The sequence below is a fragment of the Triticum urartu genome, chromosome 5 (genome assembly GCF_003073215.2).
Source record: "Triticum urartu cultivar G1812 chromosome 5, Tu2.1, whole genome shotgun sequence".
In the NCBI taxonomy this organism is placed as follows: domain Eukaryota; kingdom Viridiplantae; phylum Streptophyta; class Magnoliopsida; order Poales; family Poaceae; genus Triticum; species Triticum urartu.
The window spans coordinates 195,932,576-196,004,664 of NC_053026.1; the positions used below are offsets into that span (position 1 = coordinate 195,932,576).

Here is a 72,089-nt window from a genome sequence, read left to right on the forward strand (position 1 = left end):
CGATCAACTTATGGGGTGAGATGTAGGAACATCTCTCGAGCTGAGACACAAAACACATATCGAGAGGGGAGGAAAGAAACGGACGACGAGGTTTCAATTTGGCAGGCTACAATTCCACACTTGAATAAGATGGAGCATGAATTTTCAAAGTAGCAAGGAGATAATTGCCATGATTTTGTAACGTGATACCTTAAGGAAGTGACTCATAGAATTATCCCCTTAAGTGGCAAGAAGAATTACTTTTGATACAAAGATCATTGAAACTCTTTATACCAGCCTAAGGCAATCACAATCGATCATTTGAAGGAGTCGGAAAAGGATGGCATACTCACACTAGAATGGATGATGTGGACTACCTTGTTGAAGACAACGCAGTGGATGATTTTTGCTTATCACTAGAAATGGATGGACCCATGGTAAGCCCACTTTGAAGATAATCCTGAGTAGTAATTACCGAGAGGGCAACCCATGGTAGGATTGGCACAATGGGGTGCAAGCTGGGAACAAAATGAAAATGGTGGGAATGTTCCAACCATCATATCTGCCTGAGATTCAGATCTGGTTAGAAACAGGATACTTCAGACTCAACATGTCTGAAAAGAAGAGTTGCAACACAAATCGACGAGATGATGTTGCGAGATTCTCGGGAGATGAACTATGATAACAAGCTCCAAAACATGAGCTGGTTCTGCTACAACATATGAACACGCTGTCCCAGACAAGCATGACCATGTAGTAGTCTTATAATAAACACTACCGAGTTCTAGTTGGGAACCATCATCGCGGATAACAAAGTCCTTACATAAGTCATATGATTAGCTCTTATGAAGGAACTTCTTCTCCTTGAACAAATCAGTTAGTGGCTTGGTGTGCTAGGGATACATATAGAATGAAGGTTGCAAGTCTCCAAACCACAATATACTTCGCACATATGCATGACTGACTTGGGATGATTCCAGAGGAAGCAAAACAATCTTTCTCGAACTCATGGCGGCAACTTGCTCCAAATGCACATGAATTTGAGGAACTCACTTCTTCCATCCAAGCATAGGCTTCATGAACGGAACACGAAGGCATTGCTTACAAAGTTTCCAATACTAAGTTGATGTTCAACATGAATCATGGGGGAGACAAAATCCTACTGATGGGCTCAACAGCAACTCATTGGAATTTCCATATCATTGGACTTCCACCATCATGTGAACACGGTGATAGCATTGGTCAGACCAAAAGATGTAATGGTGTATGCTCGAGGGATCAACCACGAGTAAGGCAATATTACAAACATCGTTGGTTCTGATTTGACTTGACGATAGCCCATACTCAAGTCAAAGTTTTGACAAGATGGTAGACCCATCAACTGATCATGAGGACCAATTGATGAAGATATCATCTTGCTTCAACAACTATCAAAACACAAGGATATCCCTTTGGGATGAACTAAGTCGGACAAGCTATCATATTCCAAGTCTCCAAGTTGTTATTTAGATTAACCAACTATTTCAGGGTATCCAACATAGATTCTTGGAGAAATAGTGGTTTATAGAAAAAATCAACTTGATCACGAACTCAACATAGCGGTCAGGTGATAACCAGGTAATACTTTCGAGAAGATATTCGGAAAATCACGAACCACCGATATGTTACTAAGCTCAAGATCAATCTTGCTTTTCAGGGCAGGACGATATGATCAAGGGAGCGAGGGATTGACACAATCCTAACTCATTGATCGAAGAGTGCACCAGGAAATATGGACTAGGTAGCAAGATCAATCTTAGAATGGTAGTTCAATAACCAACACGCTAAGAATGAGAATATTGTCCATTACTACCAAGCAACGAGTTGCTCGGAGTATTGATTTCACACATCACAATTCACTTGTCGGCATTCCGGTTACAACAACACGAGGACCGAGGAATGAATGATGATGGTGAGAAGTATCACTGCATCAAGAATTCATAAGAGGTGGTGCAATTCTCATGACATTCCTAACATAAAGATGGTAACACTCCAAGGTAGAACAGAGCAAAAGCTGGATTGGCATTTTGATCTGCGATACAACTGCTTTGACCCAATCCCAGAAATGGACGAGGTACTGGAGTTTGTTTCCCCTAGTCATTCCGGAATAGAATGGCTTGACGGACCACAAGAATAATACGCATCGATGAACGAATGCATGCATACTCTTGACTATCAATTGATAGATGAAGGTCAGAAAACAACTAGGGATGAACAACTCGAAGGAACATATAACTTTCTGAGTTGGAAATGCATGGATTGGCATGTCGAACGAGTTCAACATATTTCTTCCGGATGACCCATGCAGAAAGGTAGAACTAGCAGAGTCACAATATAGAATCGAGAACTCATTAAGAGCACTCTGGTTGTGATCGTTCGGTTCAACGAGGAACTTCTGCCATAAGTAGTTCATGGTATTTGGAAGAAGGAAATACCACAAACCTCTAGGACTATCGCAAAGGTTACTAATGTCCTAAAGGAACTAGCAAACACTATCAACATGAAGTAAGTAGGGTGAATTTTGGGCTCAAGAACCCAGAAATAGAAGGCCTACTAACTAAATGGCATCACAGGATGCTTTCGAGAATGATGGCCAGAATCATCACACTGGGACACAAAACATGGCTAGGTTACTAGATGATCCCCTAAGACACCTAGGGTCATAATAATAATTCCAACATATATGTAGAGGCAATAGAGTACCTCAACTCAACAATTAGTGTGATTAACCTGGCCTAAAGGAACATCAGGAATGGGAGGAAGGGATTTGCAGATGCATCAGACTGTTTAGAAACCTGGGATGACTCGGACAGCATAACGGCTGTAAATGCTCAAAATAATTTGAGACATCCTGCAAAATGGTGGCATAACCACTCAACATCACAATATCAAGGTTCTGAGGCCAGCTATGAACATATGGAAGTAGTAGGAACTGAACTGAGGCTTGAACTCAACAATCCTATGAAACTATGGTTTAGGAACACGTCATCCTAAGAGATAGAAGAGAAGCCTAGTTCTTAACCCCGTAGAAAAGATAAGATGACTCAAATCAGAAGGTCATGAGGATAAGGAGTAAAAAGAGCCTTACGTTCCCATCCACAATCAATTCCCTTATATAACTAAAGCATTTCTAGACACGACTTCGACCAGCTTGGCTTGGTAATCCTGCAAGCAGTCAGGCTCTGATACCAACGCTGTCAGGACCCCGATTCTAAGTCACACCGATCTAGCCTGTAACACCTCATATCACTTTGCGGCCTCACGCACGGTATTCCCATGGGTGTCGCCTTACCATGGCCCGGGACCGTTTGCGCCTTTTGGCTCACATATATGATAGTGTCGCTAGCATCCATATGACAGAGAACCCGGGCCGACATGACTAGTCGTGAACCCAAAGTGGCACTAACTTACAGGGACAGGCATACATGAATCAACATCGAGCATGTCGGTCAGCAGCGTGCGAATCTGGGCTGTAGCACTGGCTAACAGGACTACAGTGAACCGGGCTGTAGCAGGCTAGGCAGGACTCCGGATGTCACCGTGTGACATTTCCCCGAAGGGACAGACACAGGAACGAAGTGAATCACATGCCGGCCAGTCAAGTGTTCCGGAGCAGTAGTGCTGGGCTAGCAGGAGTCCGGTGAACCGGGCTGTAGCGGACTACTATGGCTCATGGAAGCACAAGACTACATTTCCCCGTAAGAGAGGCTACCAAAGATAAACAACTAGGTTGTCGGATCCCACACATACCAAGCATTTCAATCATACACACAATATGCTCGATATGTGTAAATACAACATGGCATCACAACATAACTCTACAACTCAAGTATTTATTCATTAGGCTCTGAGGAGCCAATTATTACAAACATGGGTCTCATGACCCCAACATACAGAGCATACAAACAACAAGCACATGCGGAAGCTTAACTTGTCTGGGTACAGACAACTACAAATGAAGAAGGCTGAGAAGCCTGACTATCTACAAGACCCTCACAAGGGTACAAGATCGTAGCTGAGGTAACAAGCTAAACTTCGAAGTCCACGTGGAACTACTAGCGAGACTGAAGTCTCTCTGCAAAAACATAAATTAAGCAAATGTGAGTACAAATGTACCCAGCAAGACTTACATCAAAACTAGCTCCATATGCATCAGTACCAAGAAAGGGGTGGTGGAGTTTAACTGCAGCAAGCCAGCTTTGACCCGGTGGCTATCCTGAACTATGACTGCAAGTAACTCTTTTGAGGTGGCGCACACGAGTCCACATATTCACCATATCAATACACCACTATGGATCCGCTCCCGTCTCCCTACGAGAAGGCCATCCATAACACTCATGCTTATCTTGCGCATTTTAGAGTATCCACTTTCACCTGTCTATGAACTATGCAAGGGGTCCAAGTTTCCATATCCGAGGAATCCGGCTATTCGAATAGATAATGATAACCCTGCAGGGGTGTACTTCTTCACACACGCTCTCGCCACTTACCACCATGTACACGTCGTGTATCTCGGCAACCTTCAAGCGGAAGCCTGGTGAGGGAGTCGGCCACGACCTGACTAATCAAACAAGTCTCTCGTCCAGGTTTATCGCCTATTCGGGTTGCATCCTCAAGGAGATCCGGCCAGGGTGTCGCTCACGGCCCCAAACGATGTGAGCAGGGTTTCCAAGCCCACCATCCGGGTGCCACTTGGTACACCGGGCCACTGTGCCTAGTCTGTCCCAAGCCCACCTGTACCGGGTGCCACTTGGTAGACTACTAACACTACCTACAAACACCAGAAACTAGTTGCAACTCCTGGACAAAGATCGAGTTGATCAATAAGTCGAGAGGGGTCGAGTTACCAGAACCCAATGTGTGGTAGTAACTGTTCATGGATCACAAACACAGAACTCAGTTCCTGAGGACGGCTGCAATGAGACAACCCACCATGTACTCCTACATGGCCTCTCACCGCTACCTTTACCAAATCGTGTTTACACACTTAGCTCACACACAGTAGGACATGTTCATCACCATTCTAATTCATCCCTGATGAATTAGACCTGACTCAACTCTAAGCAGTAGCAGGCATGACAAACAAGCATGTATGAGTAGGCACATCAGGGCTCAAACAACTCCTACTCATGCTAGTGGGTTTCATCTATTTACTGTGGCAATGACAGGTCATGCAGAGGAAAGGGGTTCAACTACCGCAGCATGTAACAGTTGAATCGTTGTTGTCCTAATGCAGTAAAAGAGAGCAGGAGCGAGAGAGTGGGATTGTATCAAAATGAACAAGGGGGTTTTGCTTGCCTGGCACTTCTGAAGATAGTATAGCTCTTCATCGGTGTCATCGATCACATCATCGAAACATCATCTACCGAGGGGGAACAACCACCGGCAAACACAGAAAGAACACTATCAATGCAATGCATGATATGATGCATGATCATGACATGGCAATATGCTGTTGATTTGAGCTAATGCATCTAGCTATGATTTAAATGAAGTTGGTTTGAATACATGATTCAAATTCCAACTCCATATATAATTATTTAAATGCCCTTTATTTGTTTTGTCCAAAACAGAGTACAAACATTGTTCAAACATGCATGAAAATGGTATAGATGGATTCCTTGAATTTTTCTGATAATTTTTCATATATAAATTATTTCATTCTGAGCTACGGTTGAATTTCTATGATTTTTAGAAGTTTTAGACATTTTCTGGAATTTTCTAATTATTTAAAATCCAAAAAATGATTTACTACATCAACATGACATAGCTGTGACGTCAGCAGGTCAACTGGGTCGGCCAGGTCAAACCTGACCCGTGGGACCCATACGTCAATGTCTCAGACTGGTTTGGTGGATGATAGGTGGGACCGGTCCACGTTGACTTGACCAAAGTCAAAGCTGACACATGGGGTCCACATGTATTAGTACTAATCTTAACAGAAAATTAGACTAACCTAATTATGCTCGGGGACCCACATGTCATTGACACAGGCAATAACTAAACATGATTAGCACCTAAACTAATGGTGCCACGTCAGCCGCCGGCGTTTAACCGCCGGCGACGACAGGCCATGGCGGTGCCCGCGTCAGGTTTGCTCTACGGCCACCGTTCGACAAGCGGTTTGTGGCTATGGGTTGCTGGCGCTTGTGCGCATCCAGTGGTGCTCTCAGCTTCGTCGGAGATGGCCCAGAACGACGGCGGTGATGGCAAGTGCGGCGGCCGGCGTTCGGGCGTCGAACGAGTCGACGGTGTAGGGCATGGCAGGAGCCGCGGTTAGGCGCGTTGGACTCGTGGGGGTGCGGTGAGATCAGTGGTAAGCTTGGACGCGTGCTTGCACGACCGTAGCCGCGGTGGCGACATGGCCGGCGGTGAGGAGCAATCGGCTCCGATGGCCACGGTGGCTAGAAGGCGCGGACGAGCATGGGGAGAGAGGGGAAAGAGACAAGGGCTCACGGCGAATCCAGCAGAGTCAACGGCGAGGCCGGGGAGGGTCTGGAGCTCGCGAATCCATGCCAGCGAGCTTCAGTGGCCGACGATGAAGAAGATGGAGATGGCGTTGATGCAGAGCTTCCTGGGTCGCCTGGCTCATTGAGGACGTAGCAAGCGGCGAGGCGGAGCTCTGGGGCAAGATGAGAGGCCCAGAGGGGCACGATGGCTATGGTGAACGGCGTCGGTGGCGACGAGCGGGTTCGGGTATGCTCGGGAGAGGGGCTAGAGGCCAGGGAGAGAGCAAAGAGCGAAAGGAGAGGCAGGGGGGCTGCGGTTCGTCTCCAGACGCGTCGGGGGCGCCGTGGTGGCAAGCAGGAGGTGGCCAGGGGCGGCGCGCGGGCAACAGGCAGCAGCCTGCCTGCTCTGGCGGGAGGTTGGTGATAACTGGCACTGTGGGCCAGTGGGCCGCACAGTGCTGGGCCAGCTGGGGCGCCAGATGGGCTGCAGGTAAGTTAGGTAGGTTTTATGTCCTTTCTTTTTATTTTTGTTTTCTATTTCTTCTGTAATTTTAGGGCTTTAATTAAAATACTAAAACTAACTCAAAAATCATGAAACTTCTCAAGCCCACTGTTTGGAATATTTCCAACAGTTAACATTTTAGTTCATGATTATTTGGACATTAAAAACATTATATAGCATTTAAATGCCCAAATGCAAATAGAATATGATTTAATTCAGTGACCCAATGTTGTCCTAGAAAAATGTGAACCACTTTTGACTGAGGTTCTAGACCAAGACAAAGATGATGAACATTTTAGAAGGGCATTTCAGGTTCATTGAAAAAGTATTTTAGTAACCCTAGTTGGTTTGAGTGGTGCTGGGGGTTTCTATCATCCCCATTTCAAGTTTCTGAGAAAATTAAACATGATGATATGATGATCATGCAAGGATAATAAAAGGCTAAGCTAGGGCTGTGACAACTATTTATTTCCTTATTTCATGATAAATGTTTATTATTCATGCTAGAATTGTATTAACCGGAAACTTAGTACATGTGTGAATACATAGACAAACAAAGTGTCGCTAGTATGCCTCTACTTGACTAGCTCGTTGAATCAAAGATTGTTAAGTTTCCTAGCCATAGACATGAGTTTTCATTTTATTAACGAGATCACATCATTAGAGAATGATGTGATTGACTTGACCCATTCCGTTAGCTTAGCACTTGATCGTTTTAGTTTACTGCTATTGCTTTCTTCATGACTTATACATGTTCCTATGACTATGAGATTATGCAACTCCCGATTACCGGAGGAACATTTTGTGTGCTACCAAGCGTCACAACGTAACTGGGTGATTATAAAGGTACTCTACAGGTGTCTTCGATGGTACTTGTTGAGTTGGCATAGATCGAGATTAGGATTTGTCACTCCGATTGTCAGAGAGGTATCTCTGGGCCCTCTCGGTAATGCACATCACTGTAAGCCTTGCAAGCAATGTGACTAATGAGTTAGTTGTGGGATGATGCATTATGAAACAAGTAAAGAGACTTGCCGGTAATGAGATTGAGCTAGGTATTGGGATATCAACGATCGAATCTCAGGCAAGTAACATACCGATGACAAAAGGAACAACGTATATTGTTATGCGGTTTGACCGATAAAGATCTTAGTAGAATATGTAGGAACCAATATGAGCATCCAGGTTCCGCTATTGGTTATTGACCGGAGACATGTCTCGGTCATGTCTACATAGTTCTCGAACCCGTAGGGTCCGCACGCTTAAAGTTCTGTCACGATCGGTATTATGAGTTTTTGTGTTTTGATGTACCGAAGGTAGTTCGGAGTCCCGGATATGATCATGGACACGACGAGGAGTCTCGAAATGGTCGAGACGTAAAGATCGATATATTGGATGACTATGTTCGGATACCGGAAAGGTTCCGGAAGGTTTCGGACATTTACCGGAGTACCGGGGGGTTACCGGAACCCCCCGGGGAGTATATTGGGCCTAATGGGCCTTGGTGGGAGAAGAGGAGGGGCGGCCAAGGGCAGCCGTGTGCCCCCTCCCCCTCTAGTCCAAATTGGACAAGGAGGGGTGGCGGCGCCCCCCTTTCCTTCTGTCTTCTCTCCCTTCCTTCTCCTCTCCTACTCCAACTAGGAAAAGAGGGAGTCCTACTCCAGGTGGGAGTAGGACTCCCCCCTTGGCACGCCCTCCTCCTTGGTCGGCCGCCTCCCCCCTAGATCCTTTTTATACATGGGCAGGGGGCATACCAGAGACACAACAATTGATCTATTGATCTCTTAGCCATGTGCGGTGCCCCCTCCACCATAATCCACCTCGGTTATATTGTAGCGGTGCTTAGGCGAAGCCCTGCAACGGTAGCTTCATCAACATCGTCACCACACCATCGTGCTGACGAAACTCTTCCTCGAGCTCTATTGGATCGTGAGTTCGCGGGACGTCACCGAGCTGAACGTGTGTTGAACACGGAGGTGCCATACGTTCGGACTGAGGATCGGTCGATCATGAAGACGTATGACTACATCAACCGCATTGTCATAACGCTTCTGCTTAACGGTCTACGAGGGTACGTGGACGACACTCTCCCCTCTCGTTGCTATGCATCACCATGATCTTGCATGTGCGTAGGAATTTTTTTGAAATTACTATGTTCCTCAACAGTGGCATCCGAGCTAGGTTATTGCGTAGATGTTATATGCACAAGTAGAACACAAGTGAGTTGTGGGTGATACAAGTCATACTGCTTACCAGGATGTCATACTTCGGTTCGGCGGTATTGTTGGATGAAGCGGCCCGGACCGACATTACGTGTACGCTTACGCGAGACTGGTTCTACCGACGTGCTTTGCACACATGTGGCTGGCGGGTGTCAGTTTCTCCAACTTTAGTTGAAACGAGTGTGGCTATGCCCGGTCCTTGAGAAGGTTAAAACAGCACTAACTTGACGAACTATCGTTGTGGTTTTGATGCGTAGGTAAGAACGGTTCTTGCTCAGCCCGTAGCAGCCACGTAAAACTTGCAACAACAAAGTAGAGGACGTCTAACTTGTTTTTGCAGGGCATGTTGTGATGTGATATGGTCAAGACATGATGCTATATTTATTGTATGAGATGATCATGTTTTGTAACAGAGTTACCGGCAACTGCAGGAGCCATATGGTTGTCGCTTTATTGTATGCAAAGCAATCACCCTGTAATTGCTTTACTTTATCACTAAGCGGTAGAGATAGTCTTAGAAGCAATAGTTGGCGAGACGACAACGATGCTACGGTGGAGATCAAGGTGTCGCACCGGTGATGATGGTGATCATGACGGTGCTTTGGAGATGGAGATCAAAGGCACAAGATGATGATGGCCATATCATATCACTTATATTGATTGCATGTGATGTTTATCCTTTATGCATCTTATTCTGCTTTGTTTGACGGTAGCATTATAAGATGATCTCTCACTAAATTTCAAGGTAAAAGTGTTCTCCCTGAGTATGCACCGTTGCCAAAGTTCATCGTGCCGAGACACCACGTGATGATCGGGTGTGATAAGCTCAACGTTCATCTACAACGGGTGTAAGATAGTTTTACACACGCAGAATACTTGGGTTAAACTTGACGAGCCTAGCATATGCAGATATGGCCTCGGAACACTGAGACCGAAAGGTCGAGCGTGAATCATATAGTAGACATGATCAACATAGTGATGTTCACCATTGAAAACTACTCCATTTCACGTGATGATCGATTATGGTTTAGTTGATATGGATCACGTGATCACTTAGATGATTAGAGGGATGTCTATCTAAGTTGGAGTTCTTAAGTAATATGATTAATTAAACTTAAATTTATCATGAACTTAGTACCTGATAGTATTTTGCTTGTCTATGTTATTGTAGATAGATGGCCCGTGCTGTTGTTCCGTTGAATTTTGATGCATTCCTTGAGAAAGCAAAGTTGAAAGATGATGGTAGCAATTACACGGACTGGGTCTGTAACTTGAGGATTATCCTCGTTGCTGCACAGAAGAATTACGTCCTGGAAGCACCGCTGGGTGCCAAACCCGCTGCAGGAGCAACGCCAGATGTTATGAACGTCTGGCAGAGCAAAGCTGATGACTACTCAATAGTTTAGTGTGCCATGCTTTACGGCTTAGAACTGGGACTTCAATGTCGTTTTGAACGTCATGGAGCATATGAGATGTTCTAGGAGTTGAAGTTTATATTTCAAGCAAATGCCTGTACTGAGAGATATGAAGTCTCCAATAATTTATATAGCTGCAAGATGGAGGAGAATAGTTCTGTCAGTGAACATATAATCAGAATGTCTGGGTACCATAATCACTTGACTCAGCTGGGAGTTAATCTTTCGGTTGATAGTGTCATTGACAGAGTTCTTCAATCACTACCACCAAGCTACAAGAGCTTCGTGATGAACTATAATATGCAAGGGATGGATAAGACGATTCCCGAGCTTTTCGTAATGCTAAAAGCTGCGAAGGTAGAAATCAAGAAGGAGCATCAAGTGTTGATGGTCAACAAGACCACCAGTTTCAAGAAAAAGGGTAAAGGGAAGAAGAAAGGGAACTTCAAGAAGAACGGCAAACAAGTTGCTGCTCAAGAGATGAAACACAAGTCTGGACCTAAGCCTGAGACTGAGTGCTTCTACTGCAAAGGGACTGGTCATTGGAAGCGGAACTGCCCCAAGTATTTGGCGGATAAGAAGGATGGCAAGGTGAACAAAGGTTTATGTGATATACATGTTATTGATGTGTACCTTACTAGAGCTCGTAGTAGCACCTGGGTATTTGATATTGGTTCTGTTGCTAATATTTGCAACTCGAAGCAGGGACTACGGATTAAGCGAAGACTGGCTAAGGACGAGGTGACGATGCGCGTAGGAAATGGTTCCAAAGTCGATGTGATCGCTATCGGCTACCTCTACATCTACCTTCGGGATTAGTTTTAGACCTGAATAATTGTTATTTGGTGCCAGCATTAAGCATGAACATTATATCTGGATCTTGTTTGATGCGAGACGGTTATTCATTTAAATCTGAGAATAATGGATGTTCTATTTATATGAGTAATATCTTTTATGGTCATGCACCCTTGAAGAGTGGTCTATTTGTGTTGAATCTCGATAGTAGTGATACACATATTCATAATGTTGAAGCCAAAAGATGCAGAGTTGATAATGATAGTGCAACTTATTTGTGGCACTGTCGTTTGGGTCATATTGGTGTAAAGCGCATGAAGAAACTCCATACTGATGGACTTCTGGAATCACTTGATTATGAATCACTTGGTACTTGCGAACCATGCCTCATGGGCAAGATGACTAAAACGCCGTTCTCCGAAACAATGGAGCGAGCAACAGATTTGTTGGAAATTATACATACTGATGTATGTGCTCCGATGAATGTTGAGGCTCGCGACGGGTATCATTATTTTCTCACCTTCACAGATGATTTGAGCAGATATGGGTATATCTACTTAATGAAACATAAGTCTGAAACATTTGAAAAGTTCAAAGAATTTCAGAGTGAAATGGAAAATCATCGTAACAAAAAAATAAAGTTTCTACGATCTGATCATGGAGGAGAATATTTGAGTTACGAGTTTGGTTTACATTTGAAAGAATGTGGAATAGTTTCGCAACTGACGCCACCCAGAACACCACAGTGTAATGGCTTGTCCGAACGCCGTAATCGTACTTTACTAGATATGATGCGATCTATGATGTCTCTTACTGATTTACCACTATCGTTTTGGGGTTATGCTTTAGGGATAGTTGCATTCACGTTAAATAGGGCACCATCGAAATCCGTTGAGACAACGCCTTATGAACTGTGGTTTGGCGAGAAAGCAAAGTTGTCATTTCTTAAAATTTGGGGCTGCGATGCTTATGTGAAAAAGCTTCAACCTAATAAGCTCGAACCCAAATTGAAGAAATGTGTCTTCATAGGATACCCAAAGGAAACTGTTGGGTACACCTTCTATCACAGATCCAAAGGCAAGACATTCGTTGCTAAGAATGGATCCTTTCTAGAGAAGGAGTTTCTCTCGAATGAAGTGAGTGGGAGGAAAGTAGAACTTGATGAGGTAACTGTACCTGCTCCCTCATTGGAAAGTAGTTCATCACAGAAACCGATTACTGTGACACCTACACCAATTAGTGAGGAAGCTAATGATGATGATCATGAAACTTCAGATCAAGTTACTACCGAACCTCGTAGGTCAACCAGAGCAAGATCCACACCAGAGTGGTACGGTAATCCTGTTCTGGAGGTCATGTTGCTTGACCATGATGAACCTACGAACTATGAGGAAGCGATGATGAGCCCAGATTCCGCAAAATGGCTTGAGGCCATGAAATCTGAGATGGGGTCCGTATATGAGAACAAAGTGTGGACTTTGGTTGACTTGCCCGATGATCGGCAAGCCATCGAGAATAAATGGATCTTCAAGAAGAAGACTGACGTTGACGGTAACGTTACTGTCTACAAATCTCGACTTGTTGCGAAAGGTTTTCGACAAGTTCAAGGAGTTGACTACGATGAGACCTTCTCACTCGTAGCGATGCTTAACTCCGTCTGAATCATGTTAGCAATTACTGCATTTTATGATTATGAAATTTGGCAAATGGATGTAAAGACTGCATTCCTGAATGGTTTTCTGGAAGAAGAGTTGTATATGATGCAACCTGAAGGTCTTATCGATCCAAAGGGTACTAACAAAGTGTGCAAGCTCCAGCGATCCATTTATGGACTGGTGCAAGCCTCTCGGAGTTGGAATAAACGTTTTTATAGTGTGATCAAAGCATATGGTTTTATACAGACTTTTGGAGAAGCTTGTATTTACAAGAAAGTGAGTGGGAGCTCTGTAGAATTTCTAATATTATATGTGGATGACATATTATTGATTGGAAATGATATAAAATTTCTGGATAGCATAAAAGGATACCTTAATAAGAGTATTTCAATGAAAGACCTCGGTGAAGCTGCTTAAATATTAGGCATCAAGATCTATAGAGATAGATCAAGACTCTTAATTGGACTTTCACAAAGCACATACCTTGATAAAGTTTTGAAGAAGTTCAAAATGGATCAAGCTAAGAAAGGCTTCTTGCCTATGTTACAAGGTGTGAAATTGAGTAAGACTCAATGCCAGACCACTGCAGAAGATAGAGAGAAAATGAAAAGTGTTCCCTATGCTTCAACCATAGGCTCTATCATGTATGCAATGCTGTGTACCAGACCTGATGTGTGCCTTGCTATTAGTTTAGTAGTGAGGTACCAAAGTAATCCAGGAGTGGATCACTGGACATCGGTCAAGAACATCATAAAAAGGACTAAGGATATGTTTCTCATTTATGGAGGTGACAAAGAGCTCGTCGTAAATGGTTACGTCGATGCAAGCTTTGACACTGATCCGGATGATTCTAAATCGCAAACCGGATACGTGTTTATATTGAACGGTGGAGCTGTCAGTTGGAGCAGTTCTAAACAAAGCGTCGTGGCAGGATCTACGTGTGAAGCAGAATACATAGCTGCTTCGGAGGCAGCAAATGAAGGAGTCTGGATGAAGGAGTTCATATCCAATCTAGGTGTCATACCTAGTGCATCGGGTCCAATGAAAATCTTTTGTGACAATACTGGTGCAATTGCCTTGGCAAAGGAATCCATATTTCACAAGAGAACCAAGCACATCAAGAGACGCTTCAATTCCATCTGGGATCAAGTCCAGGTGGGAGACATAGAGATATGCAAGATACATACGGATCTAAATGTTGCAGACCCGCCGACTAAGCCTCTTCCACGAGCAAAACATGATCAGCACCAAGACTCCATGGGTGTTAGAATCATTACTGTGTAATCTAGATTATTGACTCTAGTGCAAGTGGGAGACTGAAGGAAATATGCCTGATGACCCACAAGTACAGGGGATCTATCGTAGTCCTTTCGATAAGTAAGAGTGTCGAACCCAACGAGGAGCAGAAGGAAATGATAAACGGTTTTCAGCAAGGTATTCTCTGCAAGTACTGAAATAAGGGGTAACAGATAGTTTTGTGATAAGATAATTTGTAACGAGCAACAAGTAAAAAAAGTAAATAAAGTGCTGCAAGGTGGCCCAATCCTTTTGTAGCAAAGGACAAGCCTGGACAAACTCTTATATAAGGAAAAGCGCTCCCGAGGACACATGGGAATATCATCAAGCTAGTTTTCATCATGTTCATATGATTCGCGTTTGGTATTTTGATAATTTGACATGTGGGTGGACCGGTGCTTGGGTGCTGTTCTTACTTGAACAAGCATCCCACTTATGATTAACCTCTATTGCAAGCATCCGCAACTACAACAAAAGTATTAAGGTAAACCTAACCATAGCATGAAACATATGGATCCAAATCAGCCCCTTACGAAGCAATGCATAAACTAGGGTTTAAGCTTCTGTCACTCTAGCAACCCATCATCTACTTATTACTTCCCAATGCCTTCCTCTAGGCCCAAATAATGGTGAAGTGTTATGTAGTCGACGTTCACATAACACCACTAGAGGCTAGACAACATACATCTCATCAAAATATCGAACGAATACCAAATTCACATGACTACTAATAGCAAGACTTCTCCCTTGTCCTCAGGAACAAACGTAACTACTCACAAAGCATAAACATGTTCATAATCAGAGGGGTATTAATGTGCATATAGGATCTAAACATATGATCTTCCACCAATTAAACCAACTAGCATCAACTACAAGGAGTAATTAACACTACTAGCAACCTACTAGCACCAATCCCGGACTTGGAGACAAGAATTGGATACAAGAGATGAACTAGGGTTTTGAGATGGGATGGTGCTGATGAAGATGTTGATGGAGATTGCCCTCTCCCGATGAGAGGAGCGTTGGTGATGACGATGGCGATGATTTCCAGTTTCCCCGGCAGAACAGCTCTGCCGGAGCTCTAGATTGGATCCGCCAAGGTTCCGCCTCGTGGCGGCGGAGTTTCGTCCTGAAAGGTTGCTTCTTATTTTTTCTCTCGATGAAAGACTTCATATAGGAGAAGATGGTCATCGGAGAGCCACCAGGGGGCCCACGAGGTAGGGGCACGCCCTAGGGGGGTGCGCCCCCCACCCTCGTGGAAAGGGTGTGGGCCCCCTGGTCTTCATCTTTGGCGAGGACTTTTCATTATTTATTATAAGGTATTCCGTGGAGTTTCAGGACTTTTGGAGTTGTGAAAAATAGGTCTCTAATATTTGCTCCTTTTCCAGCCCAGAATTCCAGCTGCCGGCATTCTCCCTCCTTATGTAAACCTTGTAAAATAAGAGAGAATAGCCATAAGTATTGTGACATAATGTGAAATAACAGCCCATAATGCAATAAATATCGATATAAAAGCATGATGCAAAATGGACGTATCAACTCCCCCAAGCTTAGACCTCGCTTATCCTCAAGCGAAAGCTGATAACAATAAATATGTCCCCATGTTTAGAGGTAGAGGCGTCGATAAAAATAGAATACGGACATGAAGGCATCATGATTATTCTCATAACAACAACATATATAGATATTTTCATATGAGTACTTATGTTCAAGTGATGATCTATTCACAATGCAAAAGTATGAATCAAAAACCTTATTGAGAACCAACAAACTATAACCTCAGTCATTGAAGCAATTGCAATTTATCATAACATCAGAAAGAGTCTATGTCAGATCTAAAAAGCAAGTCCACATACTCAACTATCATCTAGTCCTTTATAATTGCTAACACTCGTGCAATACTTGTGGTTACGGAGTTTTAATCGGACACAGAGAAAGATAAGGGCTTATAGTTTCGCCCCACAACCTTTTACCTCAAGGGTAATGTCAACAATAATAACTCATGCCCCCCTACATCCAATTAGATATATATATATATATATCGGGTTCTTTCCAACACACTGTGCTTGCCAAAGGATAAAATGTAAAAAAGGAAAGGTGAAGATCACCATGACACTTGCATAAGGTACAAGATAATAATAAAAGATAGGCCCTTTGCAGAGGGAAGCAGAGGTTGCCATGCGCTTTTATGGTTGGATGCACAAAATCTTAATGCGAAAGAACGTCACTTTATATTGCCCCTTGTGATATGAACCTTTATTATGCAGTCCGTCGCTTTTATTACTTCCACATCACAAGATCGTATAAAGCTTATCTCTCCCACACTAATCATACATATTTAGAGCAATTTTTATTGCTTTGCACCTATGACAACTTACTTGAAGGGTCTTACTCAATCCATAGGTAGATATGGTGGACTCTCATGGCAAAACTGGTTTAAGGGTATTTGGAAGCACAAGTAGTATCTCTACTTGGTGCTGAGAATTTGGCTAGCATGAGGGGGAAAGGCAAGCTCAACATGTTGGATGATCCATGACAACATACTTTATCTCAGATATAAGAAAACATAACCCATTACGTTGTCTTCCTTGTCCAACATCAACTCTTTAGCATGTCATATTTTGATGAGTGCTCCCAATCATAAAAGATGTCAATAATAGTATATTTATATGTGAAACCTCTCTTTCCTTATTACTTCCTATTAATTGCAACGATGACCAAAGCTATGTCTGCCAACTCCCAACAACTTTTAATCATCACACTCTTTCTATGTGAAGTCATTACTATCAATAAGATCAATATGAACTTTTGTTTCTTCTTATTCTTTTTCTCTTTTATTTTATTCACCTAAGGTCATAGCAAGAAAATCAAGCCCTTGACTCAACACTAATCTTTATTATATAGCTCACGGACTCGATTACATAGAGAGATCATAAAGCAAAACTTAAAACTAGATCATGCCATAAACTTTATTCTACTAGATCAAAATACTACTAATGGGATCGAACTAAGGAAAATGGTAAAGATAGGAGTGATGGTGATACGATACCGGGGCACCTCCCCCAAGCTTGGCAGTTGCCAAGGGGAGTGCCCATACCCATGTGATTATATCTCCTTGGTTGGTGAAGAAGGTGGAGGTGTTCTTGATGATGCGGACTTGTCATCCATATTCCAAGGCATAGGTTCACCATCATAGAAGGATGATCGAGTCTCCGGAATCCTCGAATCTGCAGCCAAACTCATTCTTTTGAATCTATATTCATACTCACAGTTTTGGTTTTGCAGGTCATAGATTTGGGCTTGGAGGTGCTCGATCCTCTCATGTAGCTTGAAGATGGCCTCCTCGGTGTTCTTGACATCCGGCTTGTAGTTGTTAGTGAACTCTGCGAGCATCGTGTGGCTAGCGTTGATTCCACGCTCCACCATCCCCTGGCACTTGAAAACTTGTTGCTCCATTGCTTTGAGCCTCGTCTCCATGCTTCCGGTTCCCTTTGGTCCCTCAGCATCACGGATGTGCAGCAACCCATCATGCACCTCAATGGTTTGAGGGTGTCGCAGCACCTCCGCGAGGTAAGGGTTGATGACCTTCTCGAAGAACTTGTCCTTGGAAGCACTTGGGGACGTCATGATAATCTAGATCTGTCAGAAAAACAGCTCGAAACAAAAACATGAGATTTTGCGTGATACGGGAGTCAAAACCCCCGGGAGATTATATAATGAATTTTTACCGACCAAAATACGTGTTCTGTAAGAAAACGGAGTCCAGAAAGCACACGAGGTGCCCACGAGGTAGGGGGCGCGCCCTCCACCCTCGTGGGGCTCTCGTGTCCTTCCCGGACTGCTACTTAATTTTCTATTTTTCTAAATATTCCAAAACGGAGAAATATTGCCTTAAAAATTGTTTTGGAGTCGGTTTGCTTACCGTACCACATACCTATTCCTTTTCGGAGTCTGAAACGTTCTGGAAAGTGTCCCTTATGTATTCCTCCGGGGTTACGGTTTCAATAATATTGGTTTCAATATTTATGGGATTACCTGAGATATAATGTTTGATTCTTTGACCATTTACCACCTTCGGATTTGTGCCTTCAAAGTTGTTGATTTTTATGGCACCGGAATGATAGACCTCCTCGATAACATAGGGGCCTTCCCATTTAGAGAGAAGTTTACCTGCAAAAAATCTTAAACGAGAGTTGTATAGCAATACATAATCACCTACATTAAACTCACGCTTTTGTATCCTTTTGTCATGCCATCTTTTAACCTTTTCTTTAAACAACTTGGCATTTTCATAAGCTTGGGTTCTCCATTCATCAAGTGAGCTAATATCAAATAACTTCTTTTCACCAGCAAGTTTAAAATCATAGTTGAGCTCTTTAATAGCCCAATATGCCTTGTGTTCTAGTTTGAGAGGTAAGTGACATGCTTTTCCATAAACCATTTTATACGGAGACATACCCATAGGATTTTTATATGTAGTTCTATAGGCCCATAATGCATCATCAAGTTTCTTGGACCAATTCTTTCTAGACCTATTGACAGTCTTTTGCAAAATTAATTTAAGTTCTCTATTACTCAATTCTACTTGACCACTAGACTGTGGGTGATATGGAGATGCAATTCTATGATTGACGTCATATTTAGCAAGCATTTTACAGAAAGCACCATGAATAAAATGTGAACCACCATCAGTCATTAAATATCTAGGGACTCCAAACCTCGGAAAAATAACTTCTTTAAGCATTTTAATAGAAGTTTTATGATCAACACTACTAGTTGGAATAGCTTCTACCCAAGTAACGTAATCAACAAGCAACTAAAATATGTGTATATCCATTAGAGGCAGGAAAAGGTCCCATATAATCAAAGCCCCAAACATCAAAATGGTTCAATAACAAGTGAATAATTCATAGGCATTTCTTGACGTCTACTAATATTACCAATTCTTTGACATTCATCACAAGAAAGGACAAACTTACGGGCATCCATGAAGAGAGTAGGCCAATAAAAACCGGATTGCAATACTTATGTGCAGTTCTATCTCCCGCGTGGTGTCCTCCATAAGTTTCATGAGAGTGGCACTTGCGTAGGATCTGTTCCTGTTCATGCTCAGGTACACAACGTCTAATAACACCATCTACTCCTCTTTATAAAGATGTGGGTCATCCCAAAAGTAATGTCTCAAATCATAGAAGAACTTTTTCTTTTGTTGGTATGTGAAGCTAGGTGGTATAAATTTAGCAACTATGTAATTAGCATAATCAGCATACCAAGGAGTACTATGAGAAGTACTTATGACATTTAATTGTTCATCAGGAAAGCTATCATCAATAGGTAGTGGGTCATCAAGAACATTCTCTAACCTAGATAAGTTGTCTCGGGGTTCTCAGCTCCTTTTCTATCAACAATATGCAAATCAAATTCTTGTAGCAAGAGAACCCATCTAATAAGTCTAGGTTTAGCATCTTTCTTCTCCATAAGATATTTAATAGCAGCATGATCAGTGTGGATAGTTACTTTAGAATCAACAATATAAGGTCTAAACTTATCACAAGCAAATACAACTGCTAAAAGTTCTTTTTCAGCAGTAGCATAATTTCTTTGAGCATTATCTAGAGTCTTACTAGCATAATGTATAACATTTAATTTCTTATAAACTCTTTGCCCTAGAACAACACCTACAGCATAATCGCTAGCATCACACATAATTTCAAAGGGTAAATTCCAATCAGGTGGCTGAACAATAGGTGCAGAGACTAATGCTTTCTTAAGTATTTCAAATGCCTCTACACAATCATCATCAAAGACAAATGGTATATCTTTTTGTAATAAATTAGTCAGAGGCCGAGAAATTTTTGAGAAGTCCTTAATGAACCTCCTATAAAATCCGGCGTGACCAAGGAAACTTCTTATACCTTTGATGTCCTTGGGACATGGCATCTTTTCAATAGCATCAACCTTGGCTTTATCAACTTCAATACCTCTTTCATAAACTTTATGCCCCAAGACAATACCCTCATTAACCATAAAGTGGCACTTTTCCCAATTCAAGACAAGATTAGTTTCTTCACATCTCTGCAAAACTCGATCAAGATTGCTCAAGCAATCATCAAAAGAAGATCCATAGACGGAAAAGTCGTCCATGAAAACCTCACAAATCTTTTCACAAAAGTCAGAGAATATAGCCATCATGCATCTTTGAAAGGTAGCAGGTGCATTACATAAACCAAAAGGCATACGTCTATAAGCAAAAGTACCAAAAGGGCATGTAAAAGTAGTCTTTGATTGATCTTTAGCCGACACTGGTATTTGAGAGAAACCAGAATAACCATCTAGAAAGCAGTGATGTGTATGTTTGCATAATCTCTCTAGCATTTGATCGATAAAAGGTAAGGGGTAATGATCTTTCTTAGTAGCCTTATTTAATTTGCAGAAATCAATTACCATCCTATAACCTGTAATAATTCTTTGTGGAATCAATTCATCTTTATCATTAGGAACAATAGTAATACCTTCCTTCTTAGGGACACAATGAACAGGACTTACCCACTGACTATTAGCAACGGGATAAATTATACCTGCCTCTAGAAGCTTTAGTATTTTTTTCTTACCACTTCTTTCATTTTAGGATTCATACGTCGTTGAGGATCACGGACTGGTTTGGCATCTGCTTCCAAATTTATTTTATATTGACATAGAGTGGGACTAATGCCCTTAAGATCATCAAGAGTATATCCAATTGCAGCATGGTGCTTCTTCAGAGTTTTCAATAATCTTTCTTCTTCATGCTCTGAAAGGTTAGCACTAATAATAACAGGATATATCTTCTTTTCATCAAGATAAGCATATTTAAGATTATCAGGCAACGGTTTAAGCTCAAACACGGGATCACCCTTAGGTGGAGGGGGATCCCCCAGGATTTCAACAGGCAAATTGTGTTTCAGCATAGGTTCTTGTTTAAAGAATACTTCATCTATTTTCCTTCTTTCATTCATAAACATATCATTCTCATGGTCTAGCAAATATTATTCTAAAGGATCACTAGGAGGTACGGTAATAGAAGCAAGACCAATAATTTCATTCTTACTAGGCTATTATTCTTCACGGTGTTGTTTACTAAATTTAGAGAAATTAAATGCATGAGTCATATCATCCAAGCCAATAGTAACAACATTCTTTTCGCAGTCTATCCTAGCATTAACTGTATTCAAGAAGGGTCTACCAAATATAATGGGACAAAAGCTATCTTGTGGGGAACTAAGAATAAGAAAATCAGCAGGATATTTAGTTTTCCCGCACAAGACTTCAACATCTCTAACAATTCCCATTGGTGAAATAGTATCTCTATTAGAAAGTTTAATTGTGACGTCAATATCTTCTAACTCAGCAGGTGCAATTTCATGCTTGATTTCTTTATACAAGTCATAAGGTATAACACTAGCACTAGCACCCATATCACATAAGCCATGATAACAATGATCTCCTATTTTAACAGAAATAACAGGCACGCCTACCATAGGTCTATGTTTATCTTTAGCACAAGGTTTAGCAATTCTAGCAGTTTCACCGCAGAACTGAATAACATGCCCATCGATATTATCAGACAAGAGCTCTTTAACAATAGCAATATTAGGTTCAACCTTAACTTGCTCAGGAGGTGTATATGTTTTAATATTGCTTTTACGAACCACAATTGAAGCTTTAGCATGATCCTTTATTCTAACAGGAAAAGGTGGTTTCTCAACATAAGAAGTAGGAACAATAAGATCATTATAAGTGATAGTCTTTTCTTCAACTTTAATAGGTGCAGCTACTTTTACTTCTATGGGAGGATGATATTTAAACCACTTCTCCTTAGGGAGATCAACATAATTTGCAAAAGATTCACAGAAAGAAGCTACTATCTCAGAATCAAGTCCATATTTAGTGCTAAACTTACGAAAAATATCGGTATCCATAAAAGATTTAACACAATCAAACTTAGGTGTCATACCTGACTCCTTACCATTGTCGAGGTCCCAATCTTCAGAGTTGCATTCAATTCTATCCAATAAATCCCATTTGAATTCAATAGTCTTCATCATAAAAGAGCCAGCACAAGAAGTATCAAGCATGGTGCGATTGTTATCAGAAAGCCGAGCATAAATTTTTTGAATAATCATTTCTCTTGAGAGCTCATGATTGGGGCATGAATATAACATTGATTTAAGCCTCCCCCAAGCTTTAGCAATGCTTTCTCCTTCGCGAGGCCAAAAATTATATATATAATTGCGATCACGATGAACAAGATGCATCGGGTAATACTTTTGATGAAATTCCAATTTCAATCTTCTATAGTTCCATGATCTCGTATCATCACATAGCCTATACCATACCAATGCGTCTCCCTTCAAAGATAAAGGGAAGACCTTCTTCTTAGCAACATCATCGGGTATCCCTGCAAGCTTAAACAATCCACAAACTTCATCCACATATATTAGGTGTTCATCAGGATGCTTTGTTCCATCTCCTGTAAAAGGATTAGCTAGCAGTTTTTCTATCATACCCGAAGGATACTCATAAGGAATTTCATTTTCAATAGGTTCAGTAGGTTGAGGAGCAACTCTTTTCTCTACTGGTCGGGGTGAAGATACCCCGAATAAGCCCCTCAGAAGATTACTTTCCATAGTAACAAGTGACAGTAAATTTCAGCACACTATATAAATTTTTCCTTACCAAATTCCACCTACCAAAGGTGCTTCACTCCCCGGCAACGGCGCCAGAAAAGAGTCTTGATGACCCACGAGTATAGGGGATCTATCGTAGTCCTTTCGATAAGTAAGAGTGTCGAACCCAACGAGGAGCAGAAGGAAATGATAAACGGTTTTCAGCAAGGTATTCTCTGCAAATACTGAAATAAGGGGTAACAGATAGTTTTGTGATAAGATAATTTGTAACGAGCAACAAGTAACAAAAGTAAATAAAGTGCGGCAAGGTGGCCCAATCCTTTTTGTAGCAAAGGACAAGCCTGGACAAACTCTTATATAAGGAAAAGCGCTCCCGAGGACACATGGGAATATCGTCAAGCTAGTTTTCATCACGTTCATATGATTCGCATTCGGTACTTTGATAATTTGACATGTGGGTGGACCGGTGCTTGGGTGCTGTTCTTACTTGAACAAGCATCCCACTTATGATTAACCTCTATTGCAAGCATCCGCAACTACAACAAAAGTATTAAGGTAAACCTAACCATAGCATGAAACATATGGATCCAAATCAGCCCCTTACGAAGCAATGCATAAACTAGGGTTTAAGCTTCTGTCACTCTAGCAACCCATCATCTACTTATTACTTCCCAATGCCTTCCTCTAGGCCCAAATAATGGTGAAGTGTTATGTAGTCGACGTTCACATAACACCACTAGAGGCTAGACAACATACATCTCATCAAAATATCGAACGAATACCAAATTCACATGACTACTAATAGCAAGACTTCTCCCTTGTCCTCAGGAACAAACGTAACTACTCACAAAGCATAAACATGTTCATAATCAGAGGGGTATTAATGTGCATATAGGATCTAAACATATGATCTTCCACCAATTAAACCAACTAGCATCAACTACAAGGAGTAATTAACACTACTAGCAACCTACTAGCACCAATCCCGGACTTGGAGACAAGAATTGGATACAAGAGATGAACTAGGGTTTGGAGATGAGATGGTGTTGATGAAGATGTTGATGGATATTTCCCTCTCCCGATGAGAGGAGCGTTGGTGATGACGATGGCGATGATTTTCCCCTCCAGGAGGGAAGTTTCCCCGGCAGAACAGTTCTGCCGGAGCTCTAGATTGGATCCGCCAAGGTTCCGCCACGTGGCGGCGGAGTTTCGTCCCGAAAGGTTGCTTCTTATTTTTTTCTCGACGAAAGACTTCATATAGGAGAAGATGGTCATCGGAGAGCCACTAGGGGGCCCACGAGGTAGGGGGGCACGCCCTAGGGGGGGGGCGCCCCCCACCCTTGTGGGAAGGGTGTGGGCCCCCTGGTCTTCATCTTTGGCGAGGATTTTTCATTATTTATTATAAAGTATTCTGTGGAGTTTCAGGACTTTTGGAGTTGTGAAAAATAGGTCTCTAATATTTGCTCCTTTTCCAGTCCAGAATTCCAGCTGCCGGCATTCTCTCTCCTTATGTAAACCTTGTAAAATAAGAGAGAATAGCCATAAGTATTGTGACATAATGTGAAATAACAGCCCATAATGCAATAAATATCGATATAAAAGCATGATGCAAAATGGACGTATCAATGCCCTAGAGGCAATAATAAAGTTATTATTTATTTCCTTATTTCATGATAAATGTTTATTATTCATGCTAGAATTGTATTAACCGGAAACTTAGTACATGTGTGAATACATAGACAAACAAACTGTCACTAGTATGCCTCTACTTGACTAGCTCGTTGAATCAAAGATGGTTAAGTTTCCTAGCCATAGACATGAGTTGTCATTTGATTAACGAGATCACATCATTAGAGAATGATGTGATTGACTTGACCCATTCCGTTAGCTTAGCACTTGATCGTTTTAGTTTACTGCTATTGCTTTCTTCATGACTTATACATGTTCCTATGACTATGAGATTATGCAACTCCCGATTACCGGAGGAACACTTTGTGTGCTACCAAATTTCACAACGTAATTGGCTGATTATAAAGGTGCTCTACAGATGTCTCCGATGGTACTTGTTGAGTTGGCATAGATCGAGATTAGGATTTGTCACTCCGATTGTCGGAGAGGTATCTCTGGGCCCTCTCGATAATGCACATCACTATAAGCCTTGCAAGCAATGTGACTAATGAGTTAGTTGCGGTATTGATGCATTACAGAACGAGTAAAGAGACTTGCCGGTAACGAGATTGAGCTAGGTATTGGGATATCGACGATCGAATTTCAGGCAAGTAACATACCGATGACAAAGGGAACAACGTATATTGTTATGCGGTTTGACTGACAAAGATCTTCGTAGAATATGTAGGAACCAATATGAGCATCCATGTTTCGCTATTGGTTATTGACCGGAGACATGTCTCGGTCATGTCTACATAGTTCTCGAACCCGTAAGGTCCGCACGCTTAAAGTTCTGTGACGATCGGTATTATGAGTTTTTGTGTTTTGATGTACCGAAGGTAGTTCGGAGTCCCGGATATGATCACGGACATGACGAGGAGTCTCGAAATGGTCGAGACATAAAGATCGATATATTGGATGACTATGTTCGGATACCGGAAAGGTTCCGGAAAGTTTCAGACATTTATCGGAGTACCGGGGGGTTACCGGTACCCCCCGGGAAGTATATTGGGCCTAATGGGCCTTAGTGGGAGAAGAGGAGGGGCGGCCAAGGGCAACCGCGCCCCCTCCCCCTCTAGTCCGAATTGGACAAGGAGGGGGAGGGGGGCGGCGCCCCCCTTTCCTTCTCTCTTCTCTCCCTTCATTCTCATCTCCTACTTCAACTAGGAAAACAGGGCGCGCGCCCTCCTCTTTGGCCGCCCGCCTCCCCCTAGCTCCTTTATATACAGGGGCATGGGGCACCTCAGAGACACAACAATTGATCTGTTGATCTCTTAGCCGTGTGCGGTGCTCCCCTCCACCATAATCCACCTCGGTTATATCGTAGCGGTGCTTAGGTGAAGCCCTGCGACGGTAGCTTCATCAACATCGTCACCACGCCGTCGTGCTGACGAAACTCTTCCCCGAGCTCTACTGGATCGTGAGTCCGCGGGACGTCACCGAGCTGAACGTGTGCTGAACGCGAAGGTGTCGTACGTTCGGTACTGAGGATCGGTCGATCGTGAAGACATACGACTACATCAACCGAGTTGTCATAACGCTTCCGCTTAACGGTCTACGAGGGTACGTGGACGACACATTCCCCTCTCGTTGCTATGCATCACCATGATCTTGCGTGCGCGTAGATTTTTTTTTAAAATTACTACGTTCCCCAGCACGGTCTTCACGCCTGCCACGCCCATCGTGGTCGCCATCTCTGTCGCGGTAGTCGTGGTCTCGACGTCGCTCACGCGCCACCTGGCGGTCATGGGTGCGGGCCTCACCGTCCACGACGCTGTAGCGCTAGCTGAAAAGGGGGGGGGGTGCGAGCGAGGGCGTCGAGGGATGCGGCTATTCGAGTTTGGGAGGTAATCCTCGATCAGGTCCAGGTGGACCAGGACGTGCCGACATAGCCCTTGGCGACCGACGGCGAGGACAGGGCGGTGCCCGCCGACGGCTGGTTGTAGGTGAAGGTGATGGTCTGCACCTTGAGAATTTTGCTAGGGTCCGCCAACCAAGCCCACATATTGAGCGTGGCGGCATCTTCGCATTGCACGGAGGCGATGTCGAAGAAGTGCACAAAGGTGTTCGGCCCGAGCACCTGCGCCGTGACAGCATCATTCCAATCATTGAGCGGGACGTTTTCGAGGCAAATGTCAACCTAGAAAAAGAATATAATTAGGGTCAAAATGAAGAATGCCCTCAATCGGGGATGTAGCTCAGATGATAGAGCGCTCGCTTAGCATGCGAGCGGCACGGGGATCGATACCCCGCATCTCCAAAAAAAAAGGTTTTGCTTTTGTGTGAAAAATCCTTGTCAACTTTCGGCCGCTGACTCGCTGCTTGGCCAGGCTTTGGTTTCGTGGCTTGAAACCTCACGCCTCATCACCTATCTCGCCTCGCGTGATCAAGTCGACACGGTATCTTTCCCTTTTGCGCCGCTCCGCCCATCCGTCCTATTCGTGTCTATCTATCTGCCGCTGGCGCCGTAGTGTCACGGCCCCGCCCGCTGCATCCACACACACAGCCTTTCTTCCCCCTCCTTGAAGGCCACCGATCGGGATCCGCCTCCGCCCCCACCACCGCATCGCATCCCCCTCCCATTCCCGTTCCCGGGTGAATGGATAAAAACCCACGCGACACGCAACGACTTCCTGAATGCCCAACCCAACGGCGTGAGTGCGCAGCATACGCAGATCCCATTTATTAACACAACTCACACCACCCAGACAGAGAGCGAGAGACAGGCAGACAGGGGAGAGCAGAGCAGCGGCAGCGCCCACACTCGCACCCGCACTCCCACCCGCCGCCCGGCGCCGGCCGCGCCATGGCGTCGGGGGTGTCCACGAGCATGGTGCTCACGCTGCTCGGCTTCTGCGTCAGCGTCCTCTTCATAGTCTTCGTCTGCTCCAGGCTCGTCTGCGCGCTCGTGCGCCGCCGCCGCCGCCGCTCCCGCGCCTCGCCGCTCCCGCCGGGCTTCCCGCCCCTCGCCGCCAACTACTTCTTCGCCGTCCAGGTCGACCGCCTGGGAGCCCAGGCCGCGGCTGGGCCCGGCGCCGGGGGGCTCGACCTGGCCGCCGTCGCCTCCTTCCCCACCCGCGCCTTCGCAGCTGCCGCATCCTCCGACTCCGACTCCTCAGACGCGGCCCCGCAGTAAGTGCTCCTCCTCGATCTGCCTTTGCTCCAACCATCGCCGATTCCAATCCGTCCCCGTGCCGTGCCGTGCGCTTCCTTGCGTTGCCTGCCGCCTAAACTTGGAATCTACTCCACTGTGCAGCGCCATTTAGTCAGTACCTCCCTCGTATTCATCGGAATTGCAGTTCGGTCGCGCTGGTTTTAGTTGATCCTCTTAGTTAGGCCACTGATTTGGGGCAACCAACGCTGCAATTAGGAGCTTCTAGCTGTGAGTGCGCACTCAGTGAGTGGCAAAAGAGGGATCTCACTATCATTATTGTAAGGTGAAGATTAGTGATTCTTTTGGATACTAGTGCTGTGAGCACCGAATCCCCCACATACATGTGAAATGCTTTTTGGTTAGAGTTCTAATATTAGTACGGAGGTGGGACTGGGATATGCCATGGTTCAGTTCCAGCTTCCTGAATAATGTAAGCCGGTAACACATTATTAGCTAATATGAATTCTAGTTTTATTCATACGAAAATTCATGCTTTTGGTGTTTGTTAACGACTTTACCATAGACTATACTATATGGATAAAGAATTGTTGAGCTTTGCTCGGCGTTAGTTGGTACAAGCATACTGCCTAAAGGGGTAATTATCCTAGGTATAAACTACCCACCATTGTCCTCAGTAATCTTTGGCAAGTATTTGCATTCTTCTGACCACTTCTCAGCATGAGTATTTGATCATGCCAGTCTACATAGCCATAGAGAAATACTTACTACTGAAAAATCTTCAAGCAGCAATGCCACATGGGGAGATGGATCCTCTCTTGTAGTAATGAAGCTGTCCTTGAGAGTGTTTTTAGATTCTTTTAGTACCATAGGTAATGTCCTTGAGCATGTTGGTGCCTAAGATAAATTATGTGACCTTTTTAGTACAAGAGTCCTGATTATGGTGTTTAACGGGGATTGACTATTGAACCATGAGGTCCCTGAGATTTCATTTTCATTGGACAGATAAGACCACTCGATTAATAACATATAATTGGAATACAAATATCTTTGAGCTGCCCCTGAATAAAATCGTACTGAGGAATAATGAGGCATCGCAATTAAGTATATTGAGTACTCACATGTGCTTAATTAGAGGGAGGCTAGGACTGGCTTGGTGGTCTGATGTCCGATCTAATCCTTCGCTGTTAGTTGAACAGGTCTTTCGCTGGATGCACATCATTTACTACTCCCTCCGTCCCACAATATAAGATGTTACTACAACCAGTATATGAGTACAATTGTTGTAATAGCATCTTATAGGGTGTGTCTAGGGCACATCTAGATGTGCTCTAGTTATTGCACATCTAAGTGAGTGAATCAAGCATAAAGAGAAAAGAAAAAAGAAAAAGGGAAATATCCACACGAATCTCGACGTAAGATCAATGACATAGGACTTACATGTGCAATACTTATGGCACATCTAGATGTGCTTTAGCAAAACTGCATCTTATATTATGGGATGAAGAAGTAATCTTTACTTGCACCAATTGTGTGATTCACTTTTGTGTTTAGTATCTAGTAACAAACACTACGTTCCATCCAGTTTGCCAGCTAGCCTTTGGCAGCACAGTTTAACCGTAGTAATCTAAGCTCAGTATTCCAATGCATGGGCAATGAACACTTCAGTTTCTAAAAACCGCAGTTTTTCTCGGTTTGGTTTAGAAAAAAAGAGGAAGAGACCTCTTTTTCTAGCCCTACCAAAAGAAAAACATGGTAGTGGAGATACCACGGTTTACAAATCTGTTGTATTTGTTGATACCAAACACATTGACGTATTTAGAACCAAGGTTTCTAAGAAAACACATTATTCCCCTAAAACTCCAAAAAATAAACATAGCAACCGAAATTGCTTGCCTATTTTTATATACGCATCACTAATTGACCATTTTCAGATTTGTCCTTCAAACTTCATTGCTTTGCTGGGCTAGTATCTTTTTATTTATATAAAGGCTCACTAATTGACAGTGTGTGCATCTGTTAGTCTGTTCTATTCTGTATTTCCATTCTCTTGTGCTAGGTTTTTTTTAGCAATTCTTCCTGATTACACCAAAATCTAGACTCTGAACTGTTTGTGTCTTTGCTCGCAGGTGTGTTGTCTGTCTTGCAGAATACGAGGACAAAGATGTGCTCCGCACTCTTCCTTACTGTGGCCACAATTTCCATATGGTGTGCATAGATGCTTGGCTAAAGCAGCATTCAACGTGCCCAGTCTGTAGAATTTCACTGTCTGACTATCCCGATAGCAAGCAAATCCCGCCTCCCTTACCAAGTGCAGTGGTGATACCTATACCTATACCTATACCTCCTTATTCCCCTGAAGCATCAATATCGGATCCGTGCCATTACCTGTTTGTCGGCACGGGGCATTCGCCAAGGGCATCAGAGGTTCTTCAAAACGAACGCGACCAGGCGAATCGGACAGTACTCGGCCCATCCTTGGATGGGCCAGACAACTTGACGCTGTCTGAGGTTACCTCTCCCGGCGAAATAACAACCAAACAGTAAAACAGCACATGGAGAGTCCTCGTGTACTCAGCAGGTCGTGATCTCCCCAGCTAAGCTCCGGCAAGTAGCTGCTTGGAGTTTCTTTTGTGAACAACCTGTAAACTTGGAAACATCTGCCCATGTGGACGGACGGATGTCTGTTATAGGTTAGATTCTCGCGGGTCCGATGTAAATATGAGAAATCTTTTGGGTTTCTTGTCGAAAAGCCACATTTGCTCGATAATTTGACTGAAAACAGTCCATTGTATCCATCTATGGTAGGCCACTGAGAATTGTTGTTGTAGGAGCATCATCATCAGTGCATGTACCAATTCAAAACAGCTACAAACATATTGATTGAGATGACTGTTTTAATGCAGATGAGCTGAACAAACAGGATGGGTAGGGCATCTTGATTTGTTGGTTGAGACGACTGTTTTAATGCAGATCATGAACTGATGATCTAACAAACATTTTGAAGATGTCGCGCTCATGCATCCATAAGAGAATTCTTCATGAACAGCATCATTATTAGCTGGTGTCCTGTTTGCATCCGCTTGGAAGTAGCAGCGTGCTGCTGCTTCAGTGTATGGTTTCTCCAACTCACCATGGTTAAGTGACTTAACCCAATTGCCATTGGCTGGTTTGAGGTTAACTGACCTACACTGCAGGGAACTGGAACCAGTACAGTGCTGCATAATTCTGATCCAGAATTCGGGATCACAACATCTAACACCACAATGATGATGATGATGATGCTTGTTCTGAAAGCAGACCCCTGTGGGCCCCACACACCGGTGTTGGTCCGGTGGGGACCACTCATGGCTCGTGGTAGATCTAACAGTGTGCTCCAGACCAACAGCATAGCAGGGACATGACATTGTCTACAACTACAAGTGTACTGCCAAGAAGAAGAAAAAATAAATAAGCCTATTTACAGAGGGTGATTCCTGTCGGTGGTGGTGGCCCTCACCGGAGTAGAGCTCCCATCCCGTCCATAAAACGGCCAGCGCCGTGGCGTGATGATACGCATCCGCTGCAAAGTGCAAAGCCGCCAGAGGAGAAAGCTTTAGCTTAGCTTTGCACTTGTGACTTGTTGAGCCATGGAGTTCAAGCACCTGTGCCTGGTAAGGTTCAAGGAGGGCGTGGTGGTGGAGGACATCATTGAGGAGCTCACCAAGCTCGCCGCGGAGCTCGACACCGTCAAATTCTTCGGGTGGTATGCATTTGCATCTCATTTGTTCCGAAAAGGGATTCCAACCTCACTGCACATTGCACTTCAACCTGTCCGCTACATCTTTTCTTTTTTTCAAGAACCCTAAAATCTTGCACCGATGACCAAAACCATCTCTAAGTCTAATTCGGCGACACCAGATCAAGATTAGGCATCGCCACTCATAAGTGCTTCTATCCATCTAGAGTTTATCTGACAAGACAAGAGATAGGAGTATATCATTGATTGAGTGTTGCTTGTGTTGGGTTGCAGGGGAAAGGACGTGCTGAACCAGGAGGCGCTGACGCAGGGCTTCACCCACGTCTTCTCCATGAGCTTCGCCAGCGCCGAGGACCTGGCGGCGTACATGGGCCACGAGAAGCACTCTGCATTCGCCGCCACCTTCATGGCCGTGCTCGACAAGGTGGTTGTCCTGGACTTCCCCTTCGTCGTCGCCAAGCCAGCGCCATCGCCTGAGGCCGCCTGAATGATACACCCCCACCACCCCCTGTAGCAGTATCTGTCTGTTACTACTGAGCAAGTATAAGCATCTACCATCGCCAGCCACTGTAAGGTGCCTACCATTTCAGCTGTGATGTACCTAAAGCCTCCTATTTTTGCTTGCTTGTCCTGCTGCTACGGCGTTCACCGGCCTTCTGGCCTGTAAAGCCACTGTAAGGTGTAACTCTATTCCGTGCATTCCGTCGCTCAAAAGTTGCTTGGTTATCGCCCTTGAATAAACATCGCTGGTTTTGCTTTACTTTTCGGTCTTCATGATGAATTGATGGATATCTGATCTGTAATGGCTCACTCGTGCTGACCACTATTGCGTAAACACTTAAAACTCTGGCAATGTCTTTTCGCGAATGCGCAAAGCTTCGGTATCATTCATTGATAGGTAGAAAGAAATACAAGATCGGGTATTGCACTTAGGGACGGACACGACAACACTGCGTTAAGTGCAACACCTGAGCGGCGAGAAAAATGGGGCACTGTTGTGTAGCCTGTTGGCTCTGGCACGAGCCCAGAGTTGCGCCTCATGCCGGATGGTCTCGGTGAGGTAGCCTGTCGTAAGATGTGACTATGTAAGTTTCATTAATGAAACACAAGGCATTGATAAACAGTAAGATGTCAGAATTTTCATGTGAAGGCATTTACATTGGGCGTTCAATTGATGCCCCTGGGGTGGTTGAGCTGTGCTATCTTTCTTGCCTTCTCCTTCATTATTTACCAGGAATGAGGGTCGGCCCGATGCACACAACCATCTCATCTTGTATTCTTGTTAATAGTCAAAAACGTCAGGAGTTACTGCAGACTTTGTCAAATGGTAATACCGTCGAATCGAAAGAAGGCTGAAAGTGATCAAGGGTCGATGAAATGCTAGTTTTCCCTTGGGGAAAAGATTGACGATGAAACGGGGTTTACTTTCAAAAAATGAAAACATGTGTAGCAGATAACTGAAACGATGAAAACTGCACCCCACAGTCCACAGGTTTGTATGTGCTTAGGCCAACTCTAGTAAAATTGGTGACCTGTAGAGACTAGGAGAGAGATGTTGCTCGGACTGAAAGATTGAAGGTGTCTCACTGATGCATCAGCACGACGAGAATTGATTAGCATCAACATCACCGCATGGCACACGTGGTGCAATCTCCATCAACATTAGGTGCCATCTTGTTTCCATGTACCTGGATTCAGTGTCTATTCTTCGTCAAGTTACCTTGGTCTTGGTGAGTGAGCGACCTAACTGGTCTGATGAGATGAACTGGTCAAGCATCATCTAGATTGGTGGGAAACACGCATAACGCTAAGCAGCTCTGATCCAAGATTCAAGATCACAAAGATCAAACTCCGGAATGTTGACATCTCATTCTCCTCTCCTCTGCTCTGCTATGAAAGCAGGCATGCAGATCCCGGTGGGGCCTGCGCGCTGATGCCGATGTCGCTCGGATCGGGTGCAATCATGGTTCAGGCTTGAGAGGCTCATGCAGCCATGCTAGCTAGATCTAACAGTGTGCTGTGCTGTGCTCAATGCAGCAGTAGCATGGTCGGCCTTCACCTCCTGTGCCGAAATGATTAAGTCGAGTCTGGTGGCAAGAGAAAGGAAGAAAAATGCCTCACAAGCTTTAGACTGAGTGAGTGATTCCTGTGGGCGGTGGTGGCCCTCACCGTCACCGTGCGCAAATCTGGGCAGAGCTCCCGGCTTTAAAACGGCGTGATCATAGCAGCCTCTGCCACTGCAAGCAAAGCCACCGCCCACCGGCCGGAGGGAAGGGAGAAAAGAGAAAGCTAGCTCCTTTGTCTTTGGGCCATGGCGGAGTTCAAGCACCTTTGCATGGCCAAGTTCAAGGAAGGCGTCGTGGTGGAGGACATCATCCAGGAGCTCACCAAGCTCGCCGCGGAGCTCGACACCGTCAAATACTTTGGGTGGTACGCGTAAATACTTTAATGTAGTATGTATCTAGAATCTAATGCTACATTTCTTCTGAAGAACTTTGTGCTATAAACCAGTGAGCAAAAGTTCTTTCTGGAGGCCAGCATACAGTAAAAGATCAAGATTGCGTGCATCATACTTCATTCATCGATATAGTGATTTCTTCAACTTGGTTTTAGTAGCACTTGACACCATGCATATTGCAGGGGCAAGGACGTGCTGAACCAGGAGGCGCTCACGCAGGGCTTCACCCACGTCTTCGTCATGACCTTCGCCAGCGCCGAGGACCTGGCGGCGTGCATGGGCCACGAGAAGCACACTGCCTTCGCAGCCACCTTCATGGCGGCGCTCGACAAGGTCGTCGTCATGGACTTCCCCTTAGTCTTCGTTAAGCCGGCGCCGCCGCTTGCCTGATCCGCCTCCACTATCTCTACCAACAACTATCACCAAGCATGGGAGTACCTGAGCCTCCTTTCTCTGCTTGTCCTGCTGCTTCAGTGTTTAGCTGGTGCAGCTGCCTGTAAGACTGTAACGCCGCGTGTTCCCCTGAAAAGTTGTTTGGTGATCCACCCTTGAATAAACTTGTGCGATTTTCGTTTGTTTTTCTTGGCATTTCGGTCTTCATGACGATTGATGGATCTCTACTATACTGGTAGCACAGTGGTGAACACTGGGCAGTGGGATGCGCGTGAGTACATTCATGTGAAGCCATTTACATTGGCAGTTAACTTGCTGTCCTTGAGAAGCGGTGCTATCTTTCTCGGTTTTCCTTTTGGGGGATGCTGGGGAGCTATCTTTCTACTTAGCCTTCAGAGGAGGCAACTGCAGAGCTTACCAAGGGCGCACTGAAACTTCCTGACGGTGTTAATAATGCCTAAAAAGTCGCACCAGCAACAGCATTTAGAAACGTAAGGAGTGCTGAATTCTGACGGTCAGTGTATCCGTCTGTGTTAGATATGGATGCCGGCCACGAGTAAACGGGTGATATGTCATACAAGGAGGAACCCTTGGAAATATACGCAACCGGTGGTAAGATAGAGATAATGATCCTCCAACAAATTGAGACTCAAGACTTAGAGGTGACGAGGAGAAACCCGGGCAAACGAGGTCGTTACTTTCAGCTTCCCGCAAGTCACCCGTCAGCATCATATCATACCTGCAGATATCATCCACGTAGAGGCAGAGCGGAGGCTTGACAAGACTTGCAAGCGTAAACCTTGCGGTGGCTCTCCCCATCTATCTACTTTGTTAGACGTACAGCAATGGAGAAATGGAGCGATAGCCCCGCCACTTTAACGCATACGTCCAGGTCACAAATGGTTGAGAAGAGCATACTACTATCACGCAGCTATACAAGGTGTCCAATGTTACCCAAAAGCAAAGCAACGAAATCTACTCCGCAGCAACAACGAAAGGAAAATCTCTTGAGGGACTCGTGCAACATGGCAACAGAATGCTGCAGTTGTGGCAAGCGTACGAGGACGGCACGTAAGGCGTGCCAGCGTGATTGCTTGGCGAGCAGAGTGAAGTGTGGTGTAGAGCCGATGATGGCGACGAGCACCTCACACGCGGGGTGCTGTGTGCCTTGTGCTCGCAACTTCGCACCGAATGGGAAAAGGGGCAACAAACATTCAAGACACAACAAACATCAGCAACCAAAGAATGCATGACACAGATAATTCTCTCGTGAGAAGAAGAAAGAAAAGCAAGCGAGGATCTCACGAGTGTGTGTGTGAGTGAGGGGAGGGAAACAGTCACTACTACCTCCTATCCTGGGGCAGCAGCTGGGACCAATGTGAAATCAACACACTCCACTCTAGATTATACTACTACTGTACTATGTCCAAGACCATGTGCAATTGTCCAGCACCAGCTATACAGTAGAGTCACAGACCAAAAGGAAATTCCCATGACAAATTACTAATGTGGACAACTATATATGGGTCCAATGTGCCGTACAAATTACTCTACATGACAAGAGAGTGAGAACACCATGACGCAAGACATGTTGATAGACCCTGTGAGAGCACCAAATAAGAAAAAGGGACTAATTATTTCTGAATAAAATCTACAATCGAACCCCTCATTTTTCCACCAAAGTTCATGCGGACAACCCGACAGGCTAGGACTAAAAAACGTCACCCAATCGGAACCCCAAGCTCAGCCCAAACGCTAGGCCGACACCCCTCATATTCAGCTTATATGTGGGGCGAATACGGGACACCCGGACACAACATCTGCTGACCATCAGTCCAACAGGTTCCTCCATCGATGGTCACTCCGGCTTGTCGTCTGAGGAACCAAATCCGGCTATTTAAGACGAACGACAAGGGTAAACCTATCCGCCCCTCTCCCGTCCGCGCCACCGCTTCCCTCGTCCGCTTCCACTCTAGCTCCACCCTCGCAGTAGTTGGAGGCGAAGCAAGCTACCGCATTCAGGCGCTCATCGCCAATCCCATCCTCGTGGCTGAAAACCAAGCCATGTTGGAGTCGCTCCTGTTCGAGCGGGTGTTGGTGGCGAACCGCCGCCGTATCCACCTCGCCGACGTGAGGCATGAGCGGCTATTCATGAACGAGGACGATGAGGAGGAGGCCCCAGAGCTCCGCCCTGCAGCCAATGATCACGAGGCCAGCGGCTTCGGCAAGGGTGTCATCTACAACTCCGACGACGACAAAGTAGAAGTAGGGAACTTTTCTTTCAAATGTAGCTCGTTTTATCTATGCATGATGAATTCAACGTTGCATTGCATGGATGAGTATGGAAATAGGGGTTTGCAAACGAGGGGTGTGGTTGTAGTGGCGGACAAATGAGAATAGGGGTTTGCAAACGAGGGGTGTGGTTGTAGTGGCGGACAAATGAGAGGCCATCAGACACGTCCGCGGACATACAGTGCAGTGCAGGTAGTCAAATTTGTTGTAGATGCTCTGATGGATCTCAGATTGTGGGAACACGCCCCCCGGAAAAAAAAAGATTGTGGGAACCCCAGAGCTGAATTGCAGAATTTATGCAGACAGACACAAATCACCCGTATAAAACAGCGCCAGAATCACGACTGCTGTTGCTGCTGGTACTTTCGTTCGTATGTAGATAAATGTAAGACCACAAATGTAAGACAAGAATTTTAGGACGGAAGGAACATATTGCAAGGCAACCAATGATGAGTATTGAGCTACGAGCACCCACCTTGATCACACAGAAGAGAAGAGCAGAATCAAGATTCTGAAATGTTGTATAATTATTTGTCAACTGTACGAGCACACACCACTAAAAATGGTTGGGATAAAAAGAGGGAAAACAAACAAAGGGGATGAATCCTGCACTGCACACTCGCAGTAAATCTCTCTCTCTCTCTCTCTGAGTATACCACCTAAAATGATCCATGAATTATGTTTCACTTTCATCCCAAGCTTGCTTATTGTCCCTCTAAAAACATGCTATATATGTCTAGAGCTGTAAATTAACACCAACCAAACACAGCATTCGTCTTGGTTTTGCTAAATTCGATCAACTACCTTTTCCCAAATGGGCAGGTAGAGGTAGCGCAGCCATAGCCAGAGTGAGGAGCAAGCGGAAGCGGAACCTCGTCATGGAGATCATGGCGGGGCCTTGAAGGCCTGCACGACGAGCGAGAACCCCGGCGCCGCCCCCTCCTCCTCCAGCCACAGCCGGCTCTCCAGCGCGGTCCTCGCCCGGAGCATCACCACCGCGCAGCCCGGCGGGTCCCGGAACCACCACCCGTGGAGGTCCCACATGACGTCCACCGGCGCGCCGTCCACGAACACCGTCTGGTTGCCCCTGAAGTTCCACCGCAGCCGCTGCGCCTGCACCGCCCGCTTCCCGTCGACGCTGACCCACAGCTCCTCCCCTCCCCCGGAGCTGGTGGCGCACCCGACGCTCACCTCGTGCTCCGGCCCGCCCTCCGCGAACCGCACCCTCGCGGTGTGCATTGCCGCCGGGTCGGCGACCACGACGCGCTCCCTGCGCGACACCGGCAGGCACCGCGCCTTGGAGATCTGGCCCTCGAACTTGGTCTTGACGAACTCCGCGGCCAGGTCGCCCACCGCGAGCACGACCTCTGCGCCGGCCACGGCGACGACGAAGTAGCCGTAGAGCGGCTCCGGCGACGCCCCGGGGTCGTACCGCGCCGCCGTGAGGTCCCAGAAGAGGGCGAGCATGGGGGCCTCCGCATCATCCGCATCGCCGCCGCCGCCGTCCGCCAGAGTGAAGGAGCGGGTGCCCCTGCGCCTGCGAAGGAGAACGGAAGGCGCAGCGGCGGATGGAGCAAACGACAGTGTGGGGCCCACCGGGGAGTGGGCCCAGGTGAGGCGAAACAGCAGCGGTGCAGAGGAGGCGCCAGAGTTGAGGGGCGTGGCGCGGTAGGACGCCGTGACGGCGAGGGTGGAGGCGGCGCCGGAGCCGGAGCCGCCGGAGGTGAGGGTGGAGGAGGGGCTGGCGCAGGCGACGCGGACGGCGCCGTCGCCGATGCAGGAGGCGAAGTCGCGCATGGAGGACGGCAGCAGCAGGCTGGACGCGCTCACCATCTCCTCCTCCTCCTCCTCCTCGGGGAAGGAGATCTGCGCTGCGGCGTGCGGGTGCCGCGCCAGGAAGCGAGGGAGGAGTAGGAGGAGGCGGGGAGGGGGAGGGGGAGGGAGTTATGAGTGAGAAGGTGGTGGGGGTGGGGCTAACACAACGGGGACGGGGAGATCGGGCTCCAACTCAACTCATAATGGCAACCCGGCGGCGAGGGTGGCACGCGCAGCAGCGAACCGGTAACTGCCGGAGCGGAGGTGGCGACGAGCCGGAGGAGGAGGAACCTTCCGCTTTAAGTCTGCCCGCCTGCGGATCCCGCCGTCCGATCGGGAACGGGAGGACACGAGCCGTCCGATCCTACCAGTATTTGTCTGGGCCTGTATGTATATTTATTAGAGGTTTATTACTATTATTATTATTATTATGCCAAGATTTGTAGAAAATGTGTGAAAGTTCATTCTACTTAAACAAAAACGTATGCCGTTTGAACGACAAGTAATATGAATAAGGGGGAGTAACATTCATGTGTTTCAAAACACAATTGATGGTTGTAATTTCTTTAGATAAAAAATAGACATGCATTTGTTCCGTCTCTTGGAACAAAAATCTTTATTATAATTTTTTTTAAAAAGGAGGATGTACCTTCGGCCTCTGCATTTGGACGATGCATGCAGCCATCTTTATTATCTATATTATACTATTTAAAAAAATATAAGGGTATCTTCAACACGGACCCGTAAAATTGCTCCGGCATCTGTCCGCGGACAGGGGGTGGGGGAGTCTGCGCACACTGATGCTGAAGGCCGCCATCTAACGCTGTGCGCATACATTTCAACAACTATTGGGACTAACCGGACGAAATTTGTGCAAACACGACAAATTTCATATAAACCAAACGAAATTCGTGCAAACACGGCGGATTTCATATAAACCGGACGACATTCATGCAAACACGGTGGATTTTCATTACATTTCGAACATATAGAACAAAAAACCCTATCCTACCAAAGACTTATCCTACGTCGGCGGCCGAACCCTTGTCGTTTCCTTCCTACGACCGCGTCCCCAATCCGCTATCTCCATGAGCACTGGTGAAGACCGATGAAGTGAAGGGGCGGTCTCCGACGAAGAACAGTAGAACATGGCAGACGGACCAGCCCACATGGGACACAAGGCTCGATCGCCTCCCAATCCCCTATGCCTCAGCCATAGGCTCTATTATGTATGCCATGCTGTGTACCAGACCTGATGTGAACCTTGCTATAAGTTTGGTACGGAGGTACCAAACTGATTCCGGTATGGAACACTGGACAACGGTCAAGAATATCCCGAAGTACCTGAAAAGGACTAAGGATATGTCTCTCGTTTATGTTGGTGACGAAGAGCTCGTCGTAAAGGGTTACGTCGATGCTAGTTTCAACACAGATCTAGATGACTCCAAGTCACAAACCAGATATGTGTACATTTTGAATGGTGGGGCAGTCAGCTGGTGCAGTTGCAAGCAAAGCGTCGTGGCGGGATCTACATGTGAAGCGGAGTACATAACTGCCTCGAAGGTAGCACAGGAAGCAGTCTGGATGAAGGAGTTCATCACCGACCTAGGAGTCATTCCCAATGTGTCGGGCCCGATAACTCTCTTCTGTGACAACACTGGAGCTATTGCCCTTACCAAGGAGCCCGGGTTTAACAAGAAGACCAGGCATATCAAGCGTCCCTTCAACTCCATTCGTGAATATATTCAAGATGGAGACATAGATATTTGTAAAGTGCATATGGATCGGAATGCCGCAGATCCGTTGACTAAACCTCTTCCACGAGCAAAACATGATCAACACCAGAACTCCATGGGTGTTTGATTCATCACAATGTAACTAGACTATTGACTCTAGTGCAAGTGGGAGACTATTGGAAATATGCCCTAGAGGCAATAATAAAATGGTCATTATTATATTTCCTTGTTCATGATAATTGTCTATTGTTCATGCTATAATTGTATTAACCGAAAACTATAATACATATGTGAATACATAGATCACAACATGTCCCTAGTGAGCCTCTAGTTGGCTAGCTCATTGATCAATAGATGGTTGTGGTTTCCTAACCATGGACATTGGATGTCGTTGATAACGGGATCACGTCATTAGGAGAATGATGTGATGGACAAGACCCAATCCTAAGCATAGCACAAGATCGTGTAGTTCGTTTGCTAGAGCTTTTCTAATGTCAAGTATCGTTTCCTTAGACCGTGAGATTGTGCAACTCCCGGATACCGTAGGAGTGCTTTGGGTGTATCAAACGTCACAACGTAACTGGGTGACTATAAAGGTGCACTACATATATCTCCGAAAGTGTCTGTTGGGTTGGCACGAATCGAGACTGGGATTTGTCACTCCGTATGACGGAGAGGTGTCTCTGGTCCCACTCGGTAATGGATCATCATAACGAGCTCAATGTGACTAAGGAGTTGGTCACGGGATCATGCGTTATGGAATGAGTAAAGAGACTTGCTGGTAACGAGATTGAACGAGGTATGGGGATACCGACGATCGAATCTCGGGCAAGTAACATACCGATGGACGAAGGGAATTGTATACGGGATTGATTGAATCCCTGACATCGTGGTTCATCCGATGAGATCATCATGAAACATGTGGGAACCAACATGGGTATCCAGATCTCGCTGTTGGTTATTGGTCGGAGAGATGTCTCGGTCATGTCTACATGGTTCCCGAACCCGTAGGGTCTACACACTTAAGGTTCGGTGATGCTAGAGTTGTTATGGGAAATTGTATAGGGTTACCAAAGGTTGTTCGGAGTCCCGGATGAGATCCCGGACATCACGAGGAGTTCTGGAATGGTCCGGAGGTGAAGATTTATATATGGGAAGTCCAGTTTCAGTCACCGGAATAGTTTCGGGGGTTGTCGGTATTGTACCGGGACCACCAAAAGGTGTTCGAGGGTCCACCGGGTGGGGCCACCTGCCCCGGGGGACTTAATGGGCTGAATATGGGAGGGAACCAGCCCCTGGTGGGCTGGTGCGCTGTAACACCCCGGATGTAACTTTCTCAATTTGTACTCCAACTCTTGTCGTTTCCGGCGTTAAGTTATTTTATTTTCTCGGGTTTGGGTTTTTGTCTCCGTGTGTTGTTGTCATTGTCATGCTTCTCATATCATGTCATCATGTGCATTACATTTGCATACGTGTCCGTCTCATGCATTCGAGCATTTTCCCCGTTGTCCGTTTTGCATTCCGGCGCTTTGTTCTCCTTCGGTGGTCATTTCTACCTTTCTTTCGTGTGTGGGGATTAAAAATTTCCGGATTGGACCGAGACTTGCCAAGCGGCCTTGGTTTACTACCGATAGACCACCTGTCAAGTTTCGTATCATTTGGACTTCGTTTGATACTCCAACGGTTAACCGAGGGACCGAAAAGGCCTCGTGTGCGTTGCAGCCCAACACCCCTCCAATTTGGCCCAAAACCCACCTAAGCCCTCTCCATCATCTAGAGCGTTCGATCACGATCGCGTGGCCGAAAACCGTACCTCATTTGGACTCTCCTAGCTCCTCCTATGCCTATATAAAGACCCCCCTTTCCAAATCTCGGATCCCCTCCCCGAAACCCTAGTCGTCTTCCACCTCTCGCCACCGGACACGTCCGATTCGGACCGGACGTGTCCGACCTGTCCCGCCGCCGCCACGTGGCTCACGCCCATTCGCCCGCGCTCCGGCCCGCAGGGCCCAGGCGGGGCCCTCCCCGGCCCGACGCCACGCGCCGCCTCCTCCGAGCAGCCGCCGCCCCGCGCCGCCCAGCTCGTCGCCGCCGCCTCCACGCCGCTCGCCGCCGCCCGCCGCCCGGCCGCTCCCCGCCGTGCTCCACCGCCGCCGCACCGCCTCCCGCGGCCACCACCGCCGCCCGGGCCCGCGCCCCTCCGTCCCGCGCCCGGCCGCGCCTCCCCGGGCCCGCGCCTCGTCGCCGGCGCCCCTCTCCGGCGAGTTCTCCCCCCTCCGGCCATCTCCCTCCTCCGGCGAGCTCGATCCGGTCGGCCTCGGTTTGCGTGCCACCGAAACCCAAGATCCGGAGGTGTTTTTTTTCTCTAAGTCCCGAAATTCCAGATCCAAGTGCTCTTGTTCATAGCCTCGTAACTTTGCATCCGTAGCTTCGATTCATGCATATAGCATATCAAAATGTTCATCTCAGAGAGTACATCATTTCATTCCATTGCATCATTTTCATTTGAGTTCATCTTGATTCCCGAAATGCTGTTAGAAGAGGGCTACTTGAGATAATTGTCGGATCTGCTACTCCGTTTAGCTTTTTGTCATTTTTGCCATAATTAATGTGTGCATGATATGCCCTGATGTTCTACATATGTTTTATTTAGGGTTTTGTCATCTTTCCAGAGGTGCAACCCATGTATTTTTGTGATGTGTGTGGTGACTAGCACAAGCTTGCAAAGTGGTGCACTTGGTAATTCTGTTTTCAGGGATTTAGCAATTCTACTAAGTCCTTGAGCTGTTTATCTCATATGGCCATATGTTCATGTTGTTTCCTAGTGATTCGTGCCTCTTTTGAGGATGATCAGTAAGAATGTTTTGTTAATATTGTAGTGCTCTATCCATCCATGTCTTTGTTTGCGATTATGGAGCACCCTAGCTTGAGTCAATCGAGCTCTACTTTTGCTACTTTGTGAATCTGGGCAGATTGTCAACTTGTCTGCAATTTTGCTGATGATGTTGTAGTTGATCCGTGCATTCTATGCTATTGTTCTTGCCATGTCTAGCTTGCATTTTGTGTGTTCTTAATGGGTGTATGCTTAGTTTGTCATGACTTGCCCTGTGGTGAGTGCATCGAGCTCGTAAACATGCCTACTTGAGTCATGTTTCAGCATGTGCCAGTTTTTACCAAGTCTGTGATCTGATTATGTTTTTGCTATGTTTACATGCTTGCAATTGTATTTTCTAATCCCTTTTGGCTCAAGGTCATTAAGGGACTTTTGTTAAGCTCTTTGAATAGCTCCATGCCATGCTTTACTTTGCCATGTTCAGGTCCTGTAGCATGTAATTTTGTTGCTCCGAAGAGGGCTACCTGATCTGAAATTCCAGACAAGTGTTAATTTCACTAAGTCTGAGATCTGTTTGTCATATGCATTTTTGCCATGCTTGTTTGAACCTGTTAATGGATGAATTGGCCGTAGCTCAGTGCTAGACTTTTGTTAATCATATTGTATGCATCCCTGCCATGTATTTTGTTGTCATGTTTGGATGCTGTAGCATGTTCATCTCATTGCATTTAGATGGCTACTTGCTGTAAATCGCAGACCGGTGTCATATTTGAATTGCTTGCCATTTCCAAACCGTAACTCCGATTCAGCGTTCTTTATATCGTTTTCAAGCGATTTCATCTCATCTTTCCAGTGGCACACTTGGATTTCCAAGTTGAGGCCAGGTTCTTGCATTTCCTGTCATATCTTGCATATGCATCCCGCATCACATCCCGCATAGCATATCATCATTGCATCATATTGTTTGATCCTTGCACGTGGTTGATTGTGTCTTTGTTGCTTGTTTGTCTTGTTTGGGTAGAGCCGGGAGATGGGTTCGATAACGAGGAGCCCGTTGAGTTTGCTTTCGAGGATCCAGTCAACTCTGACAACTGTGCAGGCAAGATGATCATACCCTCGAAATCACTACTATCTTTGCTATGCTAGTTTGCTCGATCTTTTGCTTTGCCAATGCTACGATGCCTACCAGTTGCTTTCAAGCCTCCCAAACCTCTAACACACCATGTCCTAGCAAACTGTTGATTGGCTATGTTACCGCTTTGCTCAACCCCTCTTATAGCGTTGCTAGTTGCAGGTGAAGATTGGAGGCCGTTCCTTGTTGGAACATTTATTTACTTGTTGGGATATCATCATATTTCCATGTTATCTTAATGCATCTATATACTTGGTAAAGGGTGGAAGGCTCGGCCTCTCGCCTACTGTTTTGTTCCACTCTTTCCGCCCTAGTTTCCGTCATATCAGTGTTATGTTCCCGGATTTTGCGTTCCTTACGCGGTTGGGTTATAATGGGAACCCCTTGATAGTTCGCCTTGATTAAAGCTTTTCTAGCAATCCCAACCTTGGTTTTACCATTCGCCACCTAGCCTCTTTTTCCCTTGGGTTTCCGGAGCCCGAGGGTCATCTTATTTAAACCCCCCCGGGCCAGTGCTCCTGTGAGTGTTGGTCCGAACTGAGCTGCCTGCGGGGCCACCTCGGGGAAACTTGAGGGTTGGTTTTACTCGTGGCTAGTCTCATCTGAGTGTGCCTTGAGAACGAGATATGTGCAGCTCCTATCGGGATTTGTCGGCACATTCGGGCGGTGTTGCTGGTCTTGTTTTAACCTGTCGAAGTGTCTTGAAGAACCGAGATACCGAGTCTGATCGGAACGTCTTGGGAGGAGGTCTATTCCTTCGTTGACCGTGAGAGCTTGTCATGGGCTAAGTTGGGACTCCCCTGCAGGGATTTGAACTTTCGAAAGCCGTGCCCGCGGTTATGGGTAGATGGGAATTTTTTAATGTCCGGTTGTAGATAACTTGAACCTTAACTTAATTAAAATGAATCAACTGAGTGTGTTACCGTGATGGCCTCTTCTCGGCGGAGTCCGGGAAGTGGACACGGTGTTGGAGTAATGTTTGCGCAGCTTGTTTCTCTAGTTTCTCGCTCGCCCTTTGCCTCCTCTTCTCGCTCTCTTTTGCGAATAAGTTTGCCACCATACTTGCTAGTCGCTTGCTGCAGCTCCACTTATATTTACCCTGCTTTACCTATAAGCTTAAATAGTCTTGATCGCGAGGGTGCGAGATTGTTGAGTCCCTGTGGCTCACAGATTACTATTACACCAGATGCAGGGCCTGATGATTCCGCTCCAGGAGACGCGCTTGAGCTCAAGTGGGAGTTTGACGAAGACTCTCAACGTTACTATGTTTCCTTTCTTGATGATCAGTAGTGGTGCCCAGTTGGGGGTGATCGGGACCGTGTCGCATGTTGGGTTCTCTTTTATTTTGGCGCCGTAGTCGGGCCATGAGTGTTTGGATGATGTAATGTTATTTATGTACTTGATTGACGTGGCGAGTGTAAGCCAACTATGTTATCTCCCCTTTTATTATCATATTACATGGGATGTTGTGAAGATTGCCTAACTTGCGACATATGCCTTCAATGCGATTATGTCTCTAAGTCATGCCTCGACACATGGGAGCTATAGTCGCATCGAGGGTGTTACATGCGCCCCCTGATGTCTACTCTCTCCGTTCAGAATTACTTGTCGCAGAAATGGATGTATCTAGATGTATTTTAGTTCTATATACATCCATATTCGAGACAAGTAATCCCGAACGGAGGGAGTACTACACAACCTTCTCCTTGTAAACATTGTTGGGCCTCCAAGTGCAGAGGTTTGTAGGACAGTAGCAAATTTCCCTCAAGTGGATAACCTAAGGTTTATCAATTCGTGGGAGGCGTAGGATGAAGATGGTCTCTCTCAAACAACCCTGCAACCAAATAACAAAGAGCCTCTTGTGTCCCCAACACACCCAATACAATGGTAAATTGTAAAGGTGCACTAGTTCGGCGAAGAGATGGTGATACAACAATATGGATGGTAGATAAAGGTTTTTGTAATCTGAAAATATAAAAACAGCAAGGTAACAAGTGGTAAAAGTGAGTGTAAACGGTATTGCAATGCTAGGAAACAAGGCCTAGGGTTCGTACTTTCACTAGTGCAAGTTCTCTCAACAATAATAACATAATTGGATCATATAACTATCCCTCGACATGTAACAAAGAGTCACTCGAAAGTCACTAATAGCGGAGAACAAACGAAGAGATTATGGTAGGGTACGAAACCACCTCAAAGTTATTCTTTCTTATCGATCTATTCAAGAGTTCGTACTAGAATAACACCTTAAGACACAAATCAACCAAAACCTATGTCACCTAGATACTCCAATGTCACCTCAAGTATTCGTGGGTATAGTTATACGATATGCATCACTGTCGGTGTCAAAACCGGCGGATCTCGGGTAGGGGGTCCCGAACTGTGCGTCTAGGCCGGATGGTAACAGGAGGCAAGGGACACGAAGTTTTACCCAGGTTCGGGCCCTCTCGATGGAGGTAAAACCCTACGTCCTGCTTGATTAATATTGATGATATGGGTAGTACAAGAGTAGATCTACCACGAGATCGGAGAGGATAAACCTTAGAAGCTAGCCTATGGTATGATTGTTGTTCTGTATGTTGTCCTACGGACTAAAACCCTCCGATTTATATAGACACCGGAGAGGGTTAGGGTTACACAAAGTCGGTTACAATGGTAGGAGATCTGCATATCCGTATCGCCAAGCTTGCCTTCCACGCCAAGGAAAGTCCCTTTCGGACATGGGACGAAGTCTTCAATCTTGTATCTTCATAGTCCAGGAGTCCGGCTGAAGGTATAGTCCGGCCATCAGGACACCCCCTAATCCAGGACTCCCTCAGTAGCCCCTGAACCAGGCTTCAATGACGACGAGTCCGGCGCGCAGATTGTCTTCGGCATTGCAAGGCGGGTTCCTCCTCCAAGTACTTCATAGAAGATTTTCAACACAAAGATAGTGTCCGGCTCTGCAAAATAAGTTTCCACATATTGCCATAGAGAGAATAATATTTACACAAATCTAATCTGCTGACGTATTCCGTAGTGTGACACACCACGGCCAAGCCTTTATCTGAGTCGTTTCATTATCCCACCTTAGCGCGTCATGCGAGGCGGTTTCCTTGGCACGTCATGTTAAAGCAGAGATCGTGTCCCCTTATTCTGGGATTCTCATGAATACGGGCGTGGGTAACCCAACCGCGCCATTGATTATGACGCTTGGAGATAAGCGAGTTTTACCAGGCTGGTGGGGACACGTAGTTGCGTCCACCCATATAAGGGGATAAGGATCCACCTTTTCACCTACGCCTTCTTCCTCCCTTGCTTATCCATTCTCGCGCACTCGAGCTCCAGCGCCCAAGTCCGCACTCCCCACCTCAACCTTCTCCAGCCATGTCCGGAGCGGGAGGCAATTGGATGGTCTCCTCCGTCACGGAGGGACACATTAAAAAACTGAGGAAGGCCGGATACTTGTCTAACGACATTGCGTACCAGCTTCCCGAAAAGGGGCAGCTCATCCCCACCCCTAGGCCCCATGAGAGGGTGGTGTTCCTCTCCCATTTCCTCTGCGGACTGGGCTTCCCTCTTCACCCATTTGTCCGGGGGATCATGTTCTACTATGGCCTGGATTTCCAAGATTTGGCCCCGAACTTTGTCCTCAACATCTCGGCGTTTATCGTCATGTGCGAGGCTTTCCTCCGCATCCGCCCCCATTTCGGCCTATGGCTCAAGACTTTCAATGTCAAGACGAAGGTGGTGCGCGGCAACCAGGCGGAGTGCAGAGGCGCCATGGTGGGCAAGATGGCGAACGTCTTATGTCTCGAGGGCTCCTTTGTGGAGACCCTGAAGGGGTGGCAATCAGGGTGGTTTTACATCACCGAGCCGCGCGACCCCGAATGGGTCGCAGCACCCGAGTTTCGATCCGGACCCCCTACACGGCTCACCTCCTGGAAGGAGACGGGCCTGTCATGGGGTAAAAAAGGAGAGCTGACCGGACTCCAAACATGCGTCCAAACCCTGGTGGATAAGAAGCTCAAACTTGTCAACGTAGTCCAGGTTATGCTCATCCACCTGATCCTCAAGTGTCAACAACGGGCTTTCAACCTGTGGGAGTTCGACCCGGCGCGGCACCAAACTCTGAGCAGGCTCTTCGACACGACATACGAAGATGCCTAGAAGGTGCTTTTCAAGGGCGCCGAGGCCCCCGCATCCGCTACCGAGGATCGCGGATTCAGTACGCAGCGTCATGCTCATGCGGTAAGCTGTTTTTTCCTTTTACAAGGTATCAGTTTTTCATAGTTTGACTCCATGCGGGATCTAAGCTCCCTTACCTTTGACAGGATTGGCAGGTGACGTCCAGACAGATCAACTGTCTGGCTCCTTTGCCCAAAGGCCCAACGGACGCTCGCTTGGCGAAGCTGCTGGTTCTGGCACCCTATGTGGTGCCGGAGAAGAAGGCCGCGAAAAAGGCCACAGGGACTCGAAAGAGTGCCCGGCGCCACGAGGTGTCGGATCCATCATCCGACGGTTCCGAGGCGCATTCCTCCCGTGAAGACGAGGAGGAATAAGAAGAGACCTCTCCCCCTCCAGCGGGAGGAGAAGAAAAGGAAGGCCGCCCTCTCTGGGGAGGCCGGAGGGTCCAAGAAGGGGAAAACCCTTCCTCCAGACTACTCCACCGACGCCGACGATGGCGGAGAGGAGTGGCCGCCCAGGGCCAAGCCCCTGGCAAAATCGTAAGTATCCGGATACCAGAGTAAATCATAGTATTCGTTTATTGCACAGCTTTCCCTTATGTCAAATATGTTTATGCAACCCACCCAAAGACCGGCTCGACGCGTCGTCGAGCGGCTCACTGGACTCGTCGGATGTGAGCTCGCTTCCGACGGCTTCCTCCCCCCGCCCTACGGACGACACCGAAGTGTTGTCCCAACAGGTTCCAAGCCGGAAGGAGGTGGTCCTGGAGGCGCCGCAAGGCGACCTCCCGGACTCTAGGAGTAAAGGGGATGAAACCCCCTAGGGCTCCAAGTCCGGCTCTAGGCCGGACACCGCTCCAGAACCTTCAAAGGTTCCAGAGTCCGGCGGGGGACCTCCTTCTAAGAGGAGCAAGCCCACCGTGCCGGTGACCCCCGTCCAACGGAGGCGCCGGACAATCTGTTGGAGGCGCTCCAAGGTGCCTCCATCGACGAGGAGCACCGCACCATTATGAGTGCGGTGGTCCAGAAGGTTCAGTCCGCCAAGAGTGGACTGACCGAAGCTTGTACTAGCCTTTTAACAGGCTTTGAGGTAAGTAAAGAATGTGTAAATAATATTACCGCATAGACAGTAGCCCCTGATGCTCTGTTTGGCATTCGGGAAGAAAAGCTGAATAGAGGATCAAATAAAATTCGCAGGAGTCTAACAAAAAGGAGTCAATATGCATATGCAGGCTTCTCTGCTTGCGTCCGCCGCACTGACTGCGGAAGTGGACACGCTAAAGCAGAACCTCGAGCGGCCCGAGCAAGAGCTCAGGCGTGCCAAGAAGCAGCTCAAGGACAATGAAGGTAAGAAATACCTTGTTTAAATATATATAAAAAGGTGCAATTGCAAAAAATGACAGGATTATCGTGGCTAATGTAGGGGCCACGTCTGAGGTGGCGACCCTTAAGCAAGCGCTGGTCGAGGCCGAGAAGAGGGCGGCCACGGAGCGCACCGAGCGGGAGAAGTATGAGGCCGAGGTTGGCAGGGTACGGCAAGAGCTCCAGGCTCTCATGGAAAAACATGAGAGTTTGGAGCTTGACTCAAAGACGCGAGCGTCCGAGCTCGCGGTGGCTATTGAAAATGCCAAGTCTGCCAAGGCCGAATCCCAGAAGACCCTCCAGGAGTTGGATGAGGTGAAGAAGATAGCGGCGGGTAAGGCATTCTTTATGCAAAGCAAACACATAAACGTGAGTTACTTGTTACTTACCCGAATCCGGAGCTCTCCAGGAGCGTTCGCAGATCTTCCCCAGAGTGTGTCCGATGCCGCCGCATTCTATCAAGCCGAGGAGGGCAGCTCGACAGAGAAGGTGTTCTGGTCTCAGTATGCTGAGGCCGGACACCCCGTGCCCCTGAGCGACCAGCTGAAGCAACTGGTCGAGCTCCACAAGACGGCTGAACAGGCCATGAAGGGCCTCATAGTTCGGCTGTGGCTTGGAGAGGCTCTGCCTGGGAGCTATTTCGGGCTGGTGCGGCGGCTGGTGGAGGCCTATCCAAGGCTCGAAGTCATCAAGCGCTTCGTTTGCATTGAAGGTGCCCGTAGGGCCCTTGCTCGTGCTAAGGTGCACTGGGGCAAGCTGGATGCTGAGAAGCTTGTGAAGGACGGGCCACCGCCGGGGAAAGAGCATCGCAAGCCCGAGAATTATTATAAGGATGTTCTGAAGGGTGCCTGCCTTGTGGCGGATGAATGTTCTAGGGATGTAATTTTTGAGTGAAACTTGCTCGTTTTGTCCTGCGCGCTGAAAACTTGTTCATATGCGCTAAGCAATGCTGTTGGAATTTAAAATATTACCTTATGTGCGGCTGTTTATCAATTCTGAGAGATGGCAAGTTGTCGGCTTCTGCCCCCGTGCCGCTAGTGCTGGATTGTTCGGGGATAAACCTGAGCGCTCTTTTTCCCATGTTTGGGTCCTTCAAGGGAGGCGCTCAGCCCAACGAACAAGGCAATCAGACTATAATGCGTGAACACTCTCACTTAGCCATAGAATTCTAATTTTAAATTTCGGCGAAGCCCCTGGTATTCGGAAGACTGAGTTCGGGGCGCTATCCACGCCTTGGCCGGACAGAGCCGGCTCCTCGCTCTAAGCGGCACAAGTCGTTAGGAACTCGAAAAACCTCTCGAACAGCGACCAGCTCTCGCTTCATCATGACAGTCAGTTTTAGCTTTCTCCACTGAGGTGCTCGACCCAGCTCAACTGGGGCACAATCGCAGTGGTTCTCCTAGTGCTACCTTAGCCGATATAGCGGAACGTAAGGCACCAAAACATAGGAGCCAGGCAAACCCAACTATTGACCCAAGACATGATTCGGAGCCGATGCATATAATGCTATAAGTTCGGGGTGCCGCACTTGTTAAAGTGTTCGGACTTCTCACACCATATTGAGGGGTACTAAAGCCCCTGGCGTATTTAGGCCGTACCAAAGTGTACGGGTGCAATATGTTGTTAAGGAACATATATATATATATATATATATATATATATATAAAGAGTAATGCAAAATAGACAAAAGCTATGCACTGTTTATTAAAGAGGGCTGCGATCAAAGCAGAACGATACAAATAATGCGATAAGCAAAAGGTTGGATTATGTAACATGTCCGTTCCAGGGGAAAGCTGCGGAATAGTATGCGAAAACAGGTATACTATTCGTGATAGAGACCACCTGGGAGTTTTGTAATGTGGCGTGGCTTGTCTGCTTCCCTGGTTCTTGCATCGTTTGTGCGGCAATTGAACTGCCGAACAGGCCTTCCGAAGTGTGGAGTCCTGAAAGTAAGAGAAAATTAAAAAATCGGCAGCCCCTGGTGCGGTTTAAGCCGTGTTTCGGGCGTGCCGTGATGGTGCCCCTCCCCTTGTACCCATGGTATTTCTAGAGCGTAGTTATGTACGCGAAGTACTGGTATTGCATTTTTGCGAGGGCTGGGGTTGGGGGCGCATTGCTACGCCTGCTTGGGTCGTGCCAGGCGGTCTTGTTGTAGGTTACTCCGGGCGCGCTTGACGGTGTCCGGTCGTTTAATGGCCGGACTGGAGAACTGCCTTGAGAGGCTGCTTTGTACTTCTGCTGCAAGGGCCGCCGTGTGCTCCTCCGTTCGGAGGGAGCGTTCGGTGTTTCCATTGACCGTAATTACTCCTCGAGGGCCTGGCATTTGAGCTTAAGGTATGCGTAGTGCGGTACCGCATTGAACTTGGCGAATGCGGTTCGCCCGAGCTGTGCATGATAGTCACTGCGGAATGGGACTATGTCGAAGATTAACTCCTCGCTTTGGAAATTATCCGGAGATGTGAAGACCACTTCAAGTGTGACTGAGCCTGTATAGTTGGCCTCTACACCTGGTATTATGCCTTTAAAGGTCGTTTTGGTGGGCTTAATCCTCGAGGGATCTATGCCCATTTTCCGCACTGTATCCTGGTAAAGCAGGTTCAGGCTGCTGCCGCCGTCCATAAGGACTCTAGTGAGATGAAATCCGTCAATAATTGGGTCTAGAACCAATGCGGCGAATTCGCCATGACGGATGCTAGTGGGATGGTCCCTTCGATCAAAGGTGATCGGGCAGGAGGACCATGGGTTGAACTTTGGGGCGACTGGCTCTACCGCGTATACGTCCCTTAACGCGCGCTTCTGCTCCCTTTTGGGGACGTGGGTTGCGTATATCATGTTCACCGTGCGCACTTGTGGGGGAAAACCCTTCTATCCACTGTTGTTCGGCGGCCGGGGCTCCTCGTCGTCATCGCTATGCAGCCCCTTGTCTTCATTTTCGGCGTTTAACTTGCCTGCCTTCTTGAACACCCAACAACCCCTGTTGGTGTGATTGGCCGGCTTTTCGGGGGTGCCATGTATCTGGCACAAGCGGTCGAGTATTCGGTCCAAACTGGACGGGCCCCTAGGATTCCTTTTGAATGGATTTTTCCGCTGACCGGATTTAGAGCCTCTGAATCTGGCATTAACTACCGTATCCTCAGCATTGTCGCCGTTAATGCGGCGCTTCTGCTTGTTGCGACGCAACCTGCCACTACTGTCCCTGGTATCCGAATTACCAGGGTTCTTGGTCATATTGTTGCTACGAGCAAGCCAGCTGTCTTCTCCCGCGCAAAAGCGGGTCATGAGTGTCGTGAGTGCTGCCATAGACTTCGGCTTTTCCTGTCCAAGGTGCCGGGCAAGCCACTCGTCACGGATATTGTGCTTGAAGGCTGCTAGGGCCTCAGCATCCGGACAGTCGAATATTTGATTTTTCTTTGTTAGGAACCGTGTCCAGAATTGCCTGACCGATTCCTCTGGCTGCTGAATTACGTGACTTAGGTCATCGGCGTCTAGGGGTCGCACATAAGTGCCCTGGAAATTGTCGAGGAATGCGGCTTTCAGGTCCTCCCAACAACTGATTGATCCTGTTGGCAAGATGTTAAGCCAATGCTGAGCTGGTCCTTTAAGATTGAGTGGGAGGTATTTGATGGCGTGGAAATCATCGTCGCAGGCCATGTGGATATGAAGGAGATAATCCTTGATCCATACCGCAGGATCTTTTGTGCCATCATATGATTTGATATTTACGGGTTTGAAACCCTCTGGGATTTGATGATCCATTATTTCGTCTGTGAAGCATAGTGGGTGTGCGGCGCCTCTGTACTGGGCTATATCACGACGTAGTTCCAATGAGCTTTGTCTACTGTGTTCGGCCCTGCCGAATTTGTGGCCGGCGTGACGGTTACCGTCTCGAGCCGTGGGGCGCCCACGCGATCCGTAGATCGATCTTGTTTGCCTTGCCTTGTCCTCCAACATGTCTCGTAAGTCCGGCACATATTCCCATGCCTTGGTACGGGGTGCGGCTTGAGTGGAGGGCCGAGAGGCCTCTCTGTCGCGGCCACGAGGTGGCCGGTCGGCCGCATCAAGTGCTTCCTCCTCTAATCGGGGTAGCAACCTACGCTTTGGGTAGCTCTTGGAGGGGCGTTCGAGTTTATTCTCTTCGGCCGCAAGGACTTCAGTCCATCTGTCGACTAGCAAATCTTGATCAGCTCTAAGCTGTTGTTATTTTTTCTTGAGGCTTCTTGCCGTGGACATAAGCCTACGTTGAAAACGCTCTTGCTCGACGGGATCCTCTGGCACGACAAATTCGTCGTCGTCGAGGCTTGCCTCGTCTTCGAAGGGAGGCATATAATTATCGTCCTCGACCCGTCTGTCTGCCGCTCTCTCATGAGGGCTGGTTTCTCCATCCTCCTGTGCTAAATCTTGCTGGAGGGGGTTTTCTTCGGCACTTTCCAGAGTATTATTATCTCTCGTGCTGGAATCACCGTATTTGTTTTGGCGGGATTTTGAGCGGCGCCGCTGACGCCGGCGCTTAGGCTGTTTCTTGGAGGGGTCATCCTCCGTTGTTCCATCGCCATCTCCTTCTTTTGGGGTGTCCACCATGTATATGTCATATGACGAGGTGGCTTTCCAGGGCCTGATAGGCGCTGGTTCTTCATCTCTCCTTCATCGGCGTCCATACCGTCAATGTCTTCGGAGTCGAAGTCGAGCATGTCGGTTAAGTCGTCGACAGTGGCTACAAAGTGGGTGGTGGGTGGGCTTTGAATTTCTTCATCGTCCGAATCCCAACCTTGCTGACCGTAGTCCAGCCAGGGCTCTCCTGATAAAGAGAGGGACTTCAGTGTCTTCAGAATATCGCCGAAAGGCGAGTGCTGAAGGATGTCCGTGGCAGTAAACTCCATAATCGGCGCCCAATCGGATTCGATCGGCAGGGGCGCGGAGAGTTCGGAGTCCGGAGAGGAGTCCGGCTCCTTGGAGTCATGAGTCTCGCAGAGTGCAGGGCTGGTGTTTGGCTCGATCGCCATTGGGATCGCAGTCCCCGAGGCGGCATCCAACCACCCATCCTCGATCGGCGCAGTTGGCTCCGAATTAAGGGTCGAAGCCGATGCGGGTGCGGCCTCCAGGGCACTGTTCGGCGGTAGAGCTAGATCATGCTCATCGTGACAGTGTGGCGCGCTTGGCAGTGGCTCAAATCCGTCGAAGATCAAGTCCCCGCGGATGTCAGCCGTGTAGTTTAAACTTCCAAATCTGACCTGACGGCCAGGGGCATAGCTTTCGATCTGCTCCAGATGGCCAAGTGAATTGGCCCGCAGTGCGAAGCCGCCGAAGACGAAGATCTGTCCGGGGAGGAAGATCTCACCCTGGACTGCATCGCCATTGATGATCGTAGGAGCCATCAAGCCTGACGGCGACGACACAGAGGAACTCTCAATGAAAGCTCCAATGTCGGTGTCAAAACCGGCGGATCTCGGGTAGGGGGTCCCGAACTGTGCGTCTAGGCCGGATGGTAACAGGAGGCAAGGGACACGAAGTTTTACCCAGGTTCGGGCCCTCTCGATGGAGGTAAAACCCTACGTCCTGCTTGATTAATATTGATGATATGGGTAGTACAAGAGTAGATCTACCACGAGATCGGAGAGGCTAAACCCTAGAAGCTAGCCTATGGTATGATTGTTGTTCTGTATGTTGTCCTACGGACTAAAACCCTCCAGTTTATATAGACACCGGAGAGGGTTAGGGTTACACAAAGTCGGTTACAATGGTAGGAGATCTGCATATCCGTATCGCCAAGCTTGCCTTCCACGCCAAGGAAAGTCCCTTCTGGACACGGGACGAAGTCTTCAATCTTGTATCTTCATAGTCCAGGAGTCCGGCTGAAGGTATAGTCCGGCCATCTGGACGCCCCCAATCCAGGACTCCCTCAATCACACAATCTCAGATTCATCTATTCAACCAACACATAGAACCTCAAAGAGTGCCCCAAAGTTTCTACCAGAGAGTCAAGACGAAAACGTGTGCCAACCCCGATGCATAAGTTCATGAGGTCACGGAACTCGTAAGTTGATCACCAAAACATACATCAAGTGGATCACGTGATATCCCATTGTCACCACAGATAAGCATATGCAAGACATACATCAAGTGTTCTCAAATCCTTAAAGACTCAATCCGATAAGATAACTTCAACGGGAAAACTCAATTCATCACAAGAGAGTAGAGGGGGAGAAACATCATAAGATCCAACTATAATAGCAAAGCTCGCGATACATCAAGATCGTACCATCTCAAGAACACGAGAGAGAGAGAGAGATCAAACACATAGCTACTGGTACATACCCTCAGCCCCGAGGGTGAACTACTCCCTCCTCGTCATGGAGAGCGCCGGGATGATCAAGATATCCACCGAAGAGAGATTTCCCCCTCCGGCAGGGTGCCAGAACGGGTCTAGATTGGTTTTCGATGGCTATGGAGGCTTCTAGCAGCGGAACTCCCGATCTATTCTGCTCCTCGATGTTTTTAGGGTATATGGAAATATATAGGCGAAAGAAGTTGGTCAGGGGAGCCACGAGGGGCCCACGAGGGTGGGGGCGCGCCCAGGGGGGCAGGCGCGCCTCCCTGCCTCGTGGCCACCTCAAAGCTTCCCTGACGTCTACTCCAAGTCTCCTGGATTGCTTCCGTTCCAAAAATAACTCTCCCGAAGGTTTCATTCCGTTTGGACTCCATTTGATATTCCTTTTCTTCGAAACACTAATATAGGCAAGAAAACAACAATTTGGGCTGGGCCGGCGATTAATAGGTTAGTCCCAAAAGTAATATAAAAGTGTATGATAAAGCCCATAAACATCCAAAACAGATAATATAATAGCATGGAACAATAAAAAATTATAGATACGTTGGAGACGTATCAGCATCCCCAAGCTTAATTCCTGCTCGTCCTCGAGTAGGTAAATGATAAAAACAGAATTTTTGATGTGGAATGCTTTCTAGAATATTCTTCAATGTATTTTTCTCTATTGTGGCATGAATGTTCAAATGCGAAAGATTCAAGATAAAAATTTATTGTTGACATAAAAATAGTAATACTCCAAGTATGCTAATCAACAATTATGTCTTATCAGAATACCATAACCAAAGAAAACTTGTCCCTACAAAGTCATATAGTTTGGCCATGCTTCATTTTCGTCACACAAAATCCTCTCATCATGCACAACCACGATGACAAGCCAAGCAATTGTTTCATACTTAGCTTTTTCAAACTCTTTCAACTTTTACGCAATATACGAGCGCGAGCCATGGACATAGCACTATGGGTGGAATAGAATATGATGATTGAGGTTGTATGAGAAGACAAAAAGGGAGAAAGTCTCACATTGACGCGGCTAATCAATGGGCTATGGAGATGCCCACCGATTGATGTCAATGCAAGGAGTAGGGATTGCCATGCAACGGATGCACTAGAGCTATAAATGTATGAAAGCTCATCAATGAAACTAAGTGGGTGTGCATCCAACTCACTTGCTCACGAAGACCTAGGGCATTTGAGGAAGCCCATCATTGGAATATACAAGCCAAGTTCTATAATGAAAAATTCCCACTAGTGACAAAATAAGAGACTCTCTATCATGAAGATCATGGTGCTACTTTGAAGCACAAGTGTGGAAAAAGGATAGTAACATTGTCCCTTCTCTCTTTTTCTCTTATTTTTTTCTTTTCTTTTTTTGTCTTTTTTATTTGGGCCTTCTTTCTTTTTTTGGCCTCTTTTCTTCCTTTTTTATTTTTCGTCCGGAGTCTCATCCCGACTTGTGGGGGAATCATAGTCTCCATCATCCTTTCCTCACATGGGACAATGCTCCAATGATGATCATCACACTTTTATTTTCTTACAACTCAAATTACAACTCGATACTTAGAACAAAATATGACTCTATGTGAATGCCTCCGACAGTGTACCGGGATTGCGATGAATCAAGAGTGACATGTACGAAAAAATTATGAACGATGGCTTTGCCACAAATACGATGTCAACTACATGATCATGCAAAGCAATATGACAATGATGATGCGTGTCATAATAAATGGAACGGTGGAAATTTGCATAGCAATATATCTCGGAATGGCTATGGAAATGCCATAATAGGTTGGTATGGTGGCTGTTTTGAGGAAGATATAAGGAGGATTATGTGTGATAGAGCGTATCATGTCACGGGGTTTGGATGCACCGGCGAAGTTTGCACCAACTCTCAAGGTGAGAAAGGGGAATGCACGGTACCGAAGAGGCTAGCAATGGTGGAAGGGTGAGAGTGCGTATAATCCATGGAATCAACATTAGTCATAAAGAACTCACATACTTATTGCAAAAATCTACAAATCATAAAAATCAAGCACTACGTGCATGCTCCTAGGGGGATGGATTGGTAGGAAAAGACCATTGCTCGTCCCCGACCGCCACTCATAAGGAAAGCAATCAAAGAACACCCCATGTTTCAAATTTGTCACATAACATTTACCATACGTGCATGCTACGGGACTTGTCAACTTCAACACAAGTATTCATCAATTTCACAATTACTCAACTAGCACACCTCTAATATTATCACCTTTATATCTCAAAACCATCTATCAAGCATCCAACTTCTCTTAGCATTTAAAATTTATAACCAAAGTGGATTACCATGCTGTTATAAAGGACTCTCAAAATGATATAAGAGAAGCATGAGAGATCAATTATTTCTATAAAATAAAACCACTGACGTGCTCTAAAAGATATAAACGAAGCACTAGAACAAAAACTATATAGCTCAAAAGATATAAATGAAGCACATAGAGTATTCTGATAAATTCCAATTCATGTGTGTCTCTCCCAAAAGGTGTGTACAACAAGGATGACTGTGGTAAACTAAAAAGCAAATACTCAAATCATACAAGACGCTCCAAGCAAAACACATATCATGTGGTGAATAAAAATATAGCTCCAAGTAAAGTTACCGATAGACGAAGACGAAAGAGGGGATGCCTTCCGGGGCATCCCCAAGCTTAGAATTTTTTGTGTCCTTGGATTTTACCTTAAGGTGCCTTGGGCATCCCCAATCTTAGGCTCTTGCCACTCCTTGTACCATAGTCCATCAAATCCTTACCCAAAACTTGAAAACTTCACAACACAAAACTTAAAAGAAAATCTTCGTGAGCTCCGTTAGTAAAAGAAAACAAACCACCACTTCAAGGTACTGTAATGAACCCATTATTGATTTATATTGGTGTTAAACCTACTGTATTCCAACTTTTCTATGGTTCATAAACTCTATTACTAGCCATAGATTCATCAAAATAAGCAAACAACACACGAAAAATAGTATCCGTCAAAAATAGAACAGTCTGTGGTAATATGTAGGTTTCAACCACTTCTGGAACCCAAAAATTCGAAAATAAATTTATGGACGTGAGGAATTTATCTATTAATCATATGCAAAAATAATTAACTAAATATCGCTCTCCAGTAAAAGATGGCAGTAATTCTCGTGAGCGCTAAAGTTTCTGTTTTTTACAGCAAGATCAAAAAGACTTTCCCCAAGTCTTCCCAACGGTTCTACTTGGTACAAACACTAATTAAAGCATAAAACCACATCTAAAAAGAGGCTAGATGAATTATTTATTACTAAACAGGAACAAAAGGCAAGGAATAAAAATAAAATTGGGTTGCCTCCCAACAAGCGCTAACCTTTAACGCCCCTAGCTAGGCATGATGATTTCAATGATGCTCACATAAAAGATAAGAATTGAAACATAAAGAGAGCATCATGAAGAATATGAATAGCACATTTAAGTCTAACCCACTTCTTATGCATAGGGATTTTGTGAGCAAACAACTTGTGGGAACAAGAATTAACTTGCATAGGAAGGTAAAACAAGGATAACTTCAAAATTTTCAACACATAGAGAGGAAACTTGATATTATTGCAACTCCTACAAGTATATATTCCTCCCTCATAATAATTTTCAGTAGCATCATGAATGAATCCAACAATATAACTATCACATAAAGCATTCTTTTCATGATCTACAGGCATAGAAAATTTACTACTCTCCACATAAGCAAAATTCTTCTCATTCGGAATAGTGGGAGTATCATAAGAAACTCGAATACTATAAATTGTTTCCACATTAAAAGAGTAATGTTCAGAAAAAGGGTAATCATAATCATGACAAGTTTTATAAATATAATCATCACTACTCTTTATAGCATAAGTATCATCACAATATTATCATAAGTAGCAACTTTGTTCTCATCATAATCGATTGAAACCTCTTCCAAGATAGTGGAATCATTACTAAATAAAGTCATGACCTCTCCAAATCCACTTCCATAATTATCACAATAAGATTCAACATCCTCCAAAATAGTGGGATCGTTACTTCCTAAATTTGGCACTCTTCCAAACCCACTTTCATCAATATAATCAACATAAGTAGGAGGCATGCTATCATCATAACAAATTTGCATATCAAAACTTGGGAGGCTAAAAATATCATGTTCATTAAACATAGCATCCCCAAGCTTGGGACAAACATTAATATCAGCAAATATATTCTCAAATTTGTCATTCTCATCAAACATAGCATCCCCAAGCTTGGGCCTTTTCATATCATAAGCATAATCACTCTCATCATTAATAGTATGGATAACACCAATAGTATAGAAATTATCATCATCACAATGAGTAATAGGAGCAACATCATTTGGGAGGGATACCTTTCTACCTTTGCTCCTCCGTCTTTTCTTTTTCTTCTTCACATCATGTGTGGGTTTAAACCTCTTTTTTGAGCTCCTTATTAATGAGATTGGTTGAATAGAACGCTCCTCGTTGTTACCTGATTCATCATAAGAAATAATAGGAGGATATTGGAAAGCCTCTTCCCCTTCATTAATATTCTCTTCATCCTCTATTTGTTTTATTTTCTTTATGTAATTGGCAATATAAGGATTTTCAATGCAATTCACCGCACAATACATAAAAGTTTCTTCTAGATCAATATCGAGGAATTTCTCAAGGTTATATTCTGGAATATGCTTGGTTATACGTTTCATTTCTTCATAACCCAAAAGCAAACTAAGTTCATTATGATGTGCAAGGGAAATCAAATCATCACAATTTTTGGACACGATCCGATCATGAAACAATTTGCATTGGAGATTTAAATGACCATGTTCATTGCAAAGTTCACAAGTATGGTGAAGAAATTTTAAACTTTCAGCACAAACATCTAGCCTTTCTTGCAACCATTTAGTTTCCAAATACTTATGCCTCTTGCAAAATCTATTTTCCCTAATCGATGTGTACTTGCAAGCTCTATGTATTCCACAAAAGTTGACATGCTTATAAGAAATATTTTCATCATGACTAGTGCAATCATCATTAGTACTATGGATATTCAAAGAATTCATACTAACAACATTGCAATCATGCTCATCATTCAAAGATTTAGTGCCAAACATTTTAATGCATTCTTCCCCTAGCACTTGAGCACAATTATCGGAATCCTTATTCTCATGAAAGATATGAAAACGATGAAGCATATGAGGTATCCTCAATTCCATTTTTTGTAGTTTTCTTTTATAGACTAAACTAGTGATAAAACAAGAAACAAAAAGATTCAATTGCAAGATCTAAAGATATACCTTCAAGCACCCACTTCCCCGGCAACGGCGCCAGAAAAGAGCTTGATGTCTACTACACAACCTTCTCCTTATAGACATTGTTGGGCCCTGAAGTGCAGAGGTTTGTAGGACAGTAGCAAATTTCCCTCAAGTGGATGACCTAAGGTTTATCAATCCGTGGGAGGCGTAGGATGAAGATGGTCTCTCTCAACCAACCCTGCAACCAAATAACAAAGAGTCTCTTGTGTCCCCAACACACCCAATACAATGGTAAATTGTATAGGTGCACTAGTTTGGCGAAGAGATGGCGATACAGGTGCAATATGGATGGTAGATAAAGGTTTTTGTAATTTGAAGAATATAAAAACAGCAAGGTAACAAGTGGTAAAAGTGAGCGTAAACGGTATTGCAATGCTAGGAAACAAGGCCTAGGGTTCATACTTTCACTAGTGCAAGTTCTCTCAACAATAATAACATAATTGGATCATATAAGTATCCCTCAACATGCAACAAGGAGTCACTCCAAAGTCACTAATAGCGAAGAACAAACGAAGAGATTATGGTAGGGTACAAAACCACCTCAAAGTTATTCTTTCTGATCGATCTATTCAAGACTTCGTACTAGAATAACACCTTAAGACACAAATCAACCAAAACCCTAATGTCACCTAGATACTCCAATGTCACTTCAAGTATCAGTGGGTATGATTATACGATATGCATCACACAATCTCACATTCATCTATTCAACCAACACATCGAACCTCAAAGAGTGCCCCAAAGTTTCTACCGGAGAGTCAAGACGAAAACGTACGCCAACCCCTATGCATAAGTTCACGAGGTCACGGAACTCGGAAGTTGATCACCAAAACATACATCAAGTGGATCACGCGATATCCCATTGTCACCACAGATAAGCACATGCAAGACATACATCAAGTGTTCTCAAATCCTTAAAGACTCAATCCGATAAGATAACTTCAAAGGGAAAACTCAATTCATCACAAGAGAGTAGAGGGGGAGAAACATCATAAGATCCAACTATAATAGCAAAGCTCGCGATACATCAAGATCGTACCATCTCAAGAACATGAGAGAGAGAGATCAAACACATAGCTACTGGTACATACCCTCAGCCCCGAGGGTGGGCTACTCCCTCCTCGTCATGGAGAGCGCCGGGATGATGAAGATAGCCACCGGAGAGAGATTCCCCCCTCCGGCAGGGTGCCGGAATGGGTCTAGATTGGTTTTCGGTGGCTACGGAAGCTTCTGGCGGCGGAACTCCCGATCTATTCTGCTCCTCGATGTTTTTTAGGGTATATGGACATATATAGGCGAAAGAAGTCGGTCAGGGGAGCCACGAGGAGCCCACGAGGGTGGGGGCGCGCCCAGGGGGCAGGCGCGCCTCCCTGCCTCGTGGCCACCTCGAAGCTTCCCTCATGTCTACTCCAAGTCTCCTGGATTGCTTCCGTTCCAAAAATAACTCTCCCAAAGGTTTCATTCCGTTTGGACTCCGTTTGATATTCCTTTTCTTCGAAACACTGAAATAGGCAAGAAAACAACAATTTGGGTTGGGCCTCTGGTTAATAGGTTAGTCCCAAAAGTAATATAAAAGTGTATAATAAAGCCCATAAACATCCAAAACAGATAATATAATAGCATGGAACAATAAAAAATTATAGATACGTTGGAGGCGTATCACCCCCCAAGGGACCAAGGCGCCTAGGGTTGGGAACCCTAGGGGGAGGGGGCGCCTCCCACCTTGCTTGGGGGTCAAGTCTCCCCCCTTGGCCGTTGCCACCCCTCTAGATGCAACTAGGGGGGCGTCCCCCTCTCCCCTTCACCCTATAAATAGAGGGGGGTGGGAGGGCAGCGACACCCATCCCTGGCGCAGCCTCCCTCCTCCTCCGTAGCTCTTAGCGAAGCTCTGCCGAAGAACCACGAGCTCCACCACCACCACGCCGTCGTGCTCCCGGAGTTCTCCCTCAACTTCTCCTCTCCCCTTGCTGGATCAAGAAGGAGGAGACGTCCCTGGGATGTACGTGTGTTGAACGCGGAGGCGCCGTCTGTTCGGCACTTGATCGGATCTTCCGCAATTTGAATCGCCGCAAGTACGACTCCATCAATGGCGTTCTTGTAACGCTTCCGCTTAGCGATCTTCAAGTGTATGAAGATGCATTCGCTCTCTCTCGTTGCTAGCGATCTTGGTGACATGTAGGAAAATTTTGAATTTTTACTGCGTTCCCCAACAGTGGCATCATGAGCTAGGTCTATGCGTAGATTCTATGCACGAGTAGAACACAAAGTAATTGTGTGCGATGATTTGTGCAATTTTATCACCGTTACTAGTATTATCTTGATTCGGCGACATTGTGGGACGAAGAGGCCCGGTCTGACCTTACACATACGCTTACGTGAGACTGGTTCCACCGACTGACATGCAGTTATGCATAAGGTGGCTAGTGGGTGTCTGTCTCTTCCACTTTAGTCGGATCAGATTCGATGAAGAGGGTCCTTATGAAGGGTAAATAGCAATTGGCATATCACCGCTGTGGCTTTTGCGTAGGTAAGAAACGTTCTTGCTAGAAACCCTTAGCAGCCACGTAAAACATGCAACAACAATTAGAGGACATCTAATTTGTTTTTGCAGGGTATGCTATGTGATGTGATATGGCCCAAAGGATGTGATGAATGATATATGTGATGTATGAGATTGATCATGTTCTTGTAATAGGAATCACGACTTGCATGTCAATGAGTATGATAACTGGCAGGAGCCATAGGAGTTGTCTTAATTTATTGTATGACCTGCGTGTCAATGAAAACACCATGTAATTACTTTACTTTATTGCTAACTGTTAGCCATAGTAGTAGAAGTAATAGTTGGCGAGACAACTTCATGAAGACACGATGATGGAGATCATGGTGTCATGCCGGTGACGAAGGTGATCATGCTGCGCCTCGAAGATGGAGATCAAAGGCGCAAGATGATATTGGCCATATCATGTCACTTTATGATTTGCATGTGATGTTTGTCATGTTTACATGTTATTTGCTTAGAACGACGGTAGCATAAATAAGATGATCCCTCACTAAAATTTCAAGAAAAGTGTTCCCCCTAGCTGTGCACCGTTGCGAAGGTTCGTTGTTTCGAAGCACCACGTGATGATCGGGTGTGATAGATTCTAACGTTCGCATACAACGGGTGTAAGCCAGATTTACACATGCGAAACACTTAGATTGACTTGACGAGCTTAGCATGTACAGACGTGGCCTCGGAACACGAGAGACCGAAAGGTCAAACATGAGTCGTATAGTAGATATGATCAACATGGAGATGTTCACCGTTGATGACTAGTCCGTCTCACGTGATGATCGGACACTGCCTAGTCGATTCGGATCATGTATCACTTAGATGACTAGAGGGATGTCTATTTGAGTGGGAGTTCATTAAATAATTTGATTAGATGAACTTAATTATCATGAACTTAGTCTAAAATATATTTACAATATGTCTTGTAGATCAAATGGCCCACGCTAATGTTACCCTCAACTTCAACGCGTTCCTAGAGAAAACCAAGCTGAAAGACGATGGTAGCAAGTATACAGATTGGGTCCGTAACTTGAGGATCATCCTCATAGCTGCCAAGAAAGCATATGTCCTTGAAGCACCGCTAGGTGACGCACCCATTTTCCCAGCAACTCAAGACGTTATGAACGTCTGGCAGTCGCGTAGTGATGATTACTCCCTGGTTCAGTGCGGCATGCTTTACAGCTTAGAACCGGGGCTCCAAAAGCGTTTTGAGCAGCACAGAGCATATGAGATGTTCCAAGAGCTAAAAATGGTTTTCCAAGCTCATGCCCGGGTCGAGAGATATGAAGTCTCCGACAAGTTCTATAGTTGTAAGATGGAGGAAAAACAGTTCTATCAACGAGCATATACTCAAAATGTCTGGGTTGCACAACCGCTTGTCTCAGCTGGGAGTTAATCTTCCAGATGACTCGGTCATTGACAGGATCCTCCAGTCGCTTCCACCTAGCTACACGAGCTTTGTGATGAACTACAATATGCAAGGGATGGAGAAGTCCATTCCTGAGTTATATTCAATGCTGGAATCAGCGGAGGTGGAAATCAAAAAGGAACATCAAGTGTTGATGGTGAATAAGACCACTAGTTTCAAGAAAGGCAAGGGTAAAAAGAACTTCAAGAAGGACGACAAGGGAGTTGTCGCGCCCAGTAAATTAGTTGCCAGGAAGAAGCCAAAGAATGGACCCAAGCCTGAGACTCATTGCTTTTATTGCAAGGGAAATGGTGACTGGAAACGGAACCGCCCCAAGTACTTAGCGGATCAGAAGGCTGTCAACGCCAAAGGTATATGTGATATGCATGTTATTGATGTGTACCTTACTAGCGCTCATAGTAGCTCCTGGGTATTTGATACCGGTGCGGTTGCTCATATTTGTAACTCAAAACAGGAGCTGCGGAATAAGCGGAGACTGGCGAAGGATGAGGTGACGATCCGCGTCGGGAATGGTTCCCAGGTCGATGTGATCGTCGTCGACACACTACCTCTACATCTACCTTCGGGATTAGTTTTAAACCTCAATAATTGTTATTTAGTGCCAGCTTTGAGCATGAACATTGTATCTGGATATCGTTTAATGTGAGATGGCTACTCATTTAAATCCAAGAATAATGGTTGTTCTATTTATATGAGAGATATGTTTTATGGTCATGCCCTACTGGTCAATGGTTTATTTTTATTGAATCTCGAACATGATGTTACACATATTCATAGTGTGAATGCCAAAAGATGTAAGGTTGATAATGATAGTCCCACATACCTGTGGCACTGCCGCCTTGGTTACATTGGTGTCAAACGCATGAAGAAACTCCATGCAGATGGACTTTTGGAGTCTCTTGATTATGAATCATTTGACACGTGCGAACCATGCCTCATGGGAAAAATGACAAAGACTCCGTTCTCCAGAATAATGGAGCGAGCAACCAACTTATTGGAAATCATACATACTGATGTGTGCGGTCCAATTAGCATTGAGGCTCGCAGTGGCTATCGTTATGTTCTCACCCTCACTGATGACTTAAGTACATATGGGTATGTCTACTTAATGAAACACAAGTCTGAGATCTTTGAAAAGTTCAAGGAATTTCAGAGTGAGGTAGAGAATCAATGTGATAGGAAAATAAAGTTCTTACGATCAGATCATGGAGGGAATACTTGAGTCACGAGTTTGGCATGCACTTAAGGAAATGTGGAATTGTTTCAAAGCTCACGCGCCTGGAACACCTCAGCGTAATGGTGTGTCCGAACGTCGTAATTGCACTCTATTGGATATGGTGCGATCTATGATGTCTCTTACCGATCTACCGCTATCATTTTGGGGTTATGCTTTAGAGGCTGCCACATTCACTTTAAATAGGGCTCCGTCGAAATCCGTTGAGACGACACCGTATGAATTATGGTTTGGGAAGAAACCTAAACTGTCGTTTCTGAAAGTTTGGGGATGCGATTCTTATGTCAAGAAACTTCAACCTAAAAAGCTCGAACCCAAGTCGGAAAAATGCGTCTTCATATGATACCCTAAGGAAACTATTGGGTGTACCTTATACCTCAGATCCGAAGGCAAGATCTTTGTTGCCAAGAATGGATCCTTTCTGGAGAAAGAGTTTCTCTTGAAAGAAGTAAGTGGGAGGAAAGTAGAACTTGATGAGGTACTGCCTCTCAAACCGGAGAGTAGCGCAGCTCAGGAATATGTTCTGTGGTGCCTGCACCGACTAGAGATGAAGTTAATGATGATGATCATGAAACTTCGAATCAAGTTGCTACTAAACTTCGTAGGTCCACAAGGACATGTTCCGCACCAGAGTGGTACGGCAACCCTGTCCTGGAAATCATGTTGTTAGACAACGGTGAACCTTCGAACTATGAAGAAGCGATGGTGGGCCCAGATCCCAACAAATGGCTTGAGGCCATGAAATCCGAGATAGGATCCATGTATGAAAACGAAGTATGGACTTTGACAGACTTGCCCGATGATTGGCAAGCCATAGAGAATAAATGGATCTTTAAGAAGAAGACTGACGCGGATGGTAATGTGACTAGCTATAAGGCTCGGCTTGTCGCTAAGGGTAATCGATAAGTTCAAGGGGTTGACTATGATGAGACCTTCTCACCCGTAGAGAAAGCTGAAGTCTGTCTGAATCATGTTAGCAATTTCCGCATTCTATGATTATGAGATATGGCAAATGGACGTCAAAACGGCATTCCTTAATGGTTCCCTTAAGGAAGAATTGTATATGATGCAGCCAGAAGGTTTCGTCGATCCTAAGAATGCTGATAAGGTATGCAAGCTCCAACTCTCCATCTATGGGATGGTGCAAGCATGTCGGAGTTGGAACATTCACTTTGATGAAATGATCAAAGCATTTGGGTTTATGCAGACTTATGGAGAAGCCTCTGTTTACAAGAAAGTGAGTGGGAGCTCTGTGGCATTTCTCATATTATATGTGGATTACATACTATTGATGGGAAATGATATAGAACTTTTGGAAAGCATAAAGGCACACTTGAATAAGTGTTTTTCAATGAAGGACCTTGGAGAAGCTGCTTACATATTAGGCATCAAGATCTATAGAGATAGATCGAGACGCCTCATTGGTCTTTCCCAAAGCACGTACCTTGACAAGATATTGAAGAAGTTAAATATGGGTCAATCCAAGAAGGGGTTCTTGTCTGTATTGCAAGGTGTGAGATTGAGCACGGCTCAATGCCCAACCTTAGCAGAAGATAGAGAAAAGATGAGTGTCATCCCTTATGCCTCGGCCATAGGCTCTATTATAGAAGTGGTTTTAGGGTTAGAGGACTCCCGAGGGGCCCACAAGCCCTCAGGGCGCCCCCTAGGGCGCGCCCCTGAGGCTTGTGGCCTCCCTGGGGATCTTCTGGCCCTCTCTCCAAGTTACGTGGGTGTCTTCTAGTCCAAGAAAAATCATCGCGAAAGTTTTATTCCGTTTGAACTCCGTTTGATATTCCTTTTCTATAAAACTCAAAAACAAGGAAAAACAGAAAGTGACACTGGGCTTTGGGTTAATAAGTTAGTCCCAAAAATAATATAAAATAGCATATAAATGCATATAGAGCATCCAAAATAGATAATATAATAGCATGGAACAATCAAAAATTATAGATACGTTGCAGACGTATCAGCCACATCTGCTCGTGTGGCTGGTTGATACGTCTCCAACGTATCTATAATTTTTTATTGTTCCATGTTGTTATACTATCATTCCTGGATGTTTTACAATCATTTTATAGAAACTTTGTATTATTTTTTGGACTAACCTATTGACATAGTGCCCAATGCCAGTTGTTGTTTTTTGCTTGTTTTTTACTTCGCAGAATATCAGTACCAAACGGAGTCCAAACACAGCGAACTTTTTTGGAGAATTTTTATGAACTATAAGGAACAACATGGGCTAAAGAAGTACCAGAGGGGTGCCCCGAGGGGGCACAACCCATCTGGGCGCGCCTGGGGGCCCAGGGGTGCCCTGGTGGGTTGTGCCCACCTCGGCGGACACGTGCACCGCCTCTTCACCCTATAAATACCCAAATATTCAAGAAAGCCTAGGGGAGTCGACGAAACACAATTCCAGCCGCCGCAAGTTCCAAAACCATGAGATCCAATCTAGACACCATCACGGAGGGGGTTCATCATCCTCATTGGTGCCTCTCCGATGGTGCGTGAGTAGTTCATTGTAGACCTACGGGTCCGTAGGCAATAGCTAGATGGCTTCCCCTCTCTATTTTGATTCTCAATACAATGGTCTCCTGGAGATCTATTTGATGTAACTCTTTTTGTGGTGTGTTTGTTGGGATCCGATGAACTTTGAGTTTATGATCAGATCTATTTATCCATGAAAGTTATTTGTGTTTTGATCTCTTATATGCATGATTATTTATAGCCTCGTATTTCTTCTTTGAATCTTTGGTTTAGTTAGGCCGACTAGATCAATTTTTCTTGCCATGGGAAGAGGTGCTTTGTGATGGGTTTGATCGTGCGGTGTTCTTTCCCAGTGATAGAAGGGGCAGCAAGGCACGTATTGATCGTTGCTATGAAGGATAACAATATGGGGTCTATTCCTACATGAATAGGTATTGTCTACATCATGTCATCGTTCTTATTGCATTACTCTGTTTCTCCATGAACTTAATACACTAGATGCATGTTCGATAGCGGTCGATGTGTGGAGTAATAGTACTAGATGCAGGCAGGAGTCGGTCTACTAATCTTGGACGTGATGCCTGTATATTGATCATTGGCTGGATATCGTCATAATTATTTGAGGTTATATCAATTTCCCAATAGTAATTTGTCTACCCACTGTGTGCTATTTCTCAAGAGAAGCCACTAGTGAAATCTACGGCCCCCGGGTCTATTCTTTATCATATTTGCTTCGAGATCTATTGTTATTTGCTTTTGTTTTCAGATCTACTAAAAACCCAAAAATACCTTGCCGCACTTTTTTATTACTTTTTTGTGTTATTGCGAGATCTATTTATCCAAAATCATACAAACCAATCTATCTTTTGCCCGAGGAGGGATTGACAACCCCTCTTACGCGTCGGGTTGCAAGTATTTGTTCTTTGTGTGCAGGTACCGTTTACATAGTGTTGCTTGGTTCTCCTACTGGATTGATACCTTGGTTTCATAACTGAGGGAAATACTTACCATGGCTGTGTGCTACCTCTTAAGCACTTGCTTTGGTTTTCCCTTAAAGAGGAAAGGGTGATGCATGATAACCCACAAGTATAGGGGATCGCAACAGTTTTCGAGGGTAGAGTATTCAACCCAAATTTATTGATTCAACACAAGGGGAGCCAAAGAATATTCTCAAGTATTAGCAGCTGAGTTGTCAATTCAACCACACCTGGAAACTTAATATCTGCAGCAAAGTGTTAAGTAGCAAAGTAATATGATAGTAGTGGTAACGGTAGCAAAAGGTAACAATAGTAAAAGTATGTTTTTGGTATTTTGTAGTGATGATAGCAATAGCAACGGAAAAGTAAATAAGAGAAGAACAATATATGGAAATCTCGTAGGCAATGGATCAGTGATGGAGAATTATGCCGGATGCGGTTCATCATGTAACAGTCATAACATAGGGTGACACAGAACTACCTCCAGTTCATCAATGTAATGTTGGCATGTATTCCGAATATAGTCATACGTGCTTATGGAAAAGAACTTGCATGACATATTTTGTCCTACCCTCCCGTGGCAGCGGGGTCCTTACGGAAATTAAGAGATATTAAGGCCTCCTTTTAATAGAGTACCGGAACAAAGCATTAACACATAGTGAATACATGAACTCCGCAAACTACGGTCATCACCAGTAAGTATCCCGATTATTGTCACTTCGGGGTTAAAGGATCATAACACATAATAGGTGACTATAGACTTGCAAGATAGGATCAAGAACTCTCATATATTGATGAAAACATAATAGGTTCAGATATAAAATCATGGCACTCGGGCCATAGTGACAAGCATTAAGCATAGCAAAGTCATAGCGACATCAATCTCAGAACATTGTGGACACTAGGGATCAAACCCTAACAAAACTAACTCGATTACATGATAGATCTCATCCAACCCATCACCGTCCAGCAAGCCTACGATGGAATTACTCACGCACGGCGGTGAGCATCATGAAATAGGTGATGGAGGATGGTTGATGATGACTGATACGTGTCTGTCATATCTACTTTTCCAAACACTTTTGCCCTTCTTTTGGACTCTAACTTGCATGATTTGAATGGACCTAACCCGGACTAACGCTGTTTTCAGCAAAATTACCATGGCGTTATTTATGTGCAGAAACAAACATTCTCGGAATGACCTGAAACTTCACGGAGCCACCTTTTGGAAAATATAAAAAATACCTGCAGAAGATGAAGGCCAGGGGGCCCACCACTTGTCCACGAGGGTGGGGGGCGCGCCTGCCCCCCTAGGGCGCGCCCCCTGCCTCGTGGGCCCCCTGTTGCCTCTCCGACTCCAACTCCAACTCCAACTCTATATATTGTGTTTCAAGGAGAAAAAAATCAGAGAGAAGAAATCATCGCGTTTTACGATACGGAGCCGCCGCCAAGCCGTAAAACCTCTCGGGAGGGCTGATCTGGAGTCCGTTCGGGGCTCCGGAGAGGGGAATTCGTCGCCATCGTCATCATCAACCATCCTCCATCACCAATTTCATGATGCTCACCACCGTGCGTGAGTAATTCCATCGTTGGCTTGCTAGACGGTGATGGGTTGGATGAGATCTATCATGTAATCGAGTTAGTTTTGTTAGGGTTTGATCCCTAGTGTCCACTATGTTCTGAGATTGATGTTGCTATGACTTTGCTATGCTTAATGCTTGTCACTAGGGCCCGAGTGCCATGATTTCAGATCTGAACCTATTATGTTTTCATCAATATATGAGAGTTCTTGATCCTATCTTGCAAGTCTATAGTCACCTATTATGTCTTATGATCCGTTAACCCCGAAGTGACAATAATCAGGATACTTACCGGTGATGACCGTAGTTTGAGGAGTTCATGTATTCCCTATGTGTTAATGCTTTGTTCCGGTTCTCTATTAAAAGGAGGCCTTAATATCCCTTAGTTTCCGTAAGAACCCCGCTGCCACGGGAGGGTAGGACAAAAGATGTTATGCAA

General features: G+C 45.5%; 4 protein-coding genes across 4 annotated transcripts; 3 read left to right on the plus strand and 1 right to left on the minus strand.

The window, feature by feature from the left end:
• The first annotated feature begins 27,244 nt into the window (after positions 1 to 27,244).
• LOC125508377 (RING-H2 finger protein ATL67-like) lies at positions 27,245 to 30,703 on the plus strand. The gene is made up of 2 exons (XM_048673074.1): positions 27,245 to 27,818; positions 29,928 to 30,703. Exons 1-2 carry the CDS (start codon positions 27,493 to 27,495, stop codon positions 30,343 to 30,345), a joined length of 744 nt encoding a protein of 247 aa, XP_048529031.1. The 5' UTR covers positions 27,245 to 27,492; the 3' UTR covers positions 30,346 to 30,703.
• A 630-nt stretch (positions 30,704 to 31,333) lies between these two features.
• Positions 31,334 to 32,297, plus strand: LOC125508378 (stress-response A/B barrel domain-containing protein At5g22580-like). Its single transcript, XM_048673075.1, has 2 exons — positions 31,334 to 31,543; positions 31,811 to 32,297. Exons 1-2 carry the CDS (start codon positions 31,428 to 31,430, stop codon positions 32,022 to 32,024), a joined length of 330 nt encoding a protein of 109 aa, XP_048529032.1. The 5' UTR covers positions 31,334 to 31,427; the 3' UTR covers positions 32,025 to 32,297.
• Positions 32,298 to 33,702: 1,405 nt separating this feature from the next.
• Positions 33,703 to 34,573, plus strand: LOC125508379 (stress-response A/B barrel domain-containing protein At5g22580-like). The gene is made up of 2 exons (XM_048673077.1): positions 33,703 to 33,967; positions 34,178 to 34,573. The coding sequence occupies exons 1-2, from the start codon at positions 33,849 to 33,851 to the stop codon at positions 34,383 to 34,385; spliced, it is 327 nt and encodes a 108-aa protein (XP_048529034.1). The 5' UTR covers positions 33,703 to 33,848; the 3' UTR covers positions 34,386 to 34,573.
• Positions 34,574 to 37,189: 2,616 nt separating this feature from the next.
• Positions 37,190 to 38,930, minus strand: LOC125555816. The gene has a single exon (XM_048718658.1). It carries the CDS (start codon positions 38,511 to 38,513, stop codon positions 37,566 to 37,568), a length of 948 nt encoding a protein of 315 aa, XP_048574615.1. The 5' UTR covers positions 38,514 to 38,930; the 3' UTR covers positions 37,190 to 37,565.
• Positions 38,931 to 72,089: the final 33,159 nt, after the last annotated feature.

Bases quoted from the DNA above. Each gene is read 5' to 3' on its own strand.
- LOC125508378 (XM_048673075.1), top strand. From the start codon at position 31,428: ATGGAGTTCAAGCACCTGTGCCTGGTAAGGTTCAAGGAGGGCGTGGTG. The intron at 31,544-31,810 runs GTATGCATTTGC...GTTGGGTTGCAG, and splicing joins ACCGTCAAATTCTTCGGGTG to GGGAAAGGACGTGCTGAACC.
- LOC125555816 (XM_048718658.1), bottom strand. From the start codon at position 38,513: ATGGTGAGCGCGTCCAGCCTGCTGCTGCCGTCCTCCATGCGCGACTTC.
- LOC125508379 (XM_048673077.1), top strand. From the start codon at position 33,849: ATGGCGGAGTTCAAGCACCTTTGCATGGCCAAGTTCAAGGAAGGCGTC. The intron at 33,968-34,177 runs GTACGCGTAAAT...TGCATATTGCAG, and splicing joins ACCGTCAAATACTTTGGGTG to GGGCAAGGACGTGCTGAACC.
- LOC125508377 (XM_048673074.1), top strand. From the start codon at position 27,493: ATGGCGTCGGGGGTGTCCACGAGCATGGTGCTCACGCTGCTCGGCTTC. The intron at 27,819-29,927 runs GTAAGTGCTCCT...CTTTGCTCGCAG, and splicing joins TCCTCAGACGCGGCCCCGCA to GTGTGTTGTCTGTCTTGCAG.